Source organism: Vigna unguiculata, chromosome 9, assembly GCF_037176805.1.
Source record: "Vigna unguiculata cultivar grain cowpea cultivar isolate G323 ecotype 2 chromosome 9, ASM3717680v1, whole genome shotgun sequence".
NCBI classification, from domain to species: domain Eukaryota; kingdom Viridiplantae; phylum Streptophyta; class Magnoliopsida; order Fabales; family Fabaceae; genus Vigna; species Vigna unguiculata.
The window spans coordinates 17,630,553-17,692,528 of NC_140800.1; the positions used below are offsets into that span (position 1 = coordinate 17,630,553).

Sequence of the window (61,976 nt, forward strand, 5' to 3'; positions counted from 1 at the left end):
TGATATCAAGACTAGGCTCACCCAAGCTCCCATTCTTGCTCTTCCAAACTTTGAGAAAACTTTTGAGCTAGAATGTGATGCTTATGGGGTGGGAATAAGTGCGGTTTTGTTACAAGAAGGTCATCCTATTGCCTATTTTAGTGAAAAACTAAATGGTCCTTCTCGTAACTATCTCACCTATGACAAAGAGCTATATGCTCTTGTGCGAGCTCTTCGTACTTGGGAACAATATCTTGTGACCAAAAAGTTTATTATCCATAGTGATGAAACTCTTAAGTATTTGAAGAGCCAACACAAATTGAATAAAAGGCATGCAAAGTGGGTTGAGTACTTGGAACAATTCCCTTATGTTATCAAATACAAGAAAGGGAAAGCTAATGTGGTGGCTGATGCACTATCAAGGAGATATACTCTCTTAGCCAAGCTTGGATCCCAAATTCTTGGATTTGACAACATATGTGAATTGTATATTCATGATCCCTTCTTTCCTACCATTTATCATGATTGTCTCACTAAGTCCCAAGGCGGCTTTTATCTTTCAAATGGGTATCTTTTCAAAGAAGGCCACCTATGTATTCCTCTAGGTTCTCATAGAAAAATTTTGATCAAAGAGATGCATGAAAGGGGACTTATGGGTCACTTTGGGGTCGCCAAAACTTTGGCCATGCTTAAAGAAAAATTCTTTTGGCCCCATATGAAAAGGGAAATACAAAACCATTGCGCTAGTTGTTTGAATTGTTTGCATGCTAAGTCTAGCGCAATGCCTGCAGGGATGTATACTCCTTTGCCTGTTGCTTCCACCCCTTAGGAGGATATAAGTATGGATTTTGTCCTAGGGCTTCCAAGGACTTCTAGGGGTGTGGACTCTATATTTGTGGTAGTGGACCATTTTTCTAAAATGGGACATTTTATACCATGCCACAAAGTAGATGATGCTAGCAACATAGCAAGGTTGTTCTTTAGAGAAGTGGTTCGCCTCCATGGCTTACCCAAAACAATTGTGTTGCTAAATTCCTAAGCCATTTTTGGAGGACCTTGTGGTCTAGGCTAAGAACAAAACTTTCTTTCTCTACCTCTTGTCACCCACAAACTGATGGGCAAACCGAGGTAGTCAATAGATCCCTTTCCACATTGCTTAGGGTTTTGCTTAAGGGGAATCATAAATCTTGGGATGAGTATCTTCCCCACATTGAATTTTCTTATAATAGAGTGGTCCATAGCACCACCAAACTCTCACCCTTTGAGGTAGTTTATGATTTTAACCCTCTCACACCATTAGACTTATTACCTCTTCCAACTTCTTTTGATTTTGTTCATAAAGAAGGGGTTTCTAAGTCCAAGTTCATAAAAGATTTTCATGAGAAGGTTAAACACCAAATTCAAGTCCAAGTTGAAAAGATTGCTCATTCTAAAAACAAGGGTAAGAGAGTTTGGTCTTTTAAAGAAGAAGACTTAGTTTAGTGTTACCTAAGGAAGGAAAGATTTCCTAATATAAGAAAATCCAAACTTAATCCCCGAGGTGATGGTCCATTCCAAATCATCAAGAAGATCAATAATAATGCTTATCAATTGGATCTTCCTGCGAAATATGGTGTGTATCCTACTTTCAATATTACTGATTTGGTTCCTTTTCTAGGTATTTTTGATGAAGAGGATAACCACCAAGATTTGAGGGCAAATCCTCTTCAAGGGGGAGGGGATGATGTGACCCCAACAAGCCCAAGCTCAAGTGCATCAACAACCCCAAGCCCACATCAAGGCCCAATCACTAGAAGCATGATGACAAAGATTCACATGGGCCTCTCACAAGATGATCAAGTCAATCATGGGCTTTTTACATTATTCACATGGGCTAAAGAAATCTCTAAAATATGAGATGATGCATGAAGGATGTAGTATAGATTTAAATTGGGCCATTGTTTAGGCCTTGTTTTTCTAGAATAATAAGTCAAACAATGTGTAGTTGAATTGATAAAATTGGGCTTGACTAAGCCTAATAGGAGATTTGGCCATGAGTTACCAAAGGTCAAAGGTGGACTAAGTGGAAGTCAACATTCTTTCCTACACCTCATGGATCATGCATCCCATGGAGCCAAGTCCATACTCCACCCATGCGCCTCCTTCATCCAAGGGCTAAGAGAGTGTCTTCTTTTCCAAGTCTTCATCCAAAGGCTAGGAAGATGCCTCCTTCTCCAAGCCACCATCCAAGGGTGATGATTAAAGCTTCTCCTCCAAGCTTGATCTAAGGGCCAAGAATTAGTCTAGCTTTTAGGCTCATATATAAAAGCCAAAAGTAGACCATTTGTACATTTTAACTCTTGAAATTTCTAATAGAATGTTTGTGTTGAGATCACTCCACTCTTCTATTATTTTGAGAGCATACATGGCTAACCTTCTCCTTCATCTCCTCTAGCCACCTTCCATACCATAGCTCCACTTCTACTCTTCATCTTCACCAAAAACCTCCATTGCCCAGAGCTCTTCTTGCTCTTATCTTCATTTCCGCTGCATTTCATCTACTTTTTGGTGTCTTCCATGGATCTCCTTCCTCTCCTACACTAGGGACGTCCATCAACTTAGAACACAACTTGAACGGTGAAAATGTAAAATAAAGAAGAATCACCGAATGAAAATGAGAGAAACTCAAAGAAAAGCAATTAAATGTTGTTGAAAATGAATGGAAAGCTAGTGAACATATGAACTAAAACAAACACCGAAATCTACAATTAGAGTGCACAACATTCTTGTAGTCTCATTGTTTTTTGGTCACAATGAAGGAAACAAGATGAAGAACACATAAAATGGCAAGAATAATGGAAGAAGTCACATTAAACACAAAAACAAACAGTAGAAGGAGAAGAGAATGGAAGAACAAGACGAAAATAGAAAGGAAAAAACAAGAAAAGCTATGGAAAGAAACCATTACCAAACCGAGACAAGGTGCACCTCCACGATTTGATGGCTCTAGATACCATTATGGTGGATCCCCTTGCATGAAGATGAAGAAGAGAACTCCATGGATGAGTGATGGTTGGTGGAAGCTAGGTGAAAGATGAGGGATGATCTTGGCAATGTGAGTGAAAGGTGAGAAATGGATTCTATCTTAGAGAAGATAGAGGAAGGTGGCTAGAGGAGATTAGGGATGGCAATAGGGCGGGGCGGGCACGTGTTTCGCTATCCCATATCCATCCTCGTAAAACAAATCAATCCCCATCCTCATACCCAAACCCAACGGGTATCAAACTTTTGTCCCATCCCCATCCCCACCGGGTAACGGGTATAATCTTGTACCCATACCCAAACCCATTTTCTTACTACTTCAATATTAATTTTAATTAATTTTATAAAGTAATAAAAAATTATGGTAAAGAAAATATAATATTATCAAATATTCAATATTAGAAGGATGGCTGTTCCTTCGATATCAAATACTTTAAAATAAATTATAATTGTTTACATTTTAGATTATAATACCAAATAAAATTTCATGAGAACCAAAACAATTATTAAATTTGCAAATATTAATGAAACATAGTTGATAAAATTTAAAAATATATTTTTAAAATATAAAAGAAAAAAAATATTCAAATTAAAATATATTTTAAATGTTTGTTTACTTCAATCTTCTAAATTCTAATAAATCTCGTTTTTATACACTAATAAAAGTTATAATACGTTACTTGATCAAAATAATACAAAGAACAAATAATAATCATAATAATAAAATTTTAACATAGATCTTGTATCTTTTGAACTTCAATTATGTTGGATGGTGATAAAAAAATATTCATGACAATTACATTAAATTTTTATATTGTAGTAAATAAAAGTTATTTATACAATTATAGTGAAAAAATTACATTATGATTGATAATGAGTTAGAAAATAAAAAATAATTAGATAAAATATATCGAAATAGTATTCTATATAATGAAAATAAACAACAAATAAAAATATTTAAAACTTAACAAATATTTACAAACAATTTGAGAGACTATTGAAAGAAACCGCACACAGGAAAACAAATGTATAATTAAAGGTATGATAAGTTGAAAAATATCTTAGAGATCTAAGAAAACTTTTCAAATATTAACATATATACTTAATAGTTGAGAAATAACAAAAATTGTTTTAGTAAAACAAAAGAGTTCTTCAAATGAAACAAAAACTAATAATAATAAGTAAAAGATTTTTTTTATATTACCTATTAAATGAAAGGTTTGTGCTATTAAATACTTAAATTGAAAGTATTAATCATTAAGGAAAATATACAATAAATAAAAATATAAAAAAATAATAGAAATATTCAAATGTGAGACATAAAAATTTTTTAATTGACATACATATTTTTAACATGATTACATAAATGTTATGATAAAATGAAAAATATAATTGAAATGCAAATGAGTTTCATGACAAACCAAATAATTAGAAGAAATAAAAAATTATATGTATATATATATATATATATATGGTTACTTAATTAATTGTGAATATTTTAATAATCTAAACAGGGACGAGTATTATGGCAGGGATATGTACATCCTCATACCCAATTGAAAAAGTTGGGGATTTCCCATACCCATACTCATACCCATACCAGTCAATGCGGGGATTCCCCATCAAAACGAGGACGTGTTCGGGCAATACCCACGGGGACGGGTTTATTTGTCATCTCTAGAGGAGATGTTTCAATCCTCTAGCTCAATTGACTCTCAAAAGGCAATAGGAGTGGAGTTTTCTCAACACTAGGCATCTATTGCTTAAAAGTTCAAGAGTGATTACAATAGCCTAAAATTTAGGCTTTTATATGAAAGTAAATACGCAAAAGCACTCTTAGCTCTTGGATGAGAAAGGCATTCAATCTTGGCCGTGGAAGATAGCTTGGAGAAGGAGAAATGCTCACGGCCATTGGATGATGCCTTGGAAAAGGAGGAAACATTCCTAACCCTTGGATGCATTGGATCCGTGAGGTGTAGGAAGGAATGTTGACTTCCACTTAGTCCACCTTGGACCTTTGGTAGCTCACGACCAAATCTCCTATTGGGCTTAGTCAAGCCCAATTATAGCAATTCAACTACACATTGTTTGACTTATTATTCTATAAAACAAGGCCTAAACAATGGGCCAATCTTATTGTTATTCTGATACTCTTTGATACACCTCTTCAAATTTTCACATCTTCTTTGGCCCATGTGAAAAGTGTGAGAAGCCCATGTGGGTTTAGGCCATCTTAGATGAAGCCCAATTGGATCTTTTTGAGCATGCCCCTTGTTATTAGGCCTCTTGATGGGCTTGGACTTGAAAGTGTACCTTGGCTTGATGCTGGGCTTCTTAGGTTCACATCACCAACGCATCTCATAAACCAACAATGAATGAGGAAGATTCTAACTTGATTGAATCTAATTGGTACCTTCCACTTCTTTCTTGGTTCAAATGGATATAAAACAGTTTATAAATGGTGCCAATTAGGCTAATTGCTCAATTTAGAATTATCTCCTTCAATTTCATCATCAAACCACAATTCAATAAAATCCAAATTTCATCATATTCATAATAACACAAGACAACACACACTAACACACTTCACTACACAAAATTCAACAAAAAACAAAACCAAATTATCACAACATCGACATGCAGATTTCAATTCAACCAAAGTTCACAAAAATCATAAACACGAACTAGCTTCTCTTACCAAACAAAACTGCTTAAGATAACTCTAATACATCACACACCTTTAAGCTCACAAGATGCTCTATCTACACATAAAAACATCACAAATATGATCAAGTCATACCATTATGATCACTAATCAGTAGAAAACCATATTGAAGACTCAAAGGACACATGCAAGCAAAAGAATGTCACATGCATACAAGAAAACAATTTTTTGCCATGGAGAAAATGATTGAACTTTAAATTACTCAAATGAAGAAAATGATCGGGAAGACTTGAAGAACTCTATGTGAGAATAACTACAATGACCTCAGATTTTCAAAAAGATAAACAAAGATTGAGAAAGAGTAAAGAAAAATCAAATGACTTTATAAGTGTAGTTTTTAAAAAGATAAAACATTTTAAAGTAATGAAACTCTTTTATCAAAATTATATTTATACTTTAACATTTTAATGTTAAAATAATTGTGTTTCACTATTTTTAAAAAACTATCCATTCTAAAGTAACGTTTTTTTTTTGTCTTTCCATATTTGATTCATATGACTTTTTATTCATCATATTAGTCTAACACATTTTTATTTTAAAAACTCTAAAATTATGTTTGCATGACATTTTGTAATAAAATAATGTTATATAGATACAACTTACCTATATGCATAAATTTTAAAATTTTATCCCTTGGAAAATTACTAATAAATTTGCCTTAAAAATGCAGCAGTAAATGAATAAGAAATATCTTCTTATAAAAGATCACACGTGTGGGACACAGGTTCCGTGAAACAGAAGTAGATAAGAAAGATATTTGAGGAAGGTGAGTGAAGGAATGAACAAAACTCCATTTCCCGCTATTCCACCACTCCTTCGAGGTGGGACTTCTTCCAACCAATGGCTGCTCTCACCTCTCTCTCCCTCTCTCTCCGTCCCCTCTCTCTCCGCCGCAAACCAACCGCAACAACCTCCGCTTCACTTTCTTCACTCCCAGGTACGTCAGCACCCAACCAATCCACGCCATTTTCGCATTCAAGTTTATGGCATTTCACGCACGTGCTTTTTTCAGGGAGCACCCATGGGTCTACAACCAAAGCGCCTCGCAGAAGAACTAGGCGAATCGAAGGCCCTAGAAAAAGCATGGAGGACTCGGTTCAACGCAAGATGGAGCAGTTTTACGAAGGCTCCGATGGGCCTCCGCTTCGCGTTCTTCCCATTGGTGGTTTGGGGGAGATTGGGATGAACTGCATGCTCGTCGGCAACCACGACCGCTATATCCTCATCGACGCCGGTGTCATGTTTCCAGAGTAAACCCTTCGTCTTCTGTGTGTTACCGTATTTTGTGGCCAAATCAAAATTAGTGACACCATTTCTGTTGCATTGTGCTGCGCTTCTTCAGCTATGACGAGCTTGGAGTTCAGAAGATTATACCTGACACCACGTTTATAAGAAAGTGGAGCCACAAAATTGAGGCGCTTGTCATAACACACGGTCATGAAGATCATATTGGTGCGTTGCCTTGGGTAATGCTTCCTTGTCTGTGCTTCTTAATCCAATTAGAGTTTCTTTGGATAAACTGCCTGGCCTTCTGGGAGCTGAAAATAGGAAGAATGAACTCTTGCACATGTTAATGTGTTAAAACTGGCTTATGCACAGATTAATTTTTAAAACTTCTCCTTATATTAACTTATTTTTTTATTATTATTTTTTCTCTTTGAAGTGTCTATGGAGTAATTTATCAACTGTGACCCTTAATAATATAAAAGATGTTTTACTGAATTGTGGGCCTTGCAACTTGCTAGCTATAACTTACAAGGCTGTTTCTGTCCAATTTGTGTAACGTGGTTATGGACTCCACTGACAATCGACTACTTCTCATTTTTGGAATTGAATTTTTTGTAGGTTTATTTTAAGTATTTGTGGCTTATTTTTCGGAAGTTAAGTATGACAGTTGTTATATTTCCCCCCTATGTATAGTGCAGCTATTTGGCAGCAGTTATCCTTTTTTGCTGTTGCAGTTTGTGACGTGATGTAAGGCATATATGTTGCCAAACCAGTATTGTTTGATATTGCAGTTGATTTCTCTTCTTTTTATGTTTTAATCTTGCTGACCTTTGGTATCAGACGCTCCATTAGGGTGGCTGTTTGGAATTAGAAACAACAGCAGTTTCTGCGAGTGTAGTGTTTGAAGCATGACAACAGATAGCTGTTTTGTGCAACCAGCAATTCCAAAGTTTGATGGTCATTATAATAACTAGGCAATGCTTATGGAAAACATTTTGCATTCAAATGAGTATTGGAGTTTGGTGGAAGATGGCATTCCTGCAACAAAGGATGTTCCTCTCACAAAAGTACAGAATAAAAACATTGATGAGGTAAGTTTGAAAGATTCAAAAGGAAAGAACTACCTATTTCAAGCCCTAGAATGTTATCATCAAGAAACAATCCTAAAGAAGGATACAATAAAAGACATTTGGAGTCCATGAGACAAGGTTCCACTAGAGTTAAGCGTGTATATCTGCAAACCCCTTCACAACGAATTTGAGGTTATGCAAATGAGTCAATGAATGACTATTTTTCTCAGACTCTTACCGTAGCCAACAAAATGAAAGCAAACGAATAAAAAAGAAGGATGTTGAAGTTGTTGAAAAGATCTTGAGATCAATGACACCCAAATATGGTTATGTTTTGTGTTATATTGAAGAGTAAAAAGATACATTTACCTTGGCCATAGATGAGTTGCAAAGTAGTCTTCTTGTTCATGAACAACAAATATGTTCTCATGTTGATGAGGAACAAATATTGAAAGTTACTTATGGCGATCAATCTAGAGGAAGGGGAGCTCATAGCACTTTTAAAGGAAGAGGTCGAGGAAGAGGCAACGGAAGAGGAAGACGAAAGCTTGATAGAACCACAATAGAGTGTTACAAATGCCATCGGTTGGGTCATTATCAATGGGATTTTCCAAGCAAGGAAAATGATCAAGTAGTAAATTGTGTAGAAGCTGAAGAAGAGATGTTGCTGATGGTCGACTTGGAGTTGTAGAAAACCAATGAAGAGAACACATGGTTCCTTGACTCAAGTTGTAGTGATCACATGTGTAGAAAAAAGAGTACTTTTTAGATTCTAATGGGAACTTTAGAGATTTTGTAAAACTAGGCGACAATTCTAGTTTGAAGGTAAAAGGAAAAGGAAATGTGAAGTTACTAGTCAATGGCATTGTATAAATCATCACAAGAGTGGTTTTTGTGCCAAAGGTGAAGAATAGTTTGTTGAGTGTTGGCCAATTAGAAGAAAGGGACTCAATTGTGTTTCAACATGAAAAATGTAAGTTGTACCATCCAAATCGAGGTTTGATTATGGAAACAAAATGTTCATACTACATGCAATATTTTAGCCACCTAAATTTGCTTATTTTACCACAACTATAGATGTTGTGCAGCTTTGGCATTGTAGGGATGGACATTTAAGCTACTAAGGTCTCCAGACTCTATATCAAAAACAAATGGTGAATGGTTTACCATAGTTAAAGTAACCTTTAAAGTTGTGTAGAGATTGTTTAGTGGGGAAACAACATATAGACTCAATTCCAAACAAGAGCAATTGGAGAGCAACTCAAATCTTCAATTAGTACATGTAGATATTTGTGGACCCATTGCACTTATGTCTAACAGCAAAAATAGGTACTTGCTTACTTTCATAGACGATTTTAGTAGAAAAACATGGGATTCATTTTTGATAGAAAAGTCAAAAGCATTAAATTTAAGATTCGTGTTGAAAGGAAACCAATTTGTTTATTAGAGTCTTACACCTTGATCAAGGTGGATAAGTTCTATCACGTGCATTTACTAATTTTTGTGATTTGAAGGGTATAAAAAGACAACTAACAGCTGCATACACACCACATCAAAACGGGGTTGGTGAATGCAAGAATAGAGCCATCATGAATATGGTTCATAGCATGGTGTTGAATAAGAAAATGTCTTAAGAATTTCTGGCCAAAAGCTGTTAAGTGGACAATACATGTCTTGAATAGAAGCCCAACATTGATCATGAGACATGAAACTCCAAAAGAAGCTTAGAGTGGAGTCAAGCCTTCTGTTGAATATTTTTGGTCTTGGATGTATCTCTCATGTTCATGTGCCTGGCAGTAGAGAACAAAGCTAGATGATAAGAGCTTGACTTGTGTTATGTTAGGAGTCAGGGGAGAGTCTAAGGCTCATAGGCTTTATGGTCCAATCTCAAAAAGAATATAACAAGGATGTTATATTTAAGGAAGACAAGCTTTGGAATTGGGATAAGCAAATTGATGTAGTAGTTCTGCATGATTTAGAATGGGGTGAAGATGATAAAGTGGAATCTAAAACCGAGGGAGGAAGTGACCAAGGAGGATCTAATACTGAATACACTTCCTCAGCAAAAGTAGAGGAAGGTCAAGAAGGCTCTTTGATCTCAATTGAAAGGAGGCATAGAAGCATTGGATGCAAGATTATGAAACTGGAGAAGGCTTGTCAGATGAAGGGAATGCAGCATATTTTCTATTGTTTGCTGCTGCTGCTGCTGATCCAATTTATTTTAGAGATGTTGTCAAGTATGACTAGTGGAGAAGGGTCACGGATGCTGAAATAAAAGCAACATAAAAGAATGGCACATGGGAATTGACAGATTTGCCTAAAGGGGGAAAGAAAGTGGGAGTTAAATGGGATTATAAGACTAAATTTGATGAACATGGAGAAGTAAGTATAAGGCTGCCTTGTAGTGAAAGGTTATCCTCAAAAGTATGGAGTAGAGTATACAAATGTGTTTGTGCTTGTAGCACATCTAGACACTATTCATCTTGTGATAGCATTAGCAGCATAGCGAGGATGAACCATACATAAGGTGGATGTAAAATCTGTGTTTTTACATGGTAACTTAAATGAAGCTGTCTTTGTGGAACAGCCATGTGGATATGTGAAAAAGAGAAAAAAGGTTTATAAGTTGAAGAAGGAACTTTATGGCCTTAAACAAACACCCCGTGCCTAGTACATTGTATAGAAGGTTATTTTCTAAAGGAAGGATTTGAGAAGTGTGAATATGAGCATACTTTATTCGTCACAACAACAAGTGGGGAAATGTTAATTGTTTGTTTGTATGTTAATGTTCTGATTTTCACAAGGAATGATGAGTTGATGTTTGTAGAGTTCAAAAATTCCATAAAACATGAGTTTGGCATGACAAATATGGGTAAAATGAGGCAATTTTTGGGTCTTGAAGTCATACAAAAGTTTGATAGAATTTTTCTTAGTCAAAAAGCTATGCTGTGGAAGTGCTGCACAGATTTGGTGTGGCAAAAACAATTTTTTGTGAGAAATTCAATGGTTCCAGGCACAAAACTTCTATAGGATGAAAAAATGGTGTCAAGGTGGAAAAGACTTACTTGAAACAAATTGTCGTAGTCTAGGATATCTCACAGCTACTTGACCTGATAGAATGTTTACTGTGAGGCTTATCAGTAGGTATATGGAGAATCCTACTAAGCTTCACTTACAAGCAACAAAAGGGTGCTTTGGTATTTGAAAGGAACAACATATTTTAGAATTTTCTGCAGGAAGGGAGGAAATTCTGAAATTGTTGCTTTATACTGACAATGATTATGTTGGGGATTTGGAAGATACAAAGAGTACTTCAGGCTATGTGTTTCTAATGGTTTCAGGAGAGTATGTTGGTCTTCCAAGAAGCAACCAGTAGTTAGGATCTCAACTGCAGAAGCTGAATTCATTGCTGCAGCCTCTTGTTCTTGTCAAGCAGTTTGGTTGAAGCGAGTGCTAGGAATACTAGACCAAACGAGAAAGACAACTGTCATTCATTGTGATGGTAGTTCTGCAATTAAGCTTTTATTAGTGTTTTTGTATTTTATTTATTTATCAGAGTTTCGTACAGTAGTTTGTTTGTCTTGTAATTCTGGTTTATTTTATTTTCGTTTTAGTATATTTTAATTACAAGAAGTTATTGTAATCTGTTATTGTCTTTAACTTCCTCAAACTGCTGTTACAGGAAGTTATTATGTGTATTTGCACTGCACATGCAAAAACGCTGATGCTGTATATTTTCAATTGAGTTTAATGTAATTTTAATTCACTGATTCAGTCACACAATTCTCTCTCTCTGTTTCAACACTGTCACATGACAGTCATGTTATTCATGGTTGCAGCAAACACAGATGTGCAATTTCATTTTCTTCGTGAGCTTATAAAAGCTGGTGAGGTGAAGATGGTTTATTGTGACACAAAGGAATGATTAGCAGATATAATGACTAAACCATTCAAACATGATACCTTCTTGAAGCTTAGGGGATTTTTAGGAGTATGTTCCGAAACTGAACTGATGTAAACCGAATAGTTGATAACATTCAGTTTAAGGGAATTGTTAGGTTTATTTTAAGGGCGTATTTTTAGTATTTGTGTCTTATTTTTAGGAAGTTAAGTATGGCAGTTGTTTTATTTTCCTACTATGTATAGTGCAGTTATGCAGCAGCAGTTATCCTTTTTGCTGTTACAGTTTGTGATGTGATGTAAGACATATATGTTGCCAAACCAGTATTGTTCAATATTACAGTTGATTTCTCTTCTTCCTCTGTTTGGTCTTTCTAACATTTTTTGCATTTTCTTGGACACTCTTTTTCCCTTCAGTTTAGAGACTATCAGATTATGATTTTCCCCCATCTAATCCCTCTACATCTTCAGTGGTATATCATAGAGTTATTTATCTGCACATTCTTTTAGAGGGGGAATTCTTACTAAAAGCATTTGGAGAGCTCTTTTTTAGCCATTGCTTCCCCCCCTGCTACTCTAAGAGTATTTCCTGCTACAATGAGCTTCCTATTTCTTGAATCTGTGTGTAGCACAGCAACTATTTCTATATGAGTATCACAGATACAAGAATAATTACATGAATGTACAGTTACCCTAATTTAGATAATCACAAGGATATGATCTGCCCTATTTACAATATTACTATAATTTTAGTTATTCTTAACACAATAAAAAATGATGTTCATATGTATTAATTTGTTAGTTATTGACAAGGGTTCTAATCAATTATTCATATTTCATAACAATGTTTATTGTTCTTTCCTTTTGTCTATTCTTAACTTAACTTACATTGGTTTGTCAGGTCATCCCGGCATTGGATTCCAATACACCAATTTTTTCATCTTCCTTTACAAAGGAGGTATTTGACCAGAAATTTTCTTGAAATAAGTCAACTTGTTAATTTGTTCAGTTTCTATGGATTGAAAATATTAATGCATAGTAAGCGATAAAGGTCAGATCTTAGTGTTAACATTATCATGAAATTGATGAAATAATGCTTTAATTCTTCATTTTGTGTTACAGTAATTGATATTTATTATTTATAGTAAAAATTTGGTATACTTTCGTCATCAAATATTCTTTCAGATCAGATTAAACAATGTGTTCTTTATATTGATTATTTTCTATGGTCCAGAGAAGATAAAACTTTTCTTTTTAACAGCTTATAAACAAACGTTTGAAGGAACATGGTATTTTTGTTCCATCTAGACTCAAAGTATTTAAAATGAGGAAAAAGTTTGTGGCTGGGCCATTTGAAATAGAGCCTATCAGGGTGACCCATTCGATTCCTGATTGTTGTGGATTAGTTCTTCGCTGTTCTGATGGTACTATTCTTCACACTGGGGACTGGAAGGTCAGTATTTTACATTTATACCCTCTTAGCGTTGGCCCTCTGTTTTATTTAGCTTAATCTCCTGTTGATTCAATAGATTGATGAGACACCATTAGATGGGAATGTTTTTGATCGTGAAGCTTTAGAGGAACTCTCTAAAGAGGGAGTAACATTGGTAAGTCACTTGGACATTTGCTAATTGCTACTCGATCTTGGTTTTGAAGAATTTATCATGAGCTTTTCCCTGGATTTACATTAGGGATTTGAAGGTTGAGAGGGTTTAATAGACTTGTAATTGACATTTCTAACGGGGTCAGGTGTAACATACTATGTTTGGTGGTGTTCTCTGAGTAGTGCCTTATATATTAAACTTAATATGGCTTTCATGGCTTGTCCTGGACTTAAAGGAGAGCATGTTTCCACATTTTCAAAATTTTAAGTTGTATTCCATTGGTAATAGGCTTTTTAAATTTGCAATATTATTTTAGTTCAGGGATATTCTTTTCAACATTTTTTTCTCCCTTTCTACTCAATATTCTTAAAGAGATATTTTTTCATATTTTTTTTTCTGCTCTGTTTAATTTTGCTATTACATATTCGAAAATGAATAGTATTAAATGCCATGTTAGATGTACATCAGTTTATATTTAGTATGATCATGCAGACAGTTTTCTTATTTTTTGTTAGATCAAATATGTATCTTTTCCATCTTTTTCTTTTAATGTTGACAAAAGATAGAAACAATCTTTGCTTCGGACATTACTTTACAGATGATGAGTGATTCAACAAATGTACTCTCACCTGGTAGGACAATTAGTGAATCAGTTGTGGCAGATGCATTGTTGCGACATATTTCAGCTTCTAATGGAAGGGTCATCACCACCCAATTTGCATCCAATTTACATCGGCTTGGAAGTGTGAAAGCTGCTGCTGATTTAACTGGCAGAAAGTTGGTAATGTTCTCCCTGTCTAGTATACTTAAATGCAATCGGAATTGACTTATTTAGAATGACAAAAATATTAAGAGATTTTAACTGTTATCAGGTATTTGTTGGCATGTCCTTAAGGACATATTTAGATGCAGCTTGGAAGGATGGAAAGGCTCCAATTGATCCATCCACTCTGGTATTAAATGTTTGAACTTTGCTGCTGTTGAAATTAGAGAACTTGTAGTTGAAAGAAAAGAGAGATTGAGAACTTGTATCCTGTTATCGATTTTCTTTTTTCTTTTTAAATCTTCAATTGAAGAGATCAGTTATATACTAGAGAAAAAATACAAGGGAGGCTAATGCACTTATGCTGACATGGCTGAAACTAGCCAGCTTTCAAAGCTTGAGAGAATAACTCTATTACTCTTATAAGATCTGCAGAATTCAAGGGAGGCTAATGCACTTATGCTGACATAGCTGAAACTAGCCAGCTTTCAAAGCTTGAGAGAATAACTCTATTACTCTTACAAGAGCTGCAGAATTCTGCCTAATTCGTGAGAGATTGATTACAGCGCCATAAGTATAGTGCTGACCAGCATGTTTTATTAACTAGGCTGTTAGCAGAAAGTCAGTGAAAGCTTGTTTTGGCTATTTTAGAAGTTGGACAAATCTAATGCTGATCAACTTGATTTATTAATTTGATATATTAAGAAGTTCGTTGCAAGAAGATTAATCACCAGTTCTGAATTTTGCCTAATTATTGAGAAGTTCCACCTGGTCATTTAAATGAATTGTTTTTTTTTTTTTTATCTCTGATGAACTACTTGGTCCTCCCTCCTTTATCACTGAATTCAAAATTCATCTTTCAGAATAAGCACTTTTGGACTTTGAAGGCTAGTAGACTTTCATGTTAGATGGTTTGTTTGTTACAATTATTAATATAATTCTTGGGCTGTTTTACTTTACCAGCTTGAACTTTATGGCAAGTGAGTTTTTTGTCACACATCAATCACAGCACCACATCTTTGTTTTTTCTGGAAGTATTTATTGGCTACTTTAATACATTGTGAACCAATAACTATTTGTTTAACTGTATGAATCTAATTCATTTCCATGCTGTTTGGATAATTTCGTCTTGTTTATTCATTATTTGTTTGTGTATAAATTTATATTCAAAACTATTAATTTTTATCCATGTATTTATAACAGCTTTTGTGAGTCTCATATCATGTCTCTTGCCCTGCATTTCGTTATTTCTAATTATACATAAGGTGAAAGCAGAGGATATTGATGCTTATGCTCCAAAGGATCTGCTAATTGTAACAACAGGTTCTCAAGTACGTTATTTCAATATCCTTAAAAGAGTGGCTAATTTCATGAATTATAAACATTGACATGACCATATATATGTACTGTTGTGTCAGGCAGAACCTCGTGCTGCTTTGAACCTTGCATCGTATGGAAGTAGTCATGCTTTCAAACTAACCAAGGAAGATCTTGTTTTGTATTCAGCTAAGGTATGACAAAATATTGTATTTTTATTTGTTTTTATTACTTTATCTAAAGGCCAAGATATCTGTAGTTTAGTTAAATGCGTGTTTCTAGCGAATTGATATCAGTATTTGAAACTTGATAGTATACTATTTTTACCCAACCCATTCTAGTAACCATGTTGAATTTCTGCATGACCTTTCTCTGATTTTGTTTTTACTGTAAGAATACATTATTTTTTATCGACAAATAAGTATGTGTGTTTTGGCTCTGATTCTAAATTAAAATGCTAGGTTATCCCTGGTAACGAGTCTCGTGTGATGAAAATGCTAAACCGTATATCGGAAATTGGATCAACTATAGTTATGGGAAAAAATGAAGGTCTGCACACATCTGGTCATGCATATCGTGGAGAATTGGTAATTTTTTTATTGCATGTCAATGTTTCTTTGTTCCTTTTATTTTATTTTTTCTCAAATTTAGGGGACCAAAACTGGATTCACTCCAATTTTCAAAGACATGTTAAGCCTTCTCATTATATCTCTTATTCGTGGTTAGATCCACATTGATATTTCACGAATCATAAGAATTAGCAGACCTTCTGAACTAGTTATTTTGTTTTGATGCCTTTTCAGTTTACTCATTCATTTAATGAGTCTTCCAATACAATTTCCATATGTTTTTTCGGCAGGAAGAAGTACTTAGAATAGTGAAGCCACAACATTTTCTTCCCATACATGGAGAACTTTTGTTCCTGAAGGAACATGAATTACTGGGAAAATCAACTGGCATTCGGCACACTGCTGTGAGTCATTTGCTTCCTATAAGATGTTGTGATGAAATGCAGAAGAGATTAGTGGCCTATTACAGTGAGCTATATATGTTAAAATACAAATTTTTGGTCCTTAGTCTTTTAATGAAACTCATTTTGGTCCTTTATTTTTTTTTAGAAGTTTCATTATGATCATTTTTGTTTACAAAAGTACCAATGTGATCCTTTCCATCAGCCAAAGGTTACGCTGTTAGTATTAAAATAATTAATTAATATACTGGCTGTTTTAACCACTTTATAATAATCTATTATATTAAAATTTAAAGATTTTAGTCTGTACATATTTTAAAGTAGTGGTGATTAAAAGTTGCCACTATAATAATTGTATTTTATTAAAAACCAATGGCAATTTAAATCAGCTTCATCAACCCACATCAAATTTCAATCAGTCTAAGCAAATGTCACAGGTGCATAAAACATATTTCATACCCCAGCACGAATACCGAGCCAGTAGCAACAATACCGACAGACAAAGTCATGGGGTATTTCAGTGGCATTAAACCAATAATTTCCAAGTAATCAGTTAAAACATTTCTTTGTTACTTCCTTCACCCTTCCTTCCCTAACCAGAATCATTTTGATCCATAGAGCCTGCAAATTACAGTTGGACTTAAAAAGAATTGTCCGTAGGAAAGGAGAGCAAGGACAAGAAAAGAAAATTAGTTGCTGGAAGCCTCCTGTGTCACTGAAAAGGCTATTTCTGAGTGCCAGGGGCTATTTCTTCCCATTTTCCTCTTGCTCCACCAACTCAGCCCCTTTCCCTCTTCCTTCTTACACTTGCTTCCAGGGTGGACCGCTGCGACAGCAACACTGCAACTAGCCCCTCTCTTCCATGTTTTCCCTCCTTGCTCACCCCAGTTGTTGTGATCCCGCTCTCATCACTATTGCATCTCTGTGTCTCTTGCTCACCTTCTCTTTCTGTCCCTCTTTCCTTTCATTCTCCTTTCTTTTTCTCTTCATGTAGTCAAGGAGACCACTACGTGCTCTTACAATCGCTCCAAGATTTTTTGATGGAGGCTAGGGCTCTTGATGATGTTAATTGTTTAGGGTTCCCATTTGTTTTCAATTGCAGAATGTTGAGTTATTGGGGTCAGAGTTTACATCTTTTAATTTAAAAGATAAAATGAGGACAATATTGATTCAAATTCAAAAAGTAAAGAACCAAAATGAAAATTTTAAAAGATAACTAAAAAAAAAATTACAAAAATGGTAAGGGACCAAAAGAGTATTTTAACATATGACTTGCTACATAACATATTGAACGAATTGATGAACTTTATGCACCAGGTCATTAAGAATGGAGAGATGCTTGGTGTTACACATTTGAGAAATAGAAAAGTCCTTTCTAATGGTTTCATTTCTCTTGGAAAAGAGAATTTACAGGTTGGCAGCCATCTGTACTCTCTTGGCTCCCAAGTAGAAATTATTTAATAATTTCTGTTTTATTTTCTGGTTTCATTTTTTTCACGCAGTTGAAATATAGTGATGGAGATAGAGCATTTGGCACATCAAATGAACTTTTCATTGATGAAAGATTGAGAATCGCATTAGATGGCATCATTGTTACTAGGTAGATCTTTCAAGTTTTAAATTAAAATGAAGGAAGTATGCCATGTTTAATGACATCTTAATATTTACTTTTCAGCATGGAAATATTTCGCCCCAAAGTCTTAGGTAGTTTGGCTTCAAATACCTTAAAAGGGAAGATAAGGATTACCACAAGATGCTTATGGCTCGACAAAGGAAAGTTGATGGATGCACTCTATAAATCAGCCCATGCTGCTCTTTCAAGCTGCCCTGTAAATAGTCCTCTGGCTCACATAGAAAGAACTGTGTCTGAGGTATTGAGAAAGATGGTGAGGAAGTATAGTGGTAAACGGCCTGAAGTTATTGCCATTGCTATAGAAAATCCTGCATCCACTATTACAGATGAGATAAACGCAAAATTGTCTGGCAAAACCCATGCGGGTCTTGGAATATCAACAGCAAAAAGAGCAGTGGATAGACACGAGAAAGGAAATCAGCCCACCTCACTGCAAATTACAGGTAACGTCAATGTACATTTGAGGAATGCATATAGAACTATGGAGATATGGTCTGTTTGCTTTTGTGCTTCTAGATTTTATTTAATATGCGACATCAAGTGTATGTTTGCTTGACTCCCTCTAATTTCCCCGAGTTGAAGTGAAGGGTTTGTCTATATCTAGCCTAGGTGACGCCTAGATGACTTTTGCTTGCATGGCTAGGGGAGCATGACAGCATCTCTAGTTGAGAATAAAGTATCTCAGGGCTAATGTCTTTCTTTATTATTGACATGTGGCACTCAGTTTCTTACATTTAACTTAGTTATTGTTTGTGAAGCTTAAGGAAGCTTTTTTTTAATCTACCTAGCTAATCATGGTTTTCACACTAGAAGTTTCCTTCTCAACCAATCCAATATAAGGTCAATGTCTTTGTCCGATTAAGTTTTGATTGCTCAGAAGTTAGCTACTTTTTCTTGTGAATTTTGAGATAATGAATTCATGTTGTTTCAAATGCGCAAGCAATTGACTATGAATGTTTTGGACCGTACTTGTTCTTAAATGAATGGCACTGTAAGTTTCTTCATAACTCAGATGCTTCTGTTTGACTTCACTCATGCAATGGACATGCATGGTTTATAGACACTATCTGACTTCACTCATGCATTTTTACACACCTGGGATGGAGATATATAGCTTCTATAACATGTATTTCTTTCTTCTAATGTAATGTTTTTATGCTTGTGCCTTTAATGTTTATTCTATGTGTTCTATTATTTGGTACAGATGATAGTATTGATAATGCAAGTGGTGCTGAGGGTTATTTATCTGAGGAAGACAACACTGCAAGCGGAGCTGAGGGTGATTTATCCGAATCAGAGGATTCAGATGAGTTTTGGAAACCATTCGTTACACCATTACCTGTCAAGAAGCCTTTGGGTGCTGACAATGCTTATGATGCACAAAAGGAGCATGAGTCCAATCTGAAGAAAGATGATTCTAAGATCATTGATGAAGCAAAGTCTGAAGAAATATCTACTTCTGAACCCAAGTCTTCAAAATCAGTAAAGAGAAATAAATGGAAAACTGATGAAGTTAAGAAGCTGATTGGTATGCGTGAGGAACTACGTGACAGATTTCAAGTTGTGAGGGGAAGGATGGCCCTCTGGGAAGAGATATCTCAAAAATTGTTGGCTGATGGGATCAGCAGAAGTCCTGGACAGTGCAAATCTTTGTGGACATCTTTGGTACTTAAATATGAGGTGTGTTTCTTCTTGTTACCCAGTTTTTGTTCATATTTTAAAGAAACCTGTTCAGCCACTTAAAACCATCCTCAATTGGCAGGCTGCTTTTTATGATTAATGCTGATCACTGGTTGTGTGGTATAACGTATAAAGGGATGAAAAATTCATGCGTTTAATAATGATTCGTGAAATTTTTCGCTCACATAACAATGTGACCTTAAAGAAATCTTCTGTTCATGTGAAATAAGGAATTTAATTTCTTATTCTAATTGCCAGTTTTTAATCAATAATTCGAAAGACATTTGTTCAATCTGTTTACAATACTTCCCTAAAATCTGAATGTCAAGATAACTTATTCAAAATATTCACATCATAGGCACCAATCTGCTTCGCCTTTTGTGGGAGTCCGATTTGTCAAACTTTCTTTTCTTGTGTTTGATGGGAAAACCATGTTACAAATTTTGGTCTTGTGAGGTTTTCTTACACTCTTTTAGTTGTCAGACTACCCTCCCTACAAGGGCTTGACTTCATAAAGGTAGGATGAAAGTTTTGTTATAACTTCATGTCTCCTGTGAATTGTGATAGTAAATATCTACAGTACCCTTTTATCATTGTTGGCCAAAGAAATTTACCGAGTTTTTGTTTCAATGAATTCCTTGTATCTCAAAGAATAGGTTAAAGAAAACAGGATTCTTTCTTTCACTGTTCTCTCTGTTCGTGTTAGTTACATTCATTAACATACAGATAGTAAACCACCTCACATTTCATATCTTGGTATTATTATAAGAGATCATATTCAGCTGCAGTACAAGTTTATAGTAGAACAGTACAGCTTTGTGCACTGAACAAAATGATAACAAATAACTTATTTTGTATTTTGCAGGGGATCAAGAATGAGAAGGATAGCAAGAAAAGTTGGCCATATATAGAGGACATGGAAAGGATAATGTCTGATAAAGAAGCTCCTGCAACAAAATGATTGGAAAAATAGCGAATAACTGAGCTGGATAAAATATTTTTGAGAGCCATCTATTACAATTGTTGATCAGTTTTTAGCATGGTGAATGGAAAGATAATCCATGGCTTCCATGACATCGAAGATCCATAGTTTTTTAAGGGTTGAGGGTTAGACAACATAAGTGGGTTTGCCTTCAAACTGACACGGGAATATCTGGGTATAGGCGACGATTTATTATACACCTCAAATGCCTGTCTCCTTTTTAATTTGTCAAATACATATCTTATAATTATTTTTTATTATTTTTGTTGGTTGCACATATTGGGTGCCCGAAGCAGCAATTGAAATGTCTGCATTTTTGCAAATTGAACTGTGAAAAAAAGTGTCGATGCTTTTACCTTCATGTTCCAACTTAAATTCCCAGGCTTATGAATACTGTCAAAATTCAAACATAAGGGGGAACTGTCAAAGGATTCAAACCATATTTTTAAAGAACAGGGTGTTGTTTCCTTTAGAAGTTGAGTGACATGGTTCTACGAAAAGCAAGGTCTGTTTTGGCAAGCATTGAATCATTGATTTTGTGGAAGGCCGAGTACTATAAAGGTGCAATTGTCTGCATTGTACCTGTAGACTTCAAGTGTTGAAGGGTTTCTTTCTTAGCAAGAGATTGAGATCAAAATGCCATGACAAGCAATTAAATTAGGCAAAAAAATTATGGTAAAAATGATGGATTTGGCCTATGATGAAGTGATCAAGGTCCACGGAACACAAAATAAACAATTACAATTTCACCCTAGGTTTAGTTTTATTTAGAGAAGAAAGTGAAAGGAGGAATTAGGTATAGAACGAGATAAGTTTTAAGTCGTTTTATAGGAGAAAAAATTTATCAAGGTTATTATTATTATTATTGTATAGAAAAGGTAAAAGAGAAAAATTAATTATACATTAAATTATATAAATATTACTAATAAAAAAAATGTAAAATAAGAGTACATTGATATTTTATCCACACAAAATCAGTTTTTTCTCTCTATCCGTAGTGGTGGGCTAACAATGGAAAAAAATGTTTAAAGTAGATATTTTATAATTAATTCTTTGTTGCAATTTAATTTGTCGTAATTTTATTATAATTCATTTCTTTAAACTTGTTTTCAATAATCTATACATTCAGTAGAACAACCAAACATTTTAATAAATTCAAGGGCTGAATGGAATAAAGCGAAAGATAAAAAATATCAAATATCATTATTTGAGCAGTAAAAGCATAATGCAATAATATAAAAAAGCATTTTTACTCTCGACCTAAAATTCATTCTCTTGACAAGGTAAGGCCTTTTTCCCAACTCACAACAGTCCTGTTAAAAATTTTAATAACGGTTATAGATGTTTTGGGCTATATGCTGGTACCAACCAGTATAGTAATTCAGAATGAGGAAAATAAGAAATAATTTTTACAATATAATTTTTTTATATCATTAATTAATAAGAAACAATGTTATTTTTATTTCTCCGATAATTATCTTAAAAATCTATAAATATATAAATTTATCATTTAGTAGTTTGTGATTAGATGCAGTGTAAAGCTATTTTATAATATTAGTCTTGAATCTATATTTTTCTCAGAAAAAACGGAGGGGGTAAAAACTAAGAAAAAGAAAACTTAGCAAAAAATGGGCCATTAGAAAAGGAGCACATACATGTGGGCCGAGACGGCCCAAATCAGTCCTGCCTTTTTCCTCAAGACAACACAATACTGAAAAACAGTGTCTTTCTACCTTTTTCCCTCATTTCTTCAAACTCAACAATTGAGATCTCATTGCAATTGCTTCTTCTACTAGAAAAGGTGCCAAAACTGTTCTTCAAATTTGCGATTCTTTTATTATATCTCCCCTTTTACATATATATCAACTACTTTTCTATGTTATCTTGATTTTAAGGTTTGTTTTCATTTAGGTCACTAATCTTCCATCATGAAGCTCGATACCACTGGTCTTGAATCGTTTCCCACACTGCTTGCACCTCAAAGCGACGTCGTTGGAGAACTTTCCGCTGCTCCGTCCTTCGACCTTCCGAATTCTAATGATGTGAGTACTCAGGTTTTGAAACTGTTAAAAATTTCATAAAGAAAATTTGGGGCTGAAATTGTTAGGGAATGAAAATTGAAAGCTGGCTAGGGTTTAAATTGTAATAGATAAGGGTTGAAGGTTGATGGTTTTAACTGATGTATTTGCGTATTGTGTGTGTGTTGGTGATAGTTCGATGGGTTCTTGAAAGAAGCTATTCAGATGGTGAAGCCCGCGAAGGGTACCACCACTCTTGCTTTTATCTTTAAGGAGGGTGTCATAGTAGCTGCTGATTCTCGAGCTAGCATGGGAGGATACATATGTGAGTGTTTGTTAAATCTAATTGCATTTTCGCTTTTCTTTGTTCCTTTGGCTAAGTAAGTCAGATATTTTCTGTTACTTGCTTCGAATTAAATGATGGACTTTATCTATTTGCGGTTGCGTGAGTTGAATTTTGAGTGTTGGCTGTCTCCAGCATCGCAGTCTGTGAAGAAGATTATTGAAATCAATCCGTACATGCTTGGTACTATGGCTGGAGGTGCTGCTGATTGTCAGTTTTGGCACAGGAATCTCGGGATCAAGGTAATACCTTGAACCTTATATCTTGTATGCTTGCATCCGTTCTGTATGTTCTGTACTTCAATTTTTGGACCAGTCTCCTACCGAGTTTCTCGCTCTAGTCTCCTACACTTTGGCATTTCTTGGATATTTCCTTACAATTTTGTTATTGATATTGTTTCTGCTGCTATAGTTGAGTAGGTAACAATGTACCTTCTTTTTGAAGTATATTTATATTCCTTTCCTAAAAATTTCTTTTGCTAGGAAGCATTTAGCCTGTTTTGGCATGCAAGTAAGGAGCAAGAAAAAAGTGGGTAAAATGGAAATACTGATGGGTGGATAGTCTGCTCTGCTGTTGGGAAGAGATTGATAAAAAAAATGATTATGTACTTTTTGGAAACAATAAAAATGGCTGGGGAGAAAATTCTGCTTATTAAATTCAGACATAACTTTTTTAAGATATATTCTTTAGATGGATGGTTATGTAATTTAGAGATATCCTAAACTCTTAACTCTAATTTTCTCTTATTATTTCTACCATGATGAAATGTAGGGAGAATAATATATAGGGTGCAATTGTGTAAGTAATTTATAGGGTGCAATTGTGTAAGTAAAATGCATTTTTCTATTTCAATTCCAATTCCTTTCTCGTTATATCTGGTTGTCCGAGTGGTGTGATATAGCTTTCACATCTAATTTTTATTTACCCTATCAATAATTTGTTTTCCTTCAACCCTATATCAACTTTAATTTATAATTATGTGCTTGGCCAGCATGTTTGAATATGTTTTATTAATCTCAAGGGGCCACTGTATTTTTATATTATTAACACACGCGCGCACACACACACACACACACACATATATATATATATATATATATATATATATATATATATATATATATATATATATATATATATATATATATATAAAATATATGCATGCACTTCAAATGTGAAGGCTTTCGTTACTTATTCTTATATAATAGCATCTAACAAGATATACTGGTACTTGGAATGTTACTTAATTGACATTGATATATGAAGTTTCACTCTTTGGTTGAACTGGTAATGAATTCAGATTGAATAAGTGATCATTAGTCAAGGCAGTTCTTGCCAAAACTATAGCAGGCTAATATTCTGGTTGACATCGAAGCATTAACTAGTACTATCCTTTTTATAAATTTCCATTAGATTTCTAGTGTTTTTAATCTCTATATACTATTTTTTTTTCCTTTTTGATTTATGGCACACAGTTTTATTCCTTGTCAGTGATATGATTAAAAACATCCTGTAAACTACAGCCCAGGAGGCTTGCTAAAAACTGCTCCCCCCTCCTCCCTTCTTCCGCTTAAAATGGTGACCTCCTCCTACATGTCTATACTAATAACCCACTTCTGCTTATCTAACTTGCCAGTGAGCAAGATCTTTAAGCCTTTCCCCATTCTGTCTTTTTTTTCCCCTCTGACATAAACCTTCTAGATTATGGACACTTGGCATGGGTCATTAATAAGCTGGAGCTCTTCCAGTAACAGAACTAAGCCTAACAGAAGATCTAAATGACTGGTTCATATAAACTTAAAGTTTATGGTTTTTTATCTTTTGGTTTTTCTATCCAGGATATGGCTTTATCCTTTTGTATTTATGAAGTTGCAAATGTATTCTCTAATCTGTTCCATATTTTTTTGTAGTGTCGTTTGCATGAGTTGGCGAATAAAAGAAGAATTTCAGTAACAGGAGCTTCCAAGCTACTTGCCAATATTTTATACTCTTATCGTGGAATGGGGTTATCGGTTGGTACCATGATTGCTGGATGGGATGAGACGGTAATTTACTTGTCAAATTACTGAATAACATTATGCTCAGTTAGTCCAATAGCTACTTACAACAGTTAATCTCTCTTTAGGGACCTGGTCTATATTATGTTGATAGTGAAGGAGGAAGACTTAAAGGCACTAGATTCTCTGTTGGATCTGGTTCGCCATATGCTTATGGTGTATTGGACAGCGGGTTAGTTAAACTATGTATTTAACTATCTTTTATAAATCTCCTGTCAAGTTCCTTTTTGACAATTTCCTTGTTATACCAGGTACCGATATGACTTGTCAATTGAGGAGGCAGCTGAACTTGCTCGACGAGCAATTTATCACGCAACATTTCGTGATGGGGCCAGTGGTGGAGTTGCTAGCGGTATCTATCTTTCTTCCCCATTATCAACCCAGCTACATCACAAACTTGCTTCTTAATCGGATTATGACATTTTTGTTTCTATCCTCTCCCTCACCAGCTAGAAAATAGTACTTACACTAACAAATGCATGATAACTAAATTGATATAACCTCTCTTAAGGTACACTTGCCCATTTTTCCGTAGCACAATTGCTCATGATCGTCCAAAACATAATGTGCATTTAATTATAATTTATATCCATTTAAATAACATTCGAAAATAATCCATGGTCTCTAACTTAGTCGGGTGAAATATTAGTACAGTAATTTTATCCTCATTATAATCGACTCGGTGCTATTTTAGGCGCACGAAGTCTGTGTTTGACTAACTTGGAGATTTATATGATTTCAGTGTACTATGTGGGACCAAATGGATGGAAGAAATTGTCTGGTGATGATGTCGGTGAACTGCATTACCATTACTACCCAGTTACCCCAAGCACAGTTGAACAAGAAATGGTGGAGGCAACTGGAGCATGATGAAGTAACTCGTGGATACCTTTTTAAATTTTCTTTGCTTCCCAAGCTTACTTTTAATCCCTTGCATGAAACTGGTTATTCTAGTAAAATTTGACATTCGTTGATATATGTAAGTGCTGTACTATCCTGATGTGGTTTAAGCTGAAGTGAATATTTACAATTAAAAATGACATATTAGAGGCAATGTGGAGTGGTTTAAACGAGGAAAGAGCTAGCTATTGCTAATTTAATCCATCTTGCCATTAATGGTTTTCATGGCAACTTTCTGAAAGTTGTACAAGCAGCTTACTAGGAGAATTGTGGTTCTAGGTTTTCGATTGGTTGTAATAGTTTACACGAATACGTTTGTTCGTCATGTATAATAGGTTGTCTAAGTCAAAGTAGACTAAAATAAATGCTTTAACCAATCAACGTTGAAAAAAAAAAAAAAAATAACCTTCATAATGTGAATAGGGACAGCTAAATGTCAATCACATTGGCGATAGTGATGAATCATAACAATTTTTTTATCAAGTCTCATCTCACTTTGTACAAGCGATGACTACATCTCTAGTAAATTACCACTTAAATGCTATAAATTACATTCTAAAGTGATTAAACCCATTTGGATTTGATTTTGGCATATCATGTCGGGAAGTGTTTGAATATCTAGAATAATTTTAGAGTGTTTGTTTATACTTTTTTTAGAAAATAAATACTTTTTTAATGTAATAAATTTAAAAAAAAAATGACAGATGCTTTCCATACAAGAATCAATTAAAAATAATTTATTTTTTAGTGATTACTACTTTTTAAATATACAAACAAACCCACTTTTTCAAATTTGAAATAACTTTTGATTATTAACAAAAGTAAATCAAATTATTTCAACATAAATTAATATTTATTTTATTCAAAGTTAACAGTGTATTATACCCACTAAATATTTCTAAAGACGTATATGTCGGTCTTTTGGAGAGATTGACTTTTGTACGTAAAATAATATTTTTAAAATACATAGTTCATTTATTAGACAAGACTCCTAATTAACGCATGTGTAATGAAAGGAAAATATTGGCATTTATTATTATATATGTATTTTTTAAATATGAATAATTTTATATTAATAATGTTATTAAGTTAATATATAAAATAAATTTATATTTATTAAAAATAAAATGAATAAAGAGAATAATTGTTGATGAATAAGAAAAAAAAAAGATAAACAGTTTTATAGAAAACTAGCGTAAAAACATAAGTACTATTGCACTTGTGTGAATGCATTTTTTTATCTTGTAACTTTTGAATATGCATGATATTATTTTGATATTGTAATGTTATTAAGTTAATAAACAATTATATTTATTAAAAATAAAGTGAAATGTATGGAGAAAATATGAGAAAATAATTGTTGATGAATAGGAGAAAAAAAGAGAGATAAATAAATAGTTTTATAAAAACTTGTAAAAGTAACAGTTAATTTTTTAAAATTTAACAAATAATTACATCGTAAAAGGTAAAGTTGAAATTATGAAATGTGGGTACAAAAGAGAGAATTCTTTTTATATATAGTTATAGATAGGCAAAAGTAACGGTTAATTTTAAAAAATTAATAAATCATTATGTTGTAAAGGGTATAATTGACATATGTATATATATATATATATATATATATATATATATATATATATATATATATATATATATATATATATATATATATATATCTTGATGATACATGATTCCCCTCTGCCACGTTTAAATTTATGGGTTTCTAGAAAAAATTTAAGAAACCACCTGGCGAGTATTCATAGCCGCCAGGCGATGCATGTTGAGTCTGTGGTTTTCTGGGTTCCCGCGATGAACTGCTTGGCGGTGAAGCCTGTACCGCCACGCGACACAAGCATAAAAATCCAGTTTCTGGGTTTCTGATGAACTGCCTGGCGGTGATGAACACCCGCCAGGCGACGCAAACCAATTTTGATTCAATTTTGATGCTTTGGATGTTTTGGGATGATTTTTGATAGGGAAAAATGCTACTCTAATTGTATGAGAATGATTATATGACATAGTCATTGGATTAAACATGGTTTGGGATCAAATTAGACGAAAATCTTATAGACGTCATGTTAGGGTTGTGAATTTGGTAATTTAGAGTTGGATTAAATTGAACGGATTAAATTAATGGAATTTTGGGTGATTGGAAGTTGTATGAAATAAATTTCAAACCTAAACACTTGAGCTGTGAGTATGGAGTTTAAAATCGAAGTGAATCAGAATTGTAGGGGTTGGAATAAGGTTCACAGTTGTTGAGGATTTTTTTTTGGGTTCCTGGAACAGCATGAACCGCTTGGTGGCACCCATTTGGCCGCCAGGCTCCATACCAGGAATGCATGGTGCTCTGATTCACGAAAAACGTTGTTTTTTGTATTTTTCGCGGGGGGAATCACCCGGCGCCAGCCAGTATAGTCCCGCCAGGCGCCACCTTCCTTACTTCTGGGCACTAGGCGCCACCCTTTTTTTTGGTTTGCGCAGTTTTTGTAAAATTGCCTTTCTCGGTTTATTAACCGTTTGATTTAGGTGAAATTTTGACAGGTGGTCCATAACATGTTGTTCTTCACTGTGAACGGTTGAGATTTGATTTGGAGGACAGTAGCTTGAGATATACATCACGCATGATTGGTTGTTTGAATTCCCTAATAGTATGATTACTAATGGATGATTGAGTGTTCTCAAGTGCTGGTATGGCCTTGATTGGTGAATGTATATATATAAATATATATAAATGTGTGATTGATGAGTATGTTTTTGATAGTGCTTCCTGAGACATGTTGAATATATGAACCTATATATGTTAGTTCGAATGTATGATGTTATAAGTGTGTGAATAAGGCCACTAATGATGATACCATTATGACCGAGTGTTGCATGATCATTACAGGTTTTGGGAAATTATGTGAACATGATAATCATACTTTAAATGTAATATAATTACGAGGGCATGTGGAATAAGTATATAGCTTTGATTGTGTCTTATGTGGAGTATGTGAATTGTAAGCATGCAATGCAAAGGGTTGGGAAAATGAGAAGGGAAAATAAAGTGTGTGTTGGAATTGATTTAAGAGGTAAATATATATGAATTATAAAAGAGAGGAATGTGTGCTTATACTTGAGAATTGAATGGTTGAATTCTAGGAAATGAATTAGAGTACCTAAAACCAGTAGTGTCACATTACTGGTGTAGCGCATGGCGCTGTAGAGTGAACCGCCAAGCGATAGTAGGAAACAGGGATGTCTTGTGAGTTGTGGCACCCAACGGTGATGTGAAACCGCAAGCGGTCTGTACTGCCATTTCGCTTAGCGACACTTAGGCTGCGCTAGGCAATATTGTAGTGGCAAGGTGCGTTGTGATATATTTTGCATGACTTGTTATGTTGGTCCTGGTCTGGGATATGCTTGATCTTGTCATGAGCGGGTAGGTTCATGATTGGTGATGAACACATGATGATATGAGCGGGGAGGTTCATATCCTATTACTCTCGTGTGAGGATACGAGTGAGGTAGGTTCGTATGTTTCGTGCTCACACTTGAGAGATGCTGCGTGCAGGGAGGTACGTAGCTGGTGGATCACGTGTGTTAGACTACGGGCGAGTAGGTCTGTAGAGTTGGACTACGAGCGAGGAGGTTCGTAGAGTTGGACCACGAGCGGGTAAGTTTGTGGAAGAATTGGAATCCCTAAGACCAGCTTGAGTATGTACCTTATGTAGCGTAGTGTGCTTTGCTTGTTTTCGTTATCATGTTGTGATGTGAAACTTGGATTAGAGGATGCTATGCCATGAGCGGGTAGGTTCATGGATGGTGGTAAACACGTGATGATATGAGCGGAGAGGTTCATATCCTATTACTCTCGTGTGGGGATACGAGCGAGGTAGGTTCGTATGTTCCGTGCTCACCCTTGAGAGATGCTGCGTGCGGGGAGGTACGTAGCTGGTGGATCACGTGTGTTGAACTACGGGCGGGTAGGTCTGTAGAGTAGGACTACGAGCGGGGAGGTTCGTAGAGCAGGACTACGAGCAGGGAGGTTTGTAGAGGCAGAACCACGAGTGGGCAGGTTCGTGTGAGCATCATAATCCGAGGCTAACTAATTGTGTGTTGTGAAGGTTGAAAAGCCTTGGGGATTAAGGTCTTGGCCAAGAATTAACTAGAATAAAATAGATGGGTGTATCTTGACTTTTTTTATTAACTTATATGTTAACTATTTATGAGCTCACCCTATCTGCTTGTGTTTGGCGATGATCATGTAATGTGTTACACGGGAGCAGATGATGTTGCAGGTGGTGCTGATGAGGCATAGCATCAGAGAGAGGGTTAGCTGGAGAGAGTTTTACTGGAGTTTAGCTTGCAAAGATAGCCTAAATTTTTAACTAGCCAATTCAACCCCCCTTTATTGGCTTTTCAACCATTTCAAAACTAACAATTGGTATCTAGAGCAAGGTACTTGAAATTTGATCAAGTAAGGTCCTAAATCTATTTTGAACTACTTGAAATGGTTGAAAACAAGTTACCCTTTGGTGAAGGTGCCTCAATTCATAGACCTCCTATGTTTAGTGACATTAATTACCAATTTTGGAAAATTAGGATGAAAATCTTTATTGAGTCAATAGATCAAGGGATATGGGATGCAATCATAAATGGACCATATACTCCTAAGCATATTGTTGATGATGTGCAGGTTAATAAGCCATGGACTCAATGGAATGAGGAAGAGATAAGGAGAGCCCAATATGATTGCAATGCAAAGAATATCCTCACTTCATCTCTCAACATGGATGAGTTATTTCGTGTTTCACAATGCAAGAGTGCCAAGGAAATGTGGAAGGTTTTTGAAGTGACTCATGAAGGAACCAATGATGTTAAGAGAGTAAGAAAGCATGCCTTGATTCAAGAATATGAGCTATTCAAGATGAAACAAGGAGAATCCATAGCGGATGTGCAAAAGAGATTCACTCACATAGTCAACCATCTCATAGGTTTAGGTAAGGAATTTGACAAGGAAGAGTTAAACATCAAGGTGCTAAAGTGTCTTGATAGATCTTGGCAACCAAAGGTCACAACTATCTCAGAAACAAGAGATCTATCCACTTTGACTACAGCTGCATTGTTTGGTAAGCTTAGGGAGCATGAGATTGAGATGCAAAGGCTTAATAAGCTTGAGTCAAGTGAGAAAAAGGTCAAGAACATAGCCTTGAAGACTAGCACCAAGAAAAATGAGGAACTTGAGGATGAGGTGGCTGAATCAAGTGAAAGTGAGAACTTGAATCTCCTTGTCAAGAGGTTTGGTAAGTATCTCAAAAGGAAAGGTATCAAAGGTAATCCCAAGAGGTATACTTCCAAACACAATGAATCAAACTCTTCTAATTTTATATGTTATAACTGTGGAAAACAAGGACATATCAAAATTGAATGTCTAAATGCTAACAAAGAAAAGGAGAAGAGTGTTGATAGGAAAAAGGAGAAGAAGCCAAAGGAGAAATGTGCATATATTGCATGGGAGGAAAATGATAATTCAACAACAAGTAGCTCCTCACAAGATGAGAGTGAAGAAGCCAACTTGTGTCTCATGGCTGGCTATGAGTCATCTTCCTCAAGCCAAATAAGTTCTCTAGACTTAAATGACTATAATCAATTGTTGCATGATTTTGAAGAGTTGCATAATGAAGCAAACAAGATTTCTGCATTAAACAATCGGTTGAAAGGCTTAAACAATTAACTAGAAAACAAAGTTAGTCAACTGGAAAAAGAAACAGCTGATTTAAAAACTAATTTTGAACATTTGGAAATGATTTACAGTAATTCAACCGACTGTTTTAGAAATCAGTCAGCTTTAAAATCCTGTGAAAACTGCACAGTTTTGAAAAATCAAGTGAAATACCTTATAAAGACCTGTGCAAGGTTCACAAGAAAAGAAGCAAACTTAGAGGTTGTTCTTGGTTCACAAAATTGTGTGTTTGAAAAAGCTGGACTTGATTTCAATCCTTCTTTTCAAAAGAAAACCAAGAAGTTTTGTAGTTTCTTTTCAAAAAGTATACCAAGTGACATGCCATTCATTTCATGCAACTACTGTATGCAAAAAGGTCATGTTATTAAGAATTGTCATGCTAGAAAATATGATGAACCTAAAGGGATTATGAAATGGATCCCAAAAGGATCAAGAAAGGCTTAACCATGTTGAACCCAACCTATCAAAGGGTACCATGTAATGAATATTTGTTTTGCAGGTTATCAAAAGTGAAAAGAAAGACTTATGGTACCTTGACCAACTTAGTGACAAAGGTTTTAAAGTTGTATTTGAACTAAATCATTGTCTTATCTATGATGCATGTAGTAGTATTGTATTGATAGGAAAAAGAGTCAACAATATATACTTGATTGATCTACATCATGCATCATATATCATACATTGATTTCTTATAAAAGAGGTGTTTCTAGGCTATGCTACACAAAGTCATGCATATAAAGTCTATAATAAGAGATTGATGATTGTTGAAGAGTCTATGCATGTTGTATTTGATGAAACTAACCCAAAGTTGCAAGATCAAGTGTCAAAGAATGCAGATGAAGAAGATCTACTGTAGGAGCAAATTTCTGCTGTAGAAAAGCCCACTGCTGCAGGAAATCAGTCGGCTAAAAAGGCAAAACAGTCGAGTGAAAAAGCTGCAGACAGCAACTTGCCCAAGGATTGGATCCAACCTAGAGGTTTATCAAAGGACAACATCATAGGTGATATCAAATATCTACTAGACGTAGGATTGTATTTTGTGAACATGTTGCATTTGTATCTCAAATTGAACCTAAGAATGTGAATGATGCTTTGAATGATAGTAATTGGATTATGGCTATGCAAGATGAACTCAATCAATTCACAAGAAATGATATGTGGTTTCTAGTGCCTAAAACTAATGATATGAATATTATTAGAACCAAATGGGTTTTTAGAAACAAAATGGATGAAGATGGTAATATTGTAAGAAACAAAGCTAGACTAGTTGCTAAAGGTTATAATCAAGAAGAAGGCACCTGTAGCTAGGCTAGAAGCTGTGAGATTACTTTTAGCATATGCTTGCATGTGTAACTTTAAATTGCATCAAATGGATGTGAAAAGTGCATTCTTGAATGGTTTTCTAAATGAAGAAGTGTATGTATCAAACCTCCTGGATTTGAGGATCATCTCTATCCTAACCATGTTTTCAAATTGAAAAAGGCCTTATATGGTTTGAAACAAGCACCAAGGCAATGGTATGAAAGGCTAAGTAATTTTCTCTTATCAAAAGGTTATGCTAGAGGTGCAGTGGATAAAACACTCTTCATTAGAAAACATGATAATGATGTTATACTTGTTCAAGTGTATGTTGATGATTTCATCTTTAGTTCAAATAATAACACATTGTGTGAAGAGTTTGTTGCAGCTATGCAGGGAGAGTTTGAGATGTCCATGATGGGTGAGCTTGCCTACTTTCTAGGGCTGCAAGTCAAGCAACTCAAGCATGGAACATTTTTAAATCAATCAAAATACTGCTTTGACTTGTTGAAAAAATTCAAAATGAAGGATTGCAAGGAAGCTGCCACTCCAATTGCAACAAATTGTCTTATGGATGCAGATGAGGCTGGCCAACCAGTGGATTCAACCAAATATAAAGGGTTGATTGGGTCTTTGCTCTATCTTACAACAAGTAGGCTAGATATTCAGTTTGGAGTATGCTTATGTCCTAGATTTCAAGCAAATCCAAAGGAATCACACTTTAAGGGTGCAAAAAGGATTCTAAAGTACCTCAAAGGAACAACTAATGTTGGTTTATGGTATCCATGTGATTCTAACATATCTCTTAGTGGCTTTTCAGATTCAGACAAGGTGAAAATTGGATAGGAAAAGCAAAAGTGGTACTTGCCATTTGCTTGGATCAAGTCTAATCTCATGGAATAGCAAAAAGCAAGCTTGTGTGGCACTTTCTACAACTGAGGCTGAATATATTGTTGTTGGACATGGCTGTGCACAAATCATATGGTTGAAACATCAACTTTTGGACTATGGTGTAAGGCTAAGCAAGGTACCTTTGTATTGTGATAATACAAGTGCAATCAACTTAACCAAGAATCCAATACAACATTCTAAAACCAAACATATAGAGATTAGGCATCATTTCATTCATGATCATGTTCAAAAGGGAGATTGTGAAATCAAATTTGTTAAAACTGAAAATCAATTGGCGGATTTGTTTACAAAACCATTGGCTAGAGATAGGTTTAATAAGCTAAGAACTGAACTAGGTATTTTAGACATCAAGAATGTGGTCTGATGTGTTTGTAGCATGTTAATCTTATGTACTCATGCATTGGTTTCATAAAAATTGCTGCAGTATGCAAAAATTAAAAATTGTCATAGTCAACCTGTTGATTTTGTTTTTCAACGTGTTGATTTCACTTAAATCTGCCTTTGTTTGCACAATCCATGATCTGTCAACCAGTTGTTTCTGTATTTCAACATGTTTATTTCACTTAAACTACCACTGGATGATGAAAAATTGACCTGCTATGATTTTTAATCTGCTGTTTTCATAATTTAGTATATTGATTTCATTAAAACTGAATCTGGAAAAATGAAGTTCAATTTCATGATTTTCAATCGATTGATTTTCAAAATCAGTCAGCTGATTTCACTTAACCAGATTCTATTTTTAATCTCTGATGCTCTGATGCTCTGATGTTGTTTTAGTCGACTGATTCTGTTTTTCAATATGTTGATTTTACTTCAACTGTGTTTTTACTCACGAATTGAATTGTTAAGCTGACTCAGTCAAAGAAAGCATCTTTTTGTCAGGTACTATCTGCTCTTAACTGCCCATTTCATCAGCCATGTGTTACTTTTACTGAATTGTTTGACCAAAAAGCATTCAAGTGTACAATTCCAATGTGCATGCAGCTCACATGATCTGAACTGATTGATTCTCTCATAAAAACACATTGAAAACATCATGAATGCACAAGTTACTGTTTTGGACTGCATTAAATTGATTTGGGTAACATAAAACGAATTAATTAGAAAAATCTGCACCATTTAATCAACTATTTCTGAAAATCAGTTTGTTGAATTATAAATACGGCACTTGTATTGCTGCATTTGCATCATACATCTCTTAGAAACAGCCACACCAACATTCATCATGCCTCGTCGTTCCCAAAGAGCTACCAAATTTGATGATGAGCACTTCATTCCTCCTACTCCAAAGTCTCCAAATCATGAAAGCCATGGGAGAATTGAAGCATGGTTTGAGGATCATGAGGACAACATTCAGGTGTTCCTCATTGAAATGAATAGGAAGCAGATCAGCATCCCTAAGGTGTTGAGGTTCTCTTGGCTAAGGGTTGAAGGCTTTGAGAGCCTATTCCAACAACTAAAGCATCAAAAGTTGAAGTCCTTCCTTGAACTTTTAGGGAAAATATATCCAGACTTGGTGAAGGTGTTTTTCACCAACTTAGAGTTCAAAAATGATGTCCTACTGTCCAGCATCAAAGGTGTTCAAATGGAGATCAACAAGAGAGCTTGGAAAGATGTGGTTGGACTCAAACCAAGGGGTGTGCAAGTGAGAAAAGGTGAAACTGGGGCTATTCCAGAATTCAATAAGATGCAATACTATGGCCAATGCTTGAGAAATCCTATTGTTGAAATCAAACACTTCCATGTTGGTGGTCTCAAGGTGGATCAAAGGTTACTTGGTATGATTGTCACAAAAATCCTTATTCCACGTGGTAGCAACCATTCAACATTGAATGAGGGAGATTTGATACTCATGTACTGCATTCAACACAACATTCAAGTGGATTGGATCTATGTGTTTCGTGATCACATGCTCAAGGCCAAGAGGCTCACGGATTTTAGGCTTCCATATGTGGTTTTGGTGTCTAAATTCATTGAATACTTTGGTATTGATGTAGAGGATGAGCTAGAGGAGTCAACTAGGCTATTGAACCATACCTCCAACCAAAATCTGCACAAAATGGGCTTTATCAAGTTGGGAAATGGATGGACAACTGCTGGAGCTGTTGTTGGTGGTGCACATGACCATGAAGCTGGTCCAAGTGGTGCAAATCAAGAGGAAGAACCAACTACTGGACCTATGGACTTGATTCCCTACAACCCTCCACAGGATAGAGGCCCTGTGTACTCACATTTTGAGAGGATGGTGCTGAACCAGCTGCATGAGCTTAATGTGTCTCAACATGAACATCACAACTATTGCAATGAGAGGTTCAATGCATTGGATGGCCAAATCCATGATATCCATGATATGCTCCACTCATTCCAGACCAGAAATGATCCTCAGGATGATTGAGTGTGGTGGTTGTTTAGGATCATGCATTGCATCCTTGTGTTTGTGATTTTTCAGTTTGAGTTTTGTTTGTTTCAATTGGTTGTTTTTCATTTCAGTCGGCTGATTGTATCAGCTTTATGCATTTGTTTTTTGTTTTCAGTTTTTGTTGGCTGTATTCCCTTCCAGTATTAATCAAATGATATGCAATGCTTGTTATCTTTATGCATTTGTTCTGTTTGATGCATCCAAAGGGGAGAAAAATTAGAATAATTGAAAAATGGATAATTGATCACATTAAGCATTAAAATTGGAATCAATAATCAAATCTGAATTTGAACCCATATTATTGATAGGGGAGCATGATCACAGTTGTATACTTGCTAGCTTGTGTGTATTGCTGTTGTAAAATGTTTTTCAGGTTCACAAGCTTCAAACTAAGGTTTTACTTCATCAATTGATATCCAACAAATGGAAGCATTTTGCAATGGAAGATAGAAGAAGATAGATGGAATAGAGATTGGCTTCATCAAATCAGGGGGAGATTGTTGACATGAGAAGCCAAGATGGTTTTCTTCTTGAAAATTTGATGAAGATTGAATAAATCTCTTTTGAACTATCTTGAAGCCATTACCATTGGAATGAAGCCTACATTGATGAAGGAAAGGAGATTTGATGATATCCATGGTGATCAAGGCTGGAACGTGTGCTCTCCATGTAGTTACATCATTAAGAAAGTGTATTTGTAGTTTGTAATTCATGTTGTAGACCTTAAAGCATTAATTAGATGTAGTTTGGTCTTTGTTGTGTTTTTAATCTGTTGAATGGTTTTTCAACAGGTTAAAATGTCTCTTTTAATCTGTTGAATGGCTTTTTAACAGGTTAAAAGGTTGGCTGCAGTAGTCTTAAACTACAACAAATTCAATCAGTTGATTTAGTTTTTAATTGACTGATTTCACTTAAGTCTATAAAAGCTGTGATTTTTGAAAGAGAGTGTAGTTAATCATTTTAGAGCACGATTTGGTTCTGGAAACGTGTGGAAACTCTCTCCTTCGTGATCATAGGTGTTGCAGCTGTTGAAGATTGATCTTCGATCAATTCTTGGAGTTTTTGGCTTGGTTTGAAGCTTGGAGAAAGTGGTTTGTGGTAGGCAAGGTTGTGCTACCACTAAGGTTTGATCTTTCTCAAGCTTTGCGTGTGTGCCTGGTGGTTTTCCAGGTTTGCAAGAGGGTTCTTGCTGTGCTGGTGTGATTCTTGTGTGATTCAAGAGTCTTTTGTGGTGTTTTTGTATATTTTGGAAGTGTAAGGGTGGATACTTTGTAAAACTTTTGAAATAGTGCAAAGTCAAGCTAAGGTTGCCTTGACAAACTGGATGTAGCTCAAGTTTGAGTGAACCAATATAAAAATTCGTGGTGTCCTCTCTTCTCTAACCTTTCTCTCTTGCATTTTCATTTTAAAGTTTCAAGAACTTGTGCTTTAATCATCTTTTTCATGTTCTTGCATGTTTTCATAGCATCTGAAGCATTGAGCATGCTTGTATAATCATTTGGAACTGGTCTTGATCATTCTTGAGCATTGTTTCTGGTTTAAAATTCAAATTCGCATTTCTGCATTTTTTCCAGTATTTCAGTCGACTGTTTTTCAGTTTCAATCGATTGATTATACCAGAACAGAATCTGTTTAGTAAAATTAATCTGTTAACTCTGTTTTTGATCGATTGAAAGTGTATAGTTCAGTACTGTTTGCATCCTAACTTGGTGATCTATTTGATTCAATTAAAGGTGGTTTTTAGCTTGCAAAGATAGCCTAAATTTTTAACTAGCAAATTCAACCACCCCTTCTTGGCTTTTCAACCATTTCAAAACTAACAGGAGAGAGTATGAAGGTGATTTTGAGGGGAATTTAGCATAGCATGAACTGCATTGAGAGAAGTCCAAGGCTGGATTAGTGGTGGCACAAGAGAAGTCCTAATTCTTCAAAGTGAGCAAGAATTATCCAGGTTAGGGGAGCTTTATCATGATAATTTTATGTTTTGATTGATTGTATAATATATATATATATATATATATATATATATATATGGATGATACATGATTCCCCTCTACCACGTTTAAATTTCTGGGTTTCTAGAAAAAATTCCAGAAACCGCCTGGCGGGTATTCATAGCTGCCAGGCGATGCATGTTGAGTTTGTGGTTTTCTGGGTTCCCGCGAGGAACCGCCTGGCGGTGAAGCCCGTATCGCTAGGTGACAAAAGCATAAAAACCCAGTTTCTGGGTTTCTGATGAACTGCCTGTCGGTGATGAACACCCGCCAAGCGATGCAAACCAATTTTGGTTCAATTTTGATGCTCTGGATGTTTTGGGATGACTTTTGATAGGGAAAAATGCTACTCTAACTGTATGAGAATGATTATATGACATAGTCATTGGATTAAACGTGGTTTGGGATCAAATTGGATGAAAATCTCATAGACGTCATGTTAGGGTTGTGAATTTGGGAATTTAAAGTTGGATTAAATTAAACGGATTAAATTAATGGAATTTTGGGTGATTGGAAGTTGTATGAAATAAATTTCAAACCTAAACACTTGAGCTGTGAGTATGGAGTTTAAAATCAAAGTGAATCAGAATTGTAGGGGTTGGAATAAGGTTCGCAGTTGTTGAGGATTTTTTTTTGTTGGGTTCCTGGAACAGCATGAACCGCTTGGTGGCACCCATTTGGCCGCCAGGCTCCATACCAGGAATGCATGGTGCTCTGATTCACGAAAAACGTTGTTTTTTGTATTTTTCGCGGAACGGGAATCACCCGGCGCCAGCCAGTATAGTCCCGCCAGGTGCCACCTTCCTTACTTCTGGGCGCTAGGCGCTACCTTTTTTTTGGTTTGCGCATTTTTCGTAAAACTGCATTTTCCGGTTCGTTAACCGTCTGATTTAGGTGAAATTTTGACAGGTGGTCCATAACATGTAGTTCTTCACTGTGAACGGTTGAGATTTGATTTGGAGGACAGTAGCTTGAGATATACATCACGCATGATTGGTTGTTTGAATTCCCTAATAGTATGATTACTAATGGATGATTGAGTGTTCTCAAGTGCTGGTATGGCCTTGATTGGTGAATGTATATATATAAATATATAAATGTGTGATTGATGAGTATGATTTTGATAGTGCTTCCTGAGACATGTTGAATATATGAACCTATATATGTTAGCTCGAATGTATGATGTTATAAGTGTGTGAATAAGGCCACTAATGATGATACCACTATGACCGAGTGTTGCATGATCATGACGGGTTTTGGGAAAGTATGTGAACATGACAATCATACTTTAAATGTAATATAAATGTGAGGGCATGCGGTGACTTTTGATGCTTACTGTCAGGGTTGGTGATCGAAGTTGTACCCAGCCAAATAGAACAAATAAATATAGTACTTAGGAATCAACCCAAAGTCGTCTCTCAATGACTGACATTTTCATTCAGAGGTTAACAAAGTAACACAAAGGGGGCGGTTGGTAGATTCAACACATAATTAAAATTGTAGTTAAAGGTTTAATGAAACAGTAATAAAAATGTACCGACTCCTTGATTCCAAATACAATTCCACTGATCATAGGTCACGAAATTAACACATCTGCCCACTCTCAATCCATTCGAACATAACCCTCTAAGGAAAAGTTACAAACCAGTTTCAATGTGCAATTAGGCATTGCATACATCCACGAATTCGTAACAAGCAAGCTACAAACATTAGGCATGGACATAACCCCCAAAACACATGCACCCAATATGTAAATTAAGCATAAACAGAACAAGCACAAACATTTCACATATTCAAGATAAAGAATGGACAAAATTTAGCAACAAAACCATCAGGACCTCAAAGCTTCATTGCATTTTTCTTCAAGAAGTTAACACACAGAATTTAGCAAGCCATGGAAAGGGAGCAATAAAACAATTCAAAACGAAAATTCCCCATGGAAAAGAATAAAAAACGTAAAATACCAAAACAGAACATCAAACCCTAAGTTAGGTCATATGGAAATGTGAATTCAAGAACAAAATGAGATTGTTAAAGCTTCAAGGGAACGAAAATGGTTGTTGTAACGTAGAAAACATAAACCCCACATATAGGTGTTGTTCCAAGTGGCTACAAGGAAGAAAATGAAATGCCCAAGCTCCCAAATGTGCATAAAACATAAAGCCCAATAATGGGTGTTGTCAATAATGAATAAATCGTGAGAAAAGAGTCCTAAAACGTGAAAACTAGGTGGGCACCTCCATGGGTCACCAAACAAAGCTTCAAAACTTAAAAATGGAGTGTGAGGACGAAGTTGAGGGCTCCCACCCAAAAATAAAACCTAAATCTCATGGTCACATCCATTATGTCACTCAATATTACAAAAATGCCACTACATGTTTCAGAATTACAAAAATGCCACTTTTGTCCCAACATGTTGGCCCAATGACCTAGACAAGCTAACTAACATGGCGCAGACATGATAATGACGTGGGAATGATGTGTAAACTTTGTCTTCATCTTATGATTAGTGTACAAGCTCCAAAACTGTTTCACCCAAAATACCTAAAAATAATTACAAACAAAAATTAGACCAAATAATCTCAAATTAATCAAAATTCGGAATAATGGCCCAATAAAGCCCAATGAATGAAAATGCACTAAATATAGACTATTAAGCACTAAAAAACTATCAAAATGAGCACAACAAAAGTGGAAGAATAGAGGAAAATAATGACTTATCACTTGGCAAGCAAGGATTTTTGTTGGACATTATTGGTGCTCTTAGAAAATGAAGTTGAAGAGGAAAAAATGGGACTTGAACAATTAGTTTTCGTTTTTTTTTTCTTTTTGATTGTTAATTTAACCACATACTCTTCTGTTTACTGATCTTTTTGGGATTTGTTCAATGTATTGATGGGAACTTTTGATGCTTATTGTTGGCCTTGGTAGGCAAGGATTATGTTTAGATGAATTTTACCCCTTTTTAGCCTTGGTAATTTTTTTGTAAGATATAAATGTTTGAGTGTGTGTAGTTTCTATTTATTTTTGTTTCAAATGAATGTTAACTTCGCTTTTCTTTTTACATATATGAATGGATTTTTCATTCCTCTTTGAAATCCTTTTTTTGTCCTTGATTGAAAGTGGTCGGGACATAACAAACTTCAATCCATCAACTCATTAGTATCATCTTCTTGAGCTCCTTTATTACTCCATATTGTTTTGCATCTTAATTGTGAGTAATTAAAAGCAAGCTAAAAGGCTTAACATTGTAATTGGATGTTATTGGCATCTCAAGAAGAGTAGGAATCATCGTGGTGCATTTGTTGCCTTTTAATCCTGTGGACAAGCACACTGTTATTACCTTCATTGACAACAATTGTGATTGGCACAAAAACATCAAAGATGCTCTGATTTATATATAATAAGTAGTACAATGTTGTTAGGAAAAACGCATCATCAATTAAGAACATTACCGTCTTTACCCTTAGAATCACTCTATTAAAAGAGAAACAAGATAAAAACAAGAACACAAGAATATAATGTGGAAACCCCAAAATTGGAGAAAAACTACAAAGGAATAACACTATGTGAAATTTTGTACAACACATAGACTACCCTCTTATGCCCTTGACCCCAAGTACACCCACACTTTCCAAAGCAAGAATTTAACCAAACCTCACAACACTATACTACAAGAGTATAAGAAAAGTCAAACACTAGCTCAAAGTATCTTTGACTTGGGGCAAAGAACATCATGGACTTAGATCTCATTATATAGTCACTAAAATTCAACCCCTAGGATATCTTAGGTGATGTGAGACTTTTTAAGACGTGTTATTTTCATCAGCCCAACAAATGTGAATTGTAGTAAAATATTTGTAGTACAATGATATTTGATTACCCATTTATGTGCATCAGATCATTGAACTTTGTGGCCTTAAATGAGAGACCTTGAAAAAGGCAGACAAACTTATTAATGAATAAGCAAACAACAGTTTGCATTTCTTGGGGTTTGTTGCTTGCTAGGTGGTGAAGGATGTAAACATGAGAAGAGAAATTATTATTTAGTTTTCATCAATCTTCACAAAACGTGAAGCCAAATATGATTGACCTTTTTATCAGGATAGAGTCTCAGTTTTTAGTCGATAATTTGAATTGTACAATATATTTGTTGGTAGAGTCTTCTAAAGAAGAGAAAAGAGTGTATGCAATTGATGATCTTGAAGGAAATGTAGTAATTGTTTGTATGCTTGTGGAAGTGATGGAATGTTGTTAGGAAGTGGAGGCATAGTGTTGGTTGGCAATGTTGGCAGTGCAGGCAAAGGTTTAATTATGGTCTGAGGCAGTGTTGGAAGTGAAGGCAAATGAGGAAATATTGGTTTAGGCAAAAAGGGAATGCTTGGTGCAATTGCTTGCAAAAGGATGATGAGCTGCTAGGCTCATGCTTTAGAAGCTCAAAGTAAGAACAAAATTTGTGATCAATGATTTGTTGGAGGCCATAGCTGAATATGACAACTAATAATGAAGAAGAATTGCAAAATATATATGAAATTGGTATATATTTGCTTGAGATTGTATATGATAGAAGGAAGGTGCTTGCACTTATGTAGTGTTTATGTCTAACGGACCGAGGTGAGAATTGGAGGAAAAACCCAGGAGTTGGTTCATTTAACTTTGTAGCATGGTTATCAAACTTACGAGTTACTCGCTAACGCGGACGAGTTTACGTGCCTGGTCATGGACGAGTGAACTCGCAAGCGAACTCGGTTTTCAAGCAGAATCGCTGGACTCGGATGTGGACTCGTTGAGATCATTCAAACTCGCGAGTTTTCAGTGAGTTCGCGAGTTCGAGAGGGGAAAAATTGAAAATCAAAACAGGGTCATTTCGAGCAAAAATCTTACTAGATTAGGGCTTCCTACTTTCAATTGGAGGGTCGTTCCGCTTTCGTTCTTTGCAACTTATTGGTGAATAATCCTAAAGGGACGAATTTCCTTTATTCACTTGACACCTCAAACATTACAAAAACAACTGATAAAGTATTCAAGATGTTAGATGATGTTTTTGAGTTTGTTGGAGAACAAAATGTATTTCAAGTTGTTACTAATAATCATGCAAATTTCAAGGTAGGTGGAGATTTGTTGATGCAAAAAAGAGAACAATTGTATTGGACTCCATGTGTTGCACACTGTATTGATTTTATCTTTGAAGATTTTGAAAGGAATTTGAAGGTCCATGAATTGACAATCAAGAAGGGAAGAAAGATTACCCCTTACATTTATGGAAGAACAATGTTGATTTCCTTGTTGAAAAAGTTCACTAAAGGTAGAGACTTGATAAGACGGGTGTGACTAGATTTGGCACGATGTATTTGACCCTTGGTTGTCTTCATGAATTGAAGACATCATTATTGACCATTTTAGCTCCAAGGAGTGGAAGGAAACCAAGTTTGCAACTTCACAAGAGGGAAAAAGAGTAGAACGTGTGGTATTAAATAGTCGACAATGGTCTTACGATTGGTGGACTCAGATGTAAAACCCACAATGGGTTTCATTTATGAAGAGATGGACTGTGCAAAAGAGAAAATTAGTTCCAATTTTAACAATATTAAGAAGAGGTAAAATTTCAAACTTTTATTCATTCAAAGTTTAATTACTTATATATGAAATTAGTTTGGTATTGAATGTAGTTATGAAGAGGTTCGGAGAATAATTTATGCTCGATGTGATAGTCAACTTCATAGGCCTTTGCAAGCAACTGCCTATTTTTTGAACCCCCACTTCCACTATGAACCTAACTTTAGATGTGATGATGGTGGAGAGGTGAAAGAAGGATTGTATATATGCATGAGAAGATTGGTACCAGATTTGGCAGAAAGAAGAAAAAATAATTTGCAAATTATTGAATTTTATTTTGCTAGAGGAATTTTTGGAATGGAAGATGCAAAGGAATGCAGGAAGGCATTAAATCCTAGTGAATGGTAGGAGATGTTTGGGGATGGAACTCCAGAGTTGAAGAAATTTGCTATTCGAATTCTAAGCTTGACTTGTAGTTCTTCGGGATGTGAGCGTAATTGGAGCTTATTTGAAATGTTAAATTATTTTAATTTCTAATTTTCGTTATTAGGTTTATATCTACTAAAATTTAAAATTTTATTTTAGGTTCATATAAAGAGAAGGAATTGTTTGCATCAGAAAAAGATGAATAATTTAGTTTATCTGATGTACAACTTGAAGTTGAAAAGTACACAAATTCGAAAAATTGTTGTTCTTCCATTTGATGACATTGAATCAGATGATGAATGGATAACTGAAGAGGCAAATGATGTTGTTAAGATTGTGCAAGTTGAAGGTCAAATTGATGTTCAAAATGTTCCCTTAGATGGAGCAACAATAGATCCCGCTCTAGATGCTCTTGATCTTGATAATATAACTTTTGATGCCAATGAGGATGCACAAGTTTCATTAGGAAAAAATTTAGATGAAGATGATGATGGAGATAATGATGTCATTAGAGAATTAGACATAGACATTTCACATTTGAATTTATGTTTTACAGTATTTGTATGAACATATTTATTTGAAGTACTTCTAAATTATATAATTTTCTGGACTTATTTAAATTAAGATGTTATTTATATAAATTATATATTTTTTCATGTAAAGTAACGAGTTTATGATTCGAGTTTACTGGACTCTCACACAATTACATAAATTCTCAAGTTTGACAAACTTATTTTAGAGTGTTTAATGCTTTGATCACCTAAAAAATCCCGTTGACCATCAAATAACACAGCATTATTTGAATAAGTGTATCTTTAACTTAATATAAGAGAGTGATAATGTTAGTGGCAATGCTCGAGTATTCCTAGGAAGAGCGTGTCAGCAAAAACAAGAGTAGCGCCTAATCATTCTATGTAGTGCAAAAGTTATTTTCACTCACCTAATACTTCAAAATGGATGCAGTAGACAGTATAATCTCTCACAGTAAGAACCACAATGAAAAATATTTATTTTAGACTCACTTTTTTTACCTACATTCATTCACAACTACCTTTTAAAATAAGATATTATGTTAAAATAATAATAACAAATATATATAAGATATTATAATAAAATAATATTTTATAGAGTTGTAATTTGAGTACAAGATAAAAAAAATTATTGTATTAGGGTATTATTATCCAACCATAATAGATTATTTTAAATTAGTTTATGAGAAAAATACAGAAAAAGAAGGAGAAGTAGAAAGGATTACTCGAATAATTGTAACTTTCAGATTTTAGTTTCTTTTTAATCAAATTACCACTAGGTTATTTTTTTCTTTCATACTTTCTTGTGTCACTCATAAATATTTAAAATTACATAATTCAAAATATAATCTTAAATCCAATAATTTAGAGCAATAATCGTTTAATTTGAAATAAGATTTTGTAATCCAGAACAATATTGCATAATGAGATTATACATATTCTCTACACAATTTTATAAAATAAATTTATCCTCGTATCCAAATCAAACAAAGATCAAACTTTTGTCTCATCTTCATCTCAATTGGGTAACAGGTATATCCTTGTACTTATACTCGTACCCATTTTCTTACTTTTTGAATATTAATTAATTACTTTTTATAAAATAATAAAAATTATGATAAATGAAAAATAATATTATCAAATATTCAATATTAAGAGGAAGGTTGTTTCCTCGATATGAAATATTTAGAAATAAATTATAATTATATACATTTCAAATTAGAATACCAAATAAAATTCCATGAGAACCAAAACATTTATTAAATTTGTAAACATTAATGGAACCAAATTGATAAAATTTATAAATATTTTTAAAAAAATAAAAAGGAAAACAAAAATATTCAAATTAAAATATATTTTAAATATTTGTTTACTTTAATTTTTAAAATTATAATGAATCTCTTTTTTATACAATAATAAAAATTATAATACTTGATTAAAATCACGTAAAGAATAAATATTAAACTAATAATAATAAAATTTTAACATAGATATGATATCTTTTGAACTTCAATATACATTGGATGGTGATAAAAAACAATTCATGGAAAATTACATTAATTTTTATATTATATTAAATAAATTTTATTTATACAATTTAGTGACAAAATTACAGTATGAGTAATAAAAATTATATAAAATATATCAAAATAGTATTTTACATGATAAAAATAAACAACAAATAAAAATATTAAAAAATTATCAAATGTGTGTCTTAGAAACGATTTGAGAGACTATTGAATGAAATTGCACAAAGGAAAATAAATGTATAATTAAAGGTATGATAAGATGAAAAATACATTAGATATCTAAAAAAAATTTAAATATCAACATACTCAATGGTTGAGAAATAACAAAAATTGTTTTAATGAAACAAAAGAGTTCTTCAAATGAAACAAAATTAATAATAATAGAGTAAAGAAGATAAACTTTTTATATTACCTAGTAAATAAAATGTTTATGTTATTAAATACTTAGATTGAGAGTGTTAAACATTCTCACTTGAAAGGAAAATATACAGTAAATAAAAATATTAGAAAAGAATAGAAATATTAAAATATGAGACATAAAAAATATTTAACTAACATACATATTTGAACATAATTGCATAAAAGTTATGATAAGAAAAAAAATATATTGAAAATGCGAATGAATTTCATGACAAACCAAACAATTAAACGAAATAAAATATAAGATTACTTAATTAATTGTGAATATTTTAATAATTTAAACGGGAACGGGGATATAGGAATGAGTATTATGGTGGGTATGGGGATGGGGATGGGGATGGGGACAGGGACGAGAGAAATATGTACATCCCCATACCCAATTGAAAAATCGGGAATTTCCCATACCCATACCCACATCCAGTCAATGCGGGGATTTTCCGCAAAAATGGGAACAAGTTCAGACAATACCCATGAGACAGATTTATTTGTCATCTCTACAGGTAATCCATGATTTGTTCTCTCTATTTCATAAATAAAGACTTTAGGCTATGAACTTGACAAGAAGTTGATTATAGCATGTTATCTAATTTAATAATAATATTATATGTATAACAATATATAAAGAGGATACATTCTTTTGTGTCCACATTTTGTTTTGCATTTTTACCCTTAATTATTATTTTAAAAATCTTATAAATAGTTTACCTGTGACGTTATTTTAAAAACATCTTTATGTCTTTAACAATTACTTTAAAAACTTCTTTTATGTACATATTTTACTTTTTTTAATTTTACATTTAACAACTATTTTAAAAGTTAATTATATATTTTTTATTGATCTTAACTCAAATTTTTATGAAAATTAAAAAATACAAAACACAGTGTCTATGTTTTTGCTAGTCCCAAATAATGTCATTCCGTATAAGTTATATATGTTGAATCTAACTCCAATACTTTTGTTTGACAAATAATTCTTAAAGAGAACGCATTGCAGTCAAAACATGAAAAATTTAACAGTATATTTTTAATATACTTAATATAATATAAAAGAAATTATTGTCTTTAAAAATAAACATTTTTATTGATTTGGAATATTTTATTATAAATAAATTGTCATTATAAAAGTGTTATCTACATTATTAATATTCATTAATTTATAAAATTACTTATATTTGTAATTTGAAGTTAAATTTAGAGGATTATTGAGTATAAAAATAATGATAATGAAAATATTTATATATTGTTTTAGTTAAAATTTATAATTCTTTTTTTAAATATAATAAAAATTTGTGTGTGTGATGGATACTCAAGCAAAAATAGTACAAGATTAAGGAAAGCTCAAGATTAAGGAAAACTCAAGATAAAGATATAGCATATTAAGGGTGTCAAGTCACTCAGGATAAAGAGGAAACATAAGAGGAATTATCAGCCAAATCATCTCTCTTCACAAGTGAAATCATTTTTTCACTCACATAATCAATTAATATTAAAACATAATTAAATTATGTTTATACAGTTTTTTCAAAAATAAAAATATCTTTTGAATTGAAACTGTTTTTTAAATCAAGTATTCTCTAACTATATCTTCTCCTAAAAATCATCTTTTCTGTAAAGAATAAAAATTGATTTTCAAATTGATTTTATTTTATTTTTGAATTAATTGAATTTTTTTTTTTAGAAAATCAAGTAAAACTCTTTAAATAATCCCATTTGAGAACGAGAAAAAACAACACACTACTATAGAGAAACACAAAAATATTGATTCAGTTTTTTCCTCTGTTATTCAAGTTGGTAACGAGAATTCACTTGTGAAAAGAGCTTACTACTGATCATTCTATCTTTATAATCTTACTTTCCAGGTGATAGTGTTCCATTTTTTTTAATTGTAATTTTCATCCTTTGTTTTGTACAAAGGAGGTGTTTCATCCCTTATGTGATTCAAGGGAGGTGTTGTCATATCTTGAAAAGGCTCAAGATAGGTGTTTATCAAGATAGGTTGTAATTGAAATACTCTAAAGATAGTGAATTGGGATTGTCATTCTCACATTGAGGTGACTGGGAACTGGATGTAGGGTTGGCTATACCCAAACCAGTATAAAGTACTATGTGAATTTCTTCTTTCCTTTACTTTTTTTACGCTTACGGTAACGCACTTAATTAAGAAAAATTGTTTTAAAGCATCAATTCAACCCCTTTTCTTGATGCCATTTGTCTAACAAATGGTATTAGAGCTTGGTGTGGTAATTTGTTTCACTATTTCTTTTAAGATGTCTTTTCAGAATCAGATGTACGAGGAATGAGCTTTAATCAACCGACCACCTCTCTTTGAAGGTGATAACTACCCCTTCTGGAAGGTGAGAATGGAAATTTTTCTACAAACCCTAGACTTTGGAGTTTGGGATGCAGTATTAAACGACCCTTATTTCCCAATGGTGATGCTTGTTGAAGGACCCGCACCAAAAACATTCAATCAATGGACGCCAAATGAATTTTACAGGATATCAAGATGTAAGTCGGCGAATGAGATGTGGGATACGTTTAAAGTAACACACGAAAGAACACACTCGTCCAAGAATATGAATTACTTCAAATGAAGCAAAATGAAAGCATCTTCACACACATAGTCAATCATCTAGAGGCACTTGGAAAAAACTTCATAAATGAAGAGTTAAACACGAAGATTCTCAAGTCATTACATAGAAATTGGCAACCAAAGGTCACGGTAATTTCAGAATCAAAGGACCTCACAAAGATGAATGTAGCAACATTGTTCAAGAAGTTAAGAGAACGTGCAATGGAGCTACAAAGACTGAAAAATGGCGAACAAGCAACAATTAAGACCATTACATTAAAAGCAAAAAAATCACGTGAAGAAAAGGATAATAATGAAGGTGAGTCTTCTGACATTGACATTTCCTTGTAAAACGCTTTTATCGTTTTATGAAAAATAGGAAAAGGGGACAAGAGAAGAAAGAGAACGACAAAAATCCTACATCAAAATACAAATGTTATGGATGTGGAAAGATAGGACATGTAAAGACTGATTGCCCATTAGCAAAGAAAGAAGATAAAAGAAATGAGAAAAAGAAAGACAAGAAGTTTCAAAAGAATAGACGCAAAGCCTACATTGCATGGGAGGATAATGATTCATCTACAATAAGGGAAAGTACTTCGGAGGATAATGAAGAAGAAGAAGAAGCAAATTTGTGCTTAATGGTAAATAGTAATGATGAAGCTACTTCGAATGTAAGTTCTATGAATTCACTTGATGAATATGATGAATTACATAGTGCATATCAAGATCTTTATGTGAATTTTAATTACTTAGTGAAAAAGCATGGTTCTTTAAAACAAAAGTTTCAAGAATTAGAAAATATATTAAGTCATTTGGAGAAGGAAAATGATGATTTAAGAAACGATTTAAATAAGTACAAATTAATTTCTAAAAATAAAGAAGTATTTAAACCTTGTGAAAATTGTTCTGACCTTGAAAATGAAAATTTCAAATTAGAGAAAATAATAAATAAATTTTCCAATTCTTCTAAAAATCTTGATTCAATATTAAGTTCTCAAAGAGTGAATTCTAGCAAAGTTGGACTTGGTTACACTTCAAAAGAAGATCTAGAAAATCATAAAAACGTTTTTGTAAGAGAATCAAGAAAAATGAATCGTCAAGTTGCTTCGAAACAAAATTTTCATAGAAAAATATACCAAGCTTCTCCATATAGGCATAGTTATTTTTATTGCATGAAAATTGGCCACACTTCGAACAAATGTTTTATAAAGCATAAAGAAATATCTAGTGGCATGTATATGTGGATTCCTAAGAGGGTAAAACACAAAAAGATTTATATTATGCACTACAACCCTTCGCACATAATCAAATATAAAATCACGTAATCAATTGAGTTTTTTTTAAATGCGCACATAATAAATTATGATATTTACATAATTAATTATGTTATGGTAAATACATTTTAAGTATTTTTTTAATTATGTGTTTAAAATAATTGATTATGCAACAATGTAGTTTATATTTTTTACAGTCTTAAAGTTGAGAATGTTGTTTCTACTAACCATTAAGGACCCAAAACAATAAAGGGGACCTAAATTATTATTTGTATGATGTAGTTGATCAACATTGAGAAATCAATTTGGTTTCTTGATAGTGGATTTTCAAGACACATTATCGAAGATAAATCAAAATTTCAAAGTCTAATCAAGAAAAGTCAAGGTCATGTTACATATGGTGACAACAACAAAGGCAAGATACTTGGATCAGGAACAATACAAAATAGTGATGGCTAAGATTCAAGATGTACTACTTGTAGAAGGATTAAAGCATAATCTATTGAGCATAAGTCAACTATGTGACAAAGGACTGGAAGTAACATTTGAATAAAAAGCTTGCAACATTGTCAAAGAACAATCAAATGACACAATGTTAAAAGGTATGTGACTAAATAATATCTATGTTATTAATCTTGACATTGCATCTTCTAGAACTATCTCATGTCTTGTTTCTAAGGATGAAGATCATTGGTTATGACATAGGAAAGTTGCACACATTCACATGCATCATTTGAATAAACTTATTTCAAAAGAATTAGTGTTTGGTCTCCTAAAATTAAATTTTGAAAAAGATAAAATTTGTATTGCATGTCAAAAAGGAAAGCAAACTAAATAATCTTTCAAAAGTAAGAAAATAATTTCTACCACAAAACCTCTAGAGCTCTTACATATGGACTAATTTAGACCCTCTAGAACAACACGTTTAGGTGGTAATTATTATGCATTAGTTATTGTAGATGACAATTCTAGGTTTTCTTAGAGTTTCTTTTTGCCAACTAAAAGTATTGCCTTCAACTCTTTTAAGAAATTTGACAAGGCTATCCAAAAAGAGAAAAATTTGAAAATAATTTTTTTTAAAAAGTGGTCATGGTGGTGAATTTCAAAATGAGCAATTTGAAAATTTTTGTGAAGAATTCGGTATTACATATAACTTTTCTTCTCCAATAAAATCACAAAAAAATGGAGTTGTTGAGAGGAAAAATAGTTCACTGGAAGAACTAGCTAGAACAATGTTAAATGAAAACAATCTTCCAAAATATTTTTGGGCTAATGCAGTTTCAACTGCTTGTTATGTGTTAAATAGGATTTTAATTAGACCCATTTTGAAACTCACTCCCTATGAAATTTTCAAAGGTAGAAAACCAAATATTTCCCATTTTAAAGTTTTTTGTTGCAAATGTTATGTTTTAAACAATGGAAAGGATAACCTTGGTAAATTTCATTCAAAAGTAGATGAAGCGATATTTTTAGGTTATTCTTTAAGAAGTAAATCATATAGAGTATTTAATAGAAGAACATTGCATGTCGAAGAATCTATTCATGCAACGTTTGATGAGTTTTTAGACCTTTAGGAAAACCCTCTTGAGTCAAGACAAAAATCCATAGATATAGAAGAAGAATAGGTTGCAATGGAAAAAGATCAACCACAGGAAGAAAGTGTGGAGGACCTAAGAAGAAGTCTACAAGATTTGACCATCAATGAACAAGTTGTTAAAGATCTACCTAAAGAGTGGCGAACACCGAGAGGACTCTTACTAGACAATGTTATTGGAAATGTAGATCAAAGAGTCACAACAAGAAGCAAAATGAATAAATTTTGTATGAATGTAGCCTTTGTTTCACAAGGAGAACCAAAGAGCATTGATGAAGCCTTACAAGATGAATATTGGATTCAGGCAATGCAAGAAGAACTGAATCAGTTTAACAAAATGAAGTCTGGGATCTAGTACTAAGAAATAATTCAATGCAAGTAATTGGAGGAAAATGGGTGTACATAAATAAGTAAGATGAACATGGAAACATAACAAAGAATAAGGCACAATTGGTAACAAAAGGATATAGTCAAGAAGAAGTAATTGATTATGATGAAACATATGCCCCAATTGCAAGATTGGAAGCCATAAGGATTCTACTAGCTTACGCATTTATTATGAAATTTAAACTATATTGAATGGATGTAAAGAGTGCTTTTTTAAATGAATACATCAAAGAAGAGGTCTACGTGTGTCAACCTCCTGGTTTTGAGGATTATAAATATCTAAATCATGTCTACAAACTAAAGAAAGCATTGTATAGACTGAAACAAGCACTCAAATCATGGTATGAAAGACTAAGCAACTTCCTAGTAAGTCATGATTAGAGACGAGGTAAAGTAGATCCAACTTTATTTATTAAAGAATGTAAGAAAAATATTATTGTAGTTCAAATCTATGTTGATGATATTATATTTGGTTCAACTAACAATGATCTTTGTTAAGAGTTTACTAAGATTATACAGGGTGACTTCGAGATGTCCGTGATGGGTGAACTAACCTTCTTCCTAGGATTACAAATAAATCAAAGCGCCAAAGGTATCTTCATCTCAAAAACTAAATATTGCATGGAACTACTAAAGAAATTTGAATTAGAAAATGCAAAGGTAGTAGTTACCCTTATGGCAACATCTTGCTACTTAGATCAAGGTGAACAAGGTAAAATGATTGACCAAACCAAATATAGAGGTATGATTGGTTCCCTGCTTTATCTTACAGTAAGTAGACCAGACATTATCATTGTGTGCGTGTGTGTGTGTGTGTCTGTGCTAGATTTCAGGCAAACCCTAAAGAATCACACCTAGTTACTGTAAAGAGGATAATTAAGTATTTGAAAGGAACTAAAACCTTTGGCCTATGGTACCCCTCAGGAGCTTCACCTAGACTTATAGGATATTTAGATTCAGATTATGGAGGATGTAATTTGGACAATAAAATTACAAGTGGAACGCGACATCTACTTGGTTGTTCACTTGTTTCTTGGCATTCTAAGAAATAGACTTGTGTTGCTCTATCTACAACTGAAGCTGAATATATAGCAGTCAGTAGTTGTTGTGCCCAAATTTTGTGGATGAAGCATCAATTAGAAGACTATAATATTTTTCTAAATCATATCCCCTTAAAATGTGATAGTACTAGTGTAATCAATCTCACTAGGAACCCAATCATGCATTCTAGGACTAAACATATAGAGGTTAGACATCACTTTATTAGAGATCATATTATAAAAGGAGACTACATAATTGAATTCATAGATACCAATCATCAATTAGAAGATATTTTCACCAAACCTTTACCATGGCATAGGTATTATGAGCTCAGAAAGGCATTGAGTATCTTAGATGGTAACTCCTTAAATTAATATGTTTTTATGTGTTGTGATAGTCACTTAATCTCTTTATGGTCTGTAACTAAATTGCATGATTTAAATGTGATTTGTGATGGTTGAGGAATTAATTCTAAAGCATGATTTGATAAATGTTTAAATGTGTCTCTTCTGAATTGTACTTCTTTAATGTTAATCAATAAAAAGGGGGGTGACTCTATATGTTTGTTTTGAATATGTGTTAAATGATTATATATGTTGAATGCTTACATTGTGCTCACATGTAGGGGAAGCAATATATGTTAATGTAATAGGGGGAACTTAATGTGTTTGAATTAATCCATGTGATTTAAATTCTTTAAATGATGATATGATTATTCAACACTAACCACTTGTGTTAATCTTGAGTTGACTACAAAGTCAAGCAATTACTTTCATTATAGGTGTTTTCTTGATCATCATCAAAAAGGGGGAGAATGTTAGCAAAAAGGATGTCACAACTACCTCTTTGAAAGATAAAGATTTTGATGGATACTCAAGCAAAAATACTACAATATTAAGGAAAACTCAAGATAAAGATATAGAGTATTTAGGGTGTCAAGTCACTTTGGATAAAGAGGAAGCATAAGAGGAATTGTCAGCCAAATCATCTCTCTTCACAAGTGAAATCATTTTTTCACTCACATAATCAATTAAGGTTAAAACATAATTAAATTATGTTTTTACAGTTTTTTTCAGAATTAAAAATATCTTTTGAATTGAAACTATTTTTCAAATCAAGTATTCTCTAACTATATCTTCTCCTAAAAATCATCTTTTCTGCAAAGAATAAAAATTGATTTTTGAATTTATTTGATTTTATTTTTTAATTAATTGAATTATTTTTTTAAAGAAAACTCAAGTAAAACTCTTTAAATAACCTCATTTGAGAACGAGAAAAAACAACATATTACTATTGAGAAGCACGAAAATATTGATTTAGTTTTTGCCTCTATTATTCAAGTTAGTAACGAGAATTCACTTGTGAAAGAAGCTGATTGTTGAGCATTCTATCTTTATAATCTTACTTTCTAGGTGACAGTGTTCCATTTTTTTAATTAGAATTTTCATCCTTTGTTTTGTACAGAGGACGTGTTTCATCCTTATGTGATTCAAGGGATGTGTTGTCATATCTTGAAAGGGTTCAAGATAAGTGTTTATCAATCTTTAGAATTTTTCTTTTACATGTTTCACTAGGTCATTGTGGTTGTAATTGAAATACTCTAAAGATAGTGAATTGGGATTGTCATTCTCACATTGAGGTGACTAGGAACTGGATGTAGGGTTGGCTATACCCAAATCAGTATAAATTATTGTGTGAATTTCTTCTTTTCTTTACTTTCTTTACGCTTCCGATAACACACTTAATTAATAATAAAAAAAGGATATTTTCTTAAGTATAGACATCAAGACAAATTATTTTAAAGCATCAATTGAACCCCTCTTATTTATGTCATTTGTCTAACAAATAAATATATAAATATAATAAATAATAACAAAATAATTCATAATAAATGATAATATTCATATAAATTTTTAACGAATTAATGAACTGATAATTTTTTTCATTGTATTTATAAAATGGAAAAATAAGTGCTATAAAATTAAAAAGTGAAATTTAAATTTTATTTATTAAATAATATATTCTACTTATAATATACAAATATCAAATTGATTATATGGGATGAAGCATTGACGATGAACAAACTATACTTTGAAGCATTTGATATATTATTGAGAGACATTATGAAATATATTGATGATGCAAAACATCAAAATTCATTTGGTGGTAGAGTGATTGTTTCATGAGGAGATTTTAGGCAAATTTTTTTTGTGGTGAAAAAACTATCTAGATATGATGTCGTAAAATCATCAATAAATTATTTTGATTTACAAAAGCATTGCAAATAGTTCAAACTTTCAAAGAACATGACGTTAAATACTACCACAAATCAAAAAGCAACAAACATAAAATAATTTGTTGGTTGGATTCTTAAAAGTGGAGATCAAGACATGAATTTAAACAAAAATGGTGAAGGTAACCTTGAAATTGAAATAAAATAAAATGTTTTGTAATAAAACAAAATGTTTAGTAATACCAAATCATCAATTGAAATTGAAAGTATGTGTCACAATTATGATTATAAGAAAATTGATTAGTAAAAAGGTCTTAGTAATAATACAATGTTGCAAGTTAATGAGTTAGGCAATAATGTGATTTTTACTACTGTGATCACAAGAAAAAAAAATTAGTCAAAATATATTTATACCAATAATAAATTTAGTATTGTCGTTTAAATTTTAAATAGGACAATTTTCAATTTCACTTTGTTTTGCAATAACAACAAATAAGAGTTAAGGGTATAATATCTTACAGGGGTTGGACTTTATCTACCACATCCATTATTCACGTATGGATAACTATATGTTGTAGTTTCTAGAGTCAAAACAAAAAAATTATTGAAAATCCTAATTCTAGACAAAGATAGAAATGTTAGTACAACACCTAAAATTGTTGTTTTGTACAAAGAAATCTTCAAAACTCTTTAAAGAGAAACACATACAAGATTTTGCAATATAAACACCTTCTTATTACAAGTTTTATTTCCATTATAATGTATGTTGTATAGTTATACACCTTCTTATTATTATAAGTTTTATTTTAATAGTTTTATAAGTTAAGTTTTGACTTTCTTAGTTAGTGGATTAGTGGTAGATGGGAGATGTCGATAAAAGTACTCATCACAATAAAAGATGTCTTATATCAATATAAAAGGTTGAGGTAATGCAACATTATAATCTAAGTTATTTATGTGTTTGCACGAATTAAAAATATAGTGATTTAAAAATTTTCAAACTATGATTGTAAGGATCTTCTCTTTCATATGTCAAAGACTAGAGCTCAATAACAACAATATTAAAACAAATTCATTTGGTCCAAAACAACTTCAAACTTCAAAACAGAGAAATATTTATGTATAAAATAATTAATATGTATTTACAAATTTATTTATATAACAAAATTGAATAATACATAAGTATAATATATTTTCATATTTTTTTCAATAAATGTTATGTCGTGCCTAATATCGGTTATATCTTTTGATTATATTTAGTAAAAGTATGATGAGTTAAATTATAGACCTATTATTGATTGGTTGAATTGTAGAAAAAAGACATCACACAAGAACATGTGTTACTATTATTGTTGATATATAAATAACTACGACTGACTGTACGGGTACACCATGAAAGCAATGTTTTCACAACCATGAAAATGTTCACATGAGTGAATATTTTACTTTTAACCATATCAATATTTTAATTAATATAATCATAAAAATATATAAACGTATAATCATATACTTTTAAAAATATAAAAAAAATGCTTACATTTATTTGAAAAAAATATATAAACGTATAAAGGATATGTTTTGTTCAAAAATCTATAATAAGACATACACCAAATATTAGGTTTTTTTACCATAAAATTGAGTTCCCTATTTTTTGTAAGCAAATAATTTTTATTTCACATTTTACACTAACTTTAGGTGTTGTCGTAAAAGAATCAAGATGAGATATAGTTAAATGATCAATAAATTATTTTCAAAGTATAAGAAAATTACAAAATTTTCAAACTTGAATTACAAATTATTTAAAAATATATATTTAAAATTACATAAAAAATTACGAATTCAAATACATTTTAATAATCAGAAAAAAAAAATTGGTTACTTTTATACATAATATTCATTCTTATAAATATTGAAGAAATTTTTATGTTTAATAAACCCATGTGTGGGTTGTGTGGGTGTGTGTTGATAGTTTATTTACAATTTATATTAATATGAAAAGAAAGTCAAACATCTTTAATAATTTGTAACACTCTTAACTATTCTATTATAATATAGGTTAGACGCGTTGTTGAGACTCGTAGAAGTCAAAGTTGCATTTAAATCCTATTATTATTTGAGATGTACTTTTCATTTTTAAATTATTTTAAAGAATTTGAAACAATTTAAGAGTAGTAGTGGTTTTAATAGTATCACTCTGTTATTTTATTTATAAAAAGTTCAATTATAAATAAATTATTTATTGATTGAGTTTAATTTTATAAGAACCAACATCACTCTAAAACATTTTCTAAACTTTTTCTTTTCTTTTTTCTAGATTTCTGACTTCATCTTTTATTTATTTGAAAATCGGAATATACCGTAGAATTCGTGACGTCGAGGTCTACAATCCTACCTTATCATAATCTTGAAGAGAGCTCACCTTTTATCATTCCTTTTGATCTTTAAAAAAATAGTTGCATATGGTGTTTTGGGCTTGCATGTGGCATTTAAGGACTCAAGATGAATCTTTGTTCGGATAGGATTGTTAGGATGTGAGGTAGAGTTTGTGGAGAACACCTTTTGAATCTAGGAGCCTTTATCTAGGTAAGGGAAGCTAGTAATAATTTTCATACTTGATGATACATTGTTTGACTTGGGTGTGTATGGATTTCTAATGATAGGATGAGATTGTTGATTGTGAGTTTTCTTGATTCTACTAATCTATGATGAGTAACATCATATGCCTATAGAATATGTGGTATGAATTGATTTTATAATGCTACTTTGTGAATAAGTTTGAACATGAGTACTCAAGTTGAGCAATTGACTACTAATGATACATTTTGAAATTGGTTTTGAATCAGTTAAGCTTTATCATAATGGATAGAAGTATCTATTTAGCTAAATGCACAATTTGAAATACCCAAGTTTACTGAATTGTTGATATGTCGTTGGGTAGAGATGTCAGAATAAGTTCTAACCCATGAGTCAACCCGATCATCACGGGTTAGAGTTGGGTTGGGTTGTGAAACTTTCAGTTTTTTGAATATGGGTTAATGTGAATCTGGCTCACTTAACCCACAAATTAAATAGATTCGAGTCAGATTGAAAGCGGGGTTGACTTATTAGTATTTTTACCAAGTTTTATAAGTTTTTTAATAAAATTATTTACTACTTATAATTTTATAGGTTCACAATTTGATATTTTTATGTATTAAAATATTGTTCAATAATATTTGAATAGTTTAAGTGTTTAATTTATTTGTTTGTCAAATTATATATGTTGATACTTAAGTTTCAACTACTATCTTTATAATAATATTTTGAGAATTAGGTAAAATAATATATTCTACTACTATAGGTGAACCAACCTGTGGTGGGTTGAGCCGGGTTACAAAATTTTTGGCTCACCAAAGAGTGAGTCGGGTTAAGCTAACCCTTTTTTAGCTCAACCCACGGTGAGCCAACATGTGTGAGTTGAGTTGGCTCACTTTGACACCCCTAGCATTGGGTGTTAGGGCTTGTGCGTTGGGTGTTGTTTCGAAAATTGAAGTTTGTGACCTCTTCGAGCTAAGACGTTAGGCGCTACCAAGGCATTGCTAGATACGACCTTGGTAGCATTCGACTTTGGTATCGCCCAATGCTCACTTGACAGTGAGCTCCAAAGGTCCATGGTTGGTTTAGTACCGTTGGCGGTTGGGCGTTCTTCTATATCGCTGGGCACTACCTTGTTTTTGTGTCATATGTTATTCTTTGTTTATTTTCTTGTGACCATGTTTACTAATTTGGTAATGTTTAATGTGAATTGATTTGAATACAAATGAAATTATCAGGTAGTTATTTATAGGGTAGAAATACTACAGTTTGGTTTTGTGTGTATTGTATTGACGATAGGGACTCAAATGAGATCATCCTGACTCTTCTAATAATTAAATTCATATAGGTGAAAATAATTGGTTGTGAGAGTAAGGAATGTTCATATTTAGATTGTTGGTAGTAGTCAAACTCGTGGAGATATAGAATTAACCCTACCATGCTCTATGGATTGGAAAGTGGCTCGTGCATGTTATAACTATAAATTAGGTGTTGACAATAAGCTTATTTTCTTCAAAAATTATCAGTTTTAAATTACACATGTTATAGTTTGTCTACCTGCAATGACTGTATGTTATAGGTGAGCAGAAGATAGTGCAGGTGGGAGAGTTGTGAAGGGATAAGAATGATGATGGTCTTCCTAGAGGGGGTAGTTGTTATTTAGGTATATAATTTTTGTATCGTATAAATTCTCCTAGTTGATGAAATATTATTTATTTTTCAAAAGTTTTTTTCTTTTTGTTTTTCTCATAGAAGGTTTGTAAATATATTTTATATCCTTATATATTGGTTTATGTTTTTTTTATCAACTATGTAATACTTTAAATTAGTAAGTTGAATCCTAATAAATTGGGGTGTTACAATTATAAATAAGATTTTAACCAAACACTTAGCATTTATCAAACTAACATCAATTTTCAATTACTTTCGTTGTTTTATTACTATTACAAATTTAGTTATTTAAAATAAATCAAATTTAAAATAAATATTTTATTATTTTCTTTCTAATTTGTTATGAAAAAATTAGCATTTTTTTTTTATCTCTGATCGACCACCTAATGAACTAATTGAAAGAGTAAGATTATCTCAACAAAATTATTATATTTATTGTTATTCTTAATATATGTAAATTAACCTTTAAATAAAATCATTATAAAATGGAAAGAGAATAAAGGAACCTGCTTCATGCCATTAATTAACTATGTTATTGAGAAGTGAAGTGAAAAATCTCAGTTCAAACTATAAATATTATCTTAATTAGTTTTGAGTGTTTTTAAGTAAATGACTTAGGTAGAAAAAGGAAGTCTATTAAAAGTGATCAAATGGTGTTTTTGATGTGTACAAAATCAATAACATGGTTAAAAAACGACATGACATCTAAGGTTAAAAATGCAACATTGGTGAAGTTGAGACATTTGATGGTGGTTAGGTAGTGATAAATTTGATAATGAAAAGAGGCAAGTGATGGTGATGGAAGACCAAATATGGCTATTTCATATGTAATGTGCTACCACTGCTCCATCTTTTCAACAAAATAAATTAATACAAAAGAAACATACCAATTTATAAATCTCTCCAAATTTAGGTTACGTTAGACTACATTTTCTATAAACTTTCTCAAAGAAATAAAATCACTCATAAGTTAAAATTAAATAATAAATAACTTTAAAATAAAAATATAGAATTCTTTTACAAATATAAACTAATTTTAATTTGTAAAAAAACAAAAAAGGAGTTGGTGTAAAAATTGTTCGAAAGATCCTTAAGTCATTATTTGATAATGAGAGACAAAGGAATAGAATAAAAGGACGTGATTGTTTGTTCCTTTGTTTTTCACTTCAATTTCTGAATCGCGTTTTGTTTCGTTTATTCAACGCTCAGAATAATAAACGAGGGGAAGTGATTCCGTGTGCCGCCCCACTGTACAAATAAATAAATATCATTAACATACCACAACAAATATATTATTATTATAATGTCGATATTATCTTATAATCTATGCATAAGACCTTTTTATTAGAAGATGATTAAAATTTAAGTTTCAAAAACCTGCTAATTCATAAAAAAAAATCTTAAAAAAAATAAATATATTTTTTTTTCAAAGACATTATTGTTATAATAAAAGGTATTCTAAGACAAGAAGCTCTAAAAGTAATCGTGGCATAATAGAATAAAAAAATGAACTAAGATGATTTAATAACGTAATTATAACGTATCTATGACAATGAAATGATAGCATTAGTACGGAAAACGGACACGTGGCTCCCATCAATGCGGAAGCGGTTTACCGTTAC

The 61,976-nt window shown here is 33.0% G+C and overlaps 3 protein-coding genes across 7 annotated transcripts; all 3 read left to right on the forward strand.

Annotated features, from left to right (window-relative positions):
- The first annotated feature begins 6,491 nt into the window (after positions 1 to 6,491).
- Positions 6,492 to 21,148, forward strand: LOC114164051 (ribonuclease J-like). Of its 5 annotated transcripts, XM_028048526.2 has the most exons (17): positions 6,492 to 6,662; positions 6,738 to 6,975; positions 7,068 to 7,191; positions 12,824 to 12,880; positions 13,184 to 13,375; positions 13,452 to 13,529; positions 14,125 to 14,307; positions 14,399 to 14,479; positions 15,555 to 15,620; positions 15,708 to 15,800; positions 16,068 to 16,193; positions 16,466 to 16,579; positions 17,894 to 17,989; positions 18,079 to 18,176; positions 18,252 to 18,652; positions 19,414 to 19,889; positions 20,755 to 21,148. In XM_028048526.2, the coding sequence occupies exons 1-17, from the start codon at positions 6,566 to 6,568 to the stop codon at positions 20,848 to 20,850; spliced, it is 2,616 nt and encodes an 871-aa protein (XP_027904327.2). In that variant the 5' UTR covers positions 6,492 to 6,565; the 3' UTR covers positions 20,851 to 21,148. The 5 variants fall into 5 exon arrangements, with proteins under 5 accessions (XP_027904327.2, XP_085522608.1, XP_027904328.2 ...); XM_085666482.1 differs by having other exon boundaries at positions 6,492 to 6,975; XM_028048527.2 differs by lacking the exon at positions 6,492 to 6,662 and having other exon boundaries at positions 7,068 to 7,177.
- Positions 21,149 to 22,547: 1,399 nt separating this feature from the next.
- Positions 22,548 to 26,430, forward strand: LOC114196077 (proteasome subunit beta type-5). Its single transcript, XM_028086593.2, has 8 exons — positions 22,548 to 22,672; positions 22,783 to 22,913; positions 23,085 to 23,214; positions 23,368 to 23,474; positions 25,143 to 25,277; positions 25,358 to 25,461; positions 25,541 to 25,641; positions 26,032 to 26,430. The coding sequence occupies exons 2-8, from the start codon at positions 22,800 to 22,802 to the stop codon at positions 26,157 to 26,159; spliced, it is 819 nt and encodes a 272-aa protein (XP_027942394.1). The 5' UTR covers positions 22,548 to 22,672; positions 22,783 to 22,799; the 3' UTR covers positions 26,160 to 26,430.
- A 17,052-nt stretch (positions 26,431 to 43,482) lies between these two features.
- Positions 43,483 to 45,093, forward strand: LOC146883647 (uncharacterized). Its single transcript, XM_085666673.1, has 2 exons — positions 43,483 to 44,141; positions 44,214 to 45,093. The coding sequence occupies exon 2, from the start codon at positions 44,725 to 44,727 to the stop codon at positions 45,091 to 45,093; it is 369 nt and encodes a 122-aa protein (XP_085522799.1). The 5' UTR covers positions 43,483 to 44,141; positions 44,214 to 44,724.
- The last annotated feature ends 16,883 nt before the right edge of the window (positions 45,094 to 61,976 follow it).

What these genes read in the sequence shown, in the direction of transcription:
- LOC114164051 (XM_085666482.1), top strand. Translation starts at nt 6,566, where the DNA reads ATGGCTGCTCTCACCTCTCTCTCCCTCTCTCTCCGTCCCCTCTCTCTC. An exon ending in ATATTGGTGCGTTGCCTTGG is followed by an intron (nt 7,192 to 12,823) that starts GTAATGCTTCCT and finishes TTGGTTTGTCAG; the next exon opens with GTCATCCCGGCATTGGATTC. An exon ending in CTAAAGAGGGAGTAACATTG is followed by an intron (nt 13,530 to 14,124) that starts GTAAGTCACTTG and finishes ATTACTTTACAG; the next exon opens with ATGATGAGTGATTCAACAAA.
- LOC114196077 (XM_028086593.2), top strand. Translation starts at nt 22,800, where the DNA reads ATGAAGCTCGATACCACTGGTCTTGAATCGTTTCCCACACTGCTTGCA. An exon ending in ACCTTCCGAATTCTAATGAT is followed by an intron (nt 22,914 to 23,084) that starts GTGAGTACTCAG and finishes TGTTGGTGATAG; the next exon opens with TTCGATGGGTTCTTGAAAGA. An exon ending in TATGGTGTATTGGACAGCGG is followed by an intron (nt 25,462 to 25,540) that starts GTTAGTTAAACT and finishes TTGTTATACCAG; the next exon opens with GTACCGATATGACTTGTCAA.
- LOC146883647 (XM_085666673.1), top strand. Translation starts at nt 44,725, where the DNA reads ATGAATAATTTAGTTTATCTGATGTACAACTTGAAGTTGAAAAGTACA.